This window comes from Protopterus annectens, chromosome 11.part0 (genome assembly GCF_019279795.1).
Source record: "Protopterus annectens isolate FY-2018-M chromosome 11.part0, PAN1.0, whole genome shotgun sequence".
In the NCBI taxonomy this organism is placed as follows: domain Eukaryota; kingdom Metazoa; phylum Chordata; order Ceratodontiformes; family Protopteridae; genus Protopterus; species Protopterus annectens.
In genome coordinates, this window is record NC_056745.1 from 485,372,012 (window position 1) to 485,444,100 (window position 72,089).

The window sequence follows — 72,089 nt, forward strand, 5'->3', positions numbered from 1 at the left end:
AACTCAAGACTGAACTGATGATGTGAGGCCAACGGAAAAAAACAAATGCATCCGTCAGCATTGTGACCATGTGACTATATGCACTGTTTACCAGTCATACTACAGTCGTTTATCCTTGTGTCAGAGTTCTACAAGCTAAAATAGTTTATTCATGTAAGACAGAAGATAGTCAACCACACTTTTATGTGCCTGATATTTTCAGATAACTGGTACAAATTTCAAAGAAAGCTAAGATATATAACCATCTCTGGTGAGTTGAGGGATAAATCACAGCATAAAAATCCACAAACACTTGAATAACAGAAAAAGCTACACAGCAGCAAGGACTTGTTCCCCAAAATTTATTCTTAGTACTTTCATCTCAGACAATGACAAGACTTCATTAGATGAAAGTATAAACTGAAATGAACTTTAAATACCCATGACGCCATGAGTTTATACTTTTTTCTGATGAAGTCTTGTCATTGTTTGAGACGAAAGCACTAAGAATAAATTTTGGAGAACGAGTCCTTGCTGCTGTGTGGCTTTTTCTGTTATTTATGAGTTGAGGGATAAAGCCTTGACTATGGCCCAGGTGACCCAATTTAAATTAGCAGCTCAGCAGCTGGCAGAGGGGATGGCAATGCCCATTGTGAGGACAGGGTAAGGGAAGCAAGATGTGGACAGCCACAGTGCCCTGGAGGAGGAGGTTGCAGTGAATATTTTGGAGATGTAGATTATGGTTCACCGAGCCACCACCTTGTGGTACCAGAACAACCTTAGAAATGATTAGTATACTTAATAAAAATTAAAAAATTCTCCACCATGATATCAGAAATAAAGTACAACAATAAAACATGTAATTCAAATGAACATATAATTTATTTCTTTTTTGAAGAATATACATTCTGATTTATACAATGACTATGCATTCACTCAGGAAGATAGCAAACCTAGAGAATTTTCTAAATAATTTGCCCTTTCCAGTTTTAGATTCAGAATCAATGTCCTGGCATGATCAGCCTTTAAGGTGCTCTGAAATAGCATGGACTATAAAACACATCAAGTTAGGAAAATCACCTGGACCAGATGATTTAATTTCTGAATTTTACAAGATCTTTTCAAAACCACTATCAAATATTCTTCTCTTAGTCTTTAATGATATTATTAAAAATGTTTTTTTAAATATCTGTTTAAATAGATCAAAGCTTATTTTAATGTTTAAACCAAACCACAACCAACTTAAGCCAACAAATTATAGACCTATTTCCCTTATAAAGTATATTAAAATATATTATAGTGAATAGAATTAAAAAAAAAGTTTTGCCCTCTATTATATCCTCTACACAATCAGGTTTCCTAAAAACTAGGCAATAAATTGGTTTAACCCTTACTCTAGACAATTTACAGTATCTAAACACACATGAAAGAAATAAAATATTTCTCTTAGCTTTAGATCTATTTGAGGCTTTTGACAAAATCAACTTACACTTCCAAATGACAATATTAAAAAAATGGTTTTCCTACTTATTTTGTAAACTTCATTGCATCTGTATATGAACACCCTACAACACAATTGGTTGATAAATGTTTTTCAAAACCAAATATTTGAATTTCAGAAATAGCACTGCAAAATCTTGGACAGTTATACAACATGATTTAGTCAGAATAAGATGAGATGTTCATTACTGTCCACAGTAGCAATTATAAAAATCTACATACTCCCTAAATTATTCTCTTCATCTCATCAACTTTTTCAAAATATATTCCAGAATTTTTTTAAGAATATTATCTCAACTTTAAGCAAATTAATTTGGAATAATAAATCAGCAAGAATAAAGTATCCCAAACTTACTACTCCTAAACAGGATGGTATTTTTGTTTTACTGATTTTACAGTTTATTTGCTAGCAAATTCACGTAGATTACAATTAAACTTGATGATTTTTAATAAAGAAGAACCATTGACAGCCAGTTTGGGTTAAGACTAATCATTTTAACAATTTAAGCACAGAACATAATTGCAGTCTCTTAGCCCTTCCCTTTTTTAATAAACAAGATCTTAACTTTACAAATATTAATGTGTATGTCAAATTTAATGTAATCTTTCCAAAAATTGAAAATTTTGGAATTAAACAAGATTTGTTCTTAAGAACACAAATGACCGTGGCATAGAACAATGCTAAACTAAAAACCAAAAACAATGTAAGTTCTACTAAGGCAACCAGTATAAAGGAGACTCAGACTGGAACGTTATTGAGTGCTTTCATTTTTTTATTGTACTGAGAACTTCTTCAGAATAAAACAATTTACATCATACTTCTTCTTGTTATTGCGGTGGTGGTGCTGCGGTAGCCTTGTCGGCTCACAGTAAGATATTGTCCTGTTCGATTCTCAGCTAAAACGTCTTCTGTGTGGAGACATGCATGAATGGGCATACCTTCGTTGAAGGTTGTGAGTCAGGGTTGGCAACTCGGTATGTAAAAATCTACTGCCAATCATTAGCAAACCGGAGTTCCGCTGTGGCGACCCCTAACCGGGAAAAGCCGAAAGATACAACAACAATAACATCATACTTCTTCTTCTTCTTTCGGCTGCTCCCATTAGGGGTTGCCACAGCAGATCAACTGTTTCCATTTCTTCCTGTCCTCTGCATCTTGCTCTGACACACCAACCGCCTGCATGTCCTCTCTCACCACATCCATAAACCTTATCTTAGGCCTTCATCTTTTCCTCTTACCTGGCAGCTTCATCCTTAGCATCTTTTCCCAATATACTCTGCATCCCTCCTCAGCACATGTCCAAACCAACATAATCTTACCTCTCTGGCTTTGTCTCCAAACCTTCCAACCTGGGCTGACCCTCTAATATACTTATTCCTAATCCTGTCCACCCTCGTCACACCCAGTGCAAATCTTAACATCTTCAACTCTGCCACGTCAAGCTCTGACTCCTGCCTTTTTGTCAATGCCACTGTCTCTAACCCGTATAACATAGCTGGTCTCACTACCCTCTTGTAGACCTTCCCTTTCACTCTTACTGGTACTAGTCTGTCACAAATCACTCCTGACACTCTTCTCCACCTTTCTTTTCAAATGTGGAGCTTTTCTCCCCGGATCTCTGCTGAAAAGGGATATGTATCCAGTCAGACTAACCCAGTAAACAAATGTAAAATAAAATAAATAAATAAATAAATCCTGCCTGTACTCTCTTCTTCACCTCTCTTCCACACTCACCATTACTCTGAACTGTTGATCCCAAGTACTTAAACTCATTCACCTTCACCACCTCTACTCCCTGCATCCTCACCATTCCTCTGTCCTCCCTCTCATTCACACACATATATTCTGTCTTAGTCCTGCTGACCTTCATTCCTCTTCTCTCTAGAGCATATATCCACCTCTCCAGGGTCTCCTCCACCTGTTCTCTACTCTCACTACAGATCACAATGTCATCTGCAAACATCATAGTCCACGGGGACTCCTGTCTGATCTCATCTGTCAACCTGTCCATCACCATTGCAAATAAGAAAGGGCTCAGAGCTGATCCTTGATGTAATCTCACCTCCACCTTAAACGCATCCATCACTCCCACCGCAGACCTCACCGCTGTCACACTACCCTCGTACATATCCTGTACCACTCTTACATACTTCTCTGACACTCCCGACTTCCTCATACAATACCACAACTCCTCTCTAGGCACCCTGTCATATGCTTTCTCTAAATCCACAAAGACACAATGCAACTCCTTCTGACCATCTCTGTACTTCTCCATCAACACTCTCAGAGCAAACATCGCATCTGTAGTGCTCTTTCCTGGCATGAAACCATACTGCTGATCACTAATCATCACCTCCCTTCTTAACCTAGCTTCCACTACTCTTTCCCATAACTTCATGCTGTGACTGATCAGTTTAATCCCTCTGTAGTTACTACAGCTCTGCACATCACCCTTATTCTTAAAAATCGGTACCAAAACACTTTTTCTCCATTCCTCAGGCATCCTGTCACTTTCCAAGATTTCATTAAACAATCTAGCTAAAAACTACAGCCATTTCACCTAAACACCTCCATGCTTCCACAGGTATGTCATCTGGACCAACAGCCTTTCCGTTCTTCATCCTCTTCATAGCTATCCTTACTTCCTCCTTGCTAATCCACTGCACTTCATGATTCACTATCCGCACATCATCCAACCTTCTCTCCCTCTCATTCTCTTCATTCATCAACCCGTCAAAGTACTCTTTCCATCTGCTCAACACACTCTCCTCGCTTGTTAGCACGTTTCCCTCATTATCCTTTATCACCATTACCTGCTGCACATCTTTACTAGCTTGGTCCCTCTGTCTAGCCAATCGGTACAGGTCCTTTTCTCCCTCCTTCGTGTCCAACCTTTTATACAACTCTTCATACGCCTTATCCTTAGCCTTCGCCACCTCTCTCTTTGCCATGCACCTCATCTCCTTATACTCTTATCTACTTTCTTCATCTCTTTGACAGTCCCACTTCTTTTTCGCCAACCTCTTTCTCTGTATACTCTCCTGTACTTCTTCATTCCACCACCAGGTTTCCTTGTCCTCCTTCCTCTTTCCAGATGTCACACCAAGCACCTTTCTAGCCATCTCTCTTACTAGCTCTGCTGTAGTTACCAGCTATTCAGTAACTCTTCACTGCCACCCAGTGCCTGTCTTAACTCTTCCCTGAACATCACCTCACAATTACCCTTTTTCAATTTTCACCATTTGATCCTTGGTGCTGCCCTCACACTCATCCTCCTCTTCTTGATCACCAATGTCATCCTACAAACCACCATCCTATGCTGCCTAACTACACTTTCCCCTGCCACCACTTTACAGTCTCCAATCTCCTTCAGATTGGCCCTTCTATATAAGATATAATCCACCTGTGTGCATCTTCCTCCACTCTTGTATGTCACCCTATGCTCCTCCCTCTTGCTAAAATATGTATTCATCACAGTCATGTCCATTCTTTTCACAAAATCCACTACCATCTGACCTTCTGCATTCCTTTGCTTAACACCATACCTACCCATCACTTCCTCATCCCCTCTGTTCCCTTCACCAACATGCCCATTGAAATCTGCTCCAATCACCAGTCTCTCACCCTTGGGTACAGTCATCACCACTTCATCCAACTCACTCCAAAATTTTTCTTTCTCATTTATCGCACACCCAACTTGTGGAGCATATGCACTAACAACATTCATCATTACACCATCAATTTCCAGCTTCATAAACATCACTCTATCCGACACTCTTTTCACCTCCAAAACACTCTTAGCATACTGTTCCTTCAGGATAATGCCTACGCCATTTCTCCTCCCATCCACACCATGATAAAACAATTTGAACCTGCTCTGATACACCTGGCCTTACTCCCCTTCCATCTGGTCACTTGCACACACAATATACCAACCGTCCTTCAGTTCATCATATCAGCTAGCTCCCTCCCTATACCAGTCATACTGCCAACATTCAAAGTTCTGACCCTCACTATCACAGTCCTAGCCTTTACCTGCCTTCGGGCATGCCTTCCACCTCTTCTCCTCCTTTGGCCAGCAGTAGCCCAATTTCCGCCAGCACCCTGTTGGCCAACAGTACTGGTGGCGGTCGTTGTTAACCTGGGCCTCGACCGATCCGGTATGAATTTCTGTACAGTTTTCTGCATATATGATGTGGCAAAATTTTACGCCGGATGCCCTTCCTGACACAACCCTCCCTATTTATCCGGGCTTGGGACCGGCACAAAGAAATGCACTGGCTTGTGCATCCCCAGTGGCTGGGTTAAAACAATTTACATCATACCTGCATTTCAAATTCAAGTAACTAATCCACATGGCTACCAGAGCCAATGAAAACTGTGAAATAATTAATGGTTAAAGAATTTTAAAAGCATCAATGTATCAAAAATACAAAATGTGCATATACAACATAGAACAGTAATGAAACTGGAGGTAAGTATAGGGCTGCTGTGTAAATGCTCTTTTTACTGTTTAGCTTAAGCTGAGAGTATTCCTGCATTGTTAAATTGGGGAATGGAGAGACACTTTGATGGTATTTCTACACAAAATGGCTACTATTCCAGCCTTTTTATTTCTTCTATCCATTCTTAGGATGTTGTAGCTTGGTAGGAAAATTACTTATATGCCTGGTTTTAGCCATTTTTCTGCAGTAAATAATATATCTGGGGACCACAGGACAATGTCTGCATCTGTATGATATTTTGTTGTATATGTTTCTAGTGCTCATATTGAATAATAGTAAGGGTGTTTGTGCCTTTTAGATAGATAATTGACATGTATGTGTCATTTGTGTGGTGGTGGTGTGTGTGTGTGTGTGTGTGTGTGTGTGTGTGTGTGTGTGTGTGTGTGTGTGTGTGTGTGTTGGAGGACCAGGATTTTGGTGGATGTCAACATTTAGTTTCAATTTTTATATAAACAGGAGCACATTTATATTTGAGTTTATATTTTAAGTCATGTTTTGTTATCAAGATAGTGATGTTTAGACAAATGTGTTTATGTAGATCAAAGTTTGCAATGCGGTATAGGTTGGAGAGACTCTATTGGTGCAAAGGTTGTACTATTGGCTTGTGACAGTGTTTTGGAGGTGGGAGATAGTGAGAAAGAAGGTGTATATGGAATGAGGTTACATTTGTGAGTAGAGTTAAGGGAAGTAATATTAGGAGTTGAAGAATGAGCATAGTGGAGAAAAGTGATGAGTGAATGGATGTATGCAGTGTGAGAAGCATGGAGGAAATATAAAAGATTATGTGACAGTTGAGGATTTGTACAGGTTATGTGATGAGTTAGGATTAGGTGGTTTAGTATGGAAAATGTTTTGTCATGATTGAGCTTGAAGCAAATGTACTGTGACGGGTAGGGTAAATAAGTGAAAAAGAAGTAGGATAACTGGGGTATTCAGGCGGTGGTAATGGGGTAATAGGTGGGAACAGTAGTTCTGTATGAGTATATTAAAACAGGAAGACGATGTGTCAGAGGAAGTTGGAGAAAGGGAGGGGGAAACTTTTTTTCAATGAGTTTTTCTGGACTCACCCGCATCCCTCCTGGATAGGGGCACTATGTGTTGATTTAGCTCTGCTTGAAACATTGACACTCTAGGGAAAAAGGTTGGAACTTGGCTAGGCTTGTAAGAGCCCCAGGGCTATTAGCCTAGTAACCTCCTATGATCCTATTAAGCAAGGAAAGAATAAAGTGTAGCAAAGATGTAGTAAAGGGACAGGTATACTTGAAGAATGTCAAGAACATTATCTATCTTGTGCTAATGGAGAGTGGGAAAAGGTGTTAATGTTTAGGAAATTGTATGTGATGTTGGCTGGGGGAAGCAAGAAGTAATGTGTAAGTGAAAGGGAAGGTGGGCCATATTCTGCAAAATGTGAGAGAATGTGTAAGGAAGGAAGAAAGGCAGGACATGATTTGTAAGGAGTGAGGGAAGAAAGAGAAGAAATAATGCAATATTTAGTTGTGTGTGCAGTTCATAGGAGTGGTGAGTTGTGTGTATGTGATAGTTTAGTGTTTGTTGGGTGGAGTTTAGTAAGTTTAAATGTAGTATGAGTGAGAGTGGGTGGAAATTGGTGGTAAGGTTGAGGGGCATAGTGAGGCCAAGTGTCTCAAGGACAAGTGAAGCAGTGCCCACCCAAGCAGGGTATTGTGTTACTTCATAAACAATCTCAGAATTTAGGCTTAAAAGGAGAATGACTAGGTAAGTGAAAGAAACCACTATATTTTGTCTTGGCTATGCTGCTAGCGAAAATAAGTTCTCCAGAGGGGAAAAACTGTAAAAGTATCCTGTGTAAAGTGCTCAGACACGATGTAAAAGAGCTGATTAATATTTTAACAAATTCAAAGAGGTGGGTAATAGTACAGAGTGCACACAAAGCTGTTATGCCAGCATGACCTTGGATAATCTAGACCCCTAAAATGGGAGAGAGGAGGGATGTGGGACTCATTCTTTTAAACAAGATGGTCAGGGCTGTTACTGTTTCTGAATAAATATTGGTTTAATTTCTCCAAGTCTTTTCGGTTTCTAATACCATGATGGGAATGGACCCATACCTCTCAACCTCTTAGATCAAGAAATCTTGACAAAGCCATAAATAATGGAGGGAAAAAGGTTCAAAAATAGGGACAATTTTTAAATAGTCCTCTTAGGAAGTTGATAGAATAACTGGTTTTCCATTAGCATGAATTTTCCTAAGGATATGAGTTCTGAGGGTCTATATTACGACATCAAAATCCCAAGTCAGCTAACACCTGTTCGCTGACCACTAAACAGCAAACTGTTATTTCTGTGAATGGCCACTACAGCTAATTTTTTCCTAGGGGAAAAAAATTGCTTGGCCAACAAGAAACGAGACAGTATTCAAAATCTGTCAACTTGGGGGGCCTCACCCCCCCCCCCCAACTAAATATACCATCTCTGAGATCACACTACAGTGGGGAAAAGGGCAATTTCATGACAATGGCCAAGCAATGTTTTCCCCTAGGAAAAAATTTGCTGTAGTGGCCATTTGCAGAAATGAGAGCTCGCTGTTTATTGGTCAGCGAACAGGTGTTCACTGACTTCAGTTTTTGATATCTTAATATAGACCTGAAATCTGAAACTCAAATGTCTGCCATTATTTTCTGACTCCATCCTCAATGACTTGTCAATGATTTACCCGAAAACCACATTTTCATGAGAACCAGACCAAAAATATAAGGCAGAAATCTGGACATTCTGTGAAAATCTGGACAGTTGAGCAGTATGGATCCCATTCCTAAGTCAAAGTAGGATTAAAGTTTGGAAATTAGTATTGTTTCAATCATTACTATTAGCCAAAAGTTCTCTTCACACCACCTACAATGCGTCCAGAATCGACCTGTTCTGCAATTCATATGGAGTTGCATGTATCGGTTGCATATCTAAACAAGACTGTACATTCTTTTTTTATAAGGTTAATTGCTCCTACTACTATTGGAATTGTATGGATATCCTTCTTCCACATTGCCCTTGTTTCTGCTTGCAAATCCTGGTATTTTATGACTTTGTCTCTTTCTGTATGCAAGACACTGTAATCACTGGCTGTAGCTATGTCAGTGATCAATGCTACTTTTGTCTTCTTTTCTTGGACTACTGTATCTGTTTTTCCTTGCATTTATTTTTTGAACTGTTGGTAATGGGTAATCCTATGTGATATAAACTTCATCATTCTCTATAATGTTTTATGGCTCATAGTTTTAATGCTTCTCGGCTACTTCAGTATTGTAATGTTTGTACAATCCCCAGTGCACATTCTTGCCAAATTATTATGCCTTTCAGTATACCGGCCTTGTGCCATTAATGACACCCAGAAACAAGATGTATGACTGTTTCCAGTTCTGTTTTACAGAATCTGCATTTGTCTGTTTCATCCACATGTTCAATGGACTTTGTAAACCGGCGTGTACGAAGTCCACTATCCTGGGCTGCCAGCCTTTCATCTTGTGTTTTAAATTCACCCCTCCTTAACCATTCCTGCCTCGATCCTGATTGACATGAGTTTGTTCAGGGAGTTTTCTGTACTTGCAACTATATTTATGCTTTTTCCACACTTCTTGTCTTCTCATCTGGTCCTTCTCCTTATATTTTTTCTTTTATTTTTTGGCACATTCAGTTGCTACCTGATTTTTTTCTACTGGTTTGGTTTCCATTCCTTCTGTTAGACTAAGCAGGGTAACCACCTTAGATTTATTCTTTTCATGTTTTAAAACTTTCACTATATTTGGATCTGGTGAGGTCAACAGATATGCATGCAGTCCTACGACTGCAAATCTATACATGTAATCAATTTCAAGGAGGCTCATACATCCTTCAAACGAGGAATATAAAATCTTAGTATACAGTGATTTTTATATATCATTTCATAAGTGTTTAACATTTTTCTTGTTCTCCTGTCCAACTGATCCAATACCTTTTGGGACCAGTCAATAAAACCAAAACTGTAAGTTAGAACAGGAAGATCATATTGGTGTGCACCTTGGACGTTGTTCTTAGATGTCAGGGTTGTTACAGTATTTATTTTAGTCTTCTAAAGCAGTAGCATAGCTAGGGGAAAGCAGGAAGGGCAACTGCCCTGGGTGCAAAGTGTTTAGGAAGCACAGTAAGCCAATTTAGATATAGCTGGTATTGCACTTGAGGTCAAACCAGAGAGGTATAGCCTCTATATGTGGTCTAAAGCGTAGCCACTGTTTGCTACATTTATATAGCAAGCAGTTTGCTACAATTTATAAGAAATTTTTTTAACTAAAATTTGAATGCTGTAGCACTCAGTGCAGGTAGGGCATAAGCTGCAGCAACCAGTTTGCTACTGTTTATAAAAATAAGTTATTTGTTTATAAAAATAAATTATTTATTTATTTATTTTAATAAAAGGAAGGTTGAGGGCAGTGCACAGAAACAAGATCTGAATGGCTGGACAGGAGGGAGAGCGTAAGTCATACATCTGGCCACCTGAACATCTTTTTGTTGTTCTTCAGTGGAAGAGCTTGGGGTAGCATGGATCTGTAATAAGCTAGTTGCTGGGTTTTTTTTTTTTTTTGGCTCTTCAGTTAAAGATCTGAGGGGGGTCAGTGGAGCACTATTTCACGGTACTGGCACAGGGCGCTAGCTGAGCCAGCAACACTTCTGTTCTAAAATATTCCTTACTTGTTTGCATTTGTTCATGTTTTATTGTTTTATTGTTGATCTTTCATCAATTCCTAGACTGTGAGGGTTGGCCTAATGGTTAAGGTGCTTGCCTTACAAACACAAGGTGTAGGGTTTAAATCATACAGGGGATAACTGGCTAGGCTTAAATGGCTTGCAAGGGCAGTTAGCCTATGAACCTATGATATTTTCTTGGTGTGGCAAATTTTTTGATTTAAATGTTGCTTTTGCATATTTATCAAGACCAACTGACATTCTTATATCAACAGAAAGTTTTGACCACTTCCAGTTGTGCTTTCAACTCCTTATCTGATGAACTATACAGTTTTAAATCATCCACAAAAAGTAGGTGAGAAGTCTTTACACTTTTGTCTTTTCACTAGCCAAATTGTAACCATGACCTGTTATCACGAATCTGTTAAGTAGGCAGCGTAATGGGTTAAGGGCAAGACAAAAGAGAAGCAGTGGCAAAGAGTCACCCTGAAATATCTCCCATGGATTTTTATCCCTAGGATAATAGTTTGTCCTTTATCATGGCTAAGCTTCAAAGTGGTTTGTCACTGTTATGTAACTGATCAATGCAGGGTGTATGTTACACATCTGTAAGCACTCCTTTATTCATGAATGTGGGATGTTGTCAAATGTTTTTTTTTGTAATATTTCCATGCAATACTTAGATTCTTCCCCTTTTTTACAATTCTCCATTATGAATTTATTTAACAATGAATGATCCTTTGTTCCATGTGCCTTTCTTTTATTACCCTTTTGTTTGACTGCCATGAATGTGTTTTATTCTAAATTACTATAAACTCTACCTGCATCAGTTCCAGTATATAGTTTATACATCGTCGGAAAGCAAGTTATTTGTCTATAGTTTTAAGGATAGCTTGCAGGTTCACTCTTAAGGAGGAGTATTGCTTTTCCTGTTATTAACCAGATTGTTATTTGTTCAGAGTGCGCATATAAATAGTCCTTACTCAGGGCTAAATTTTTGTGTAAAGATGTGAATACTTTTAGCCAGAAGTTAGTTACTGCATCTGGGCCTGGGGTTTCCAGTGGAGAACTTTTCTTAATTTTGTTTCAATTTCTCTGGCTGTTACTTCATCCCATTTCATATCCTGCATATTTGAACTTTTTAATATTTCATTTACTTCTCTCTATTCAGCATCTTTGTTATGTTCCACAGGGACTTCATAGATATTTCTCCAAAATGTGTCTATTTCTGCTTTTTTGGTGGTGTTTCTATTCTTTTTGCTTTGTTTCCCAATTCTTTATATAAACGTTTTGGGGTCATCAATGAATTGCTTATTTTGTACTTTGTTTTTCTATTTATATAAATACCTATTTAGTTTTTCTGCCTGCGCTGATATCTTTAATATTTGCAATAGTGTAAGACAGATCCTGGTCTGTTCTAATACTACACATTGCTTTTATCACGTCTATCTTTCCAAGTATTTTTGTCAATCTGTTCCCTCTTCTACACTGTTCTAACAGTAACACTTCTTGTCTTAATTGCTTTATAGTTTTCTTTATTTGATTCTTCCATGATGGCATTTGATTTCTTCCTTTCCTTTCCCTTATTGCCCTGTATTTTTGCAGTAAGACTTTATCTAATAAAATAGGACAGAGGCGGAAGGGAGGAATGGGGGGTCCAGTATTTTAAACAAGATGGTCAGGGCTGTTACTGTTTCTGACTAAATATCCTCTAGGGGATTGAAAATGTTACCAAAAAGGTGGGACAGTGACAAAACCTGATTATAATTCACTGTATGGAAGTTTATGTGAAATCTGACCAGTTTTGTAAACTTCTGGATTGCACAAGTAATAGTTAAAACTGTACTACTGTTTCTACATAGCTTGACTGTTTAAATTTGAAGTATTGTATGAATAATAGCAGATAGATTTCTTTTTTGAAGGGACAGTTTATTGACAGTTTATATTTGGAGAAATTAATTTGTTACTAGGACAAATCTCTGTAATGCCAGACATTTGTAAGTGAGGTTGAAGCAGGAGGTCGTTTGGATCCTTATTCTGGATTCATGTACACCATTGCAGGATCTGCCACAGCATTCTTACAAAGACATTTGTGTGACTCTTGTACCCTGTAAAACCTAGGAACAGGGGGCTGAAAGTCAGATTCGTGGGAGGCTGTCATAAAGGTGACCTCAAGAGTACTCAAGAAAGGAGGAATGGTCACAGGTTTAGAAGTATCCGGGTCCAGCAATTCAAAATATCTATTCACTGCCTATAATATCTATTCACTGCCTATAATGCCTCCCTTCCAAAATGAAGAAACCCTCCATATTAGTAAGTGTTTCTCCAGATGAGCTCTCCTCTGTGGATGAATCATAGGAAATGGTGTTCTCATTGTCTGTATCATAAGAAAAGGGTGGAGATGTCAGTAAGGAAAAGTCTATCTCTTCCTCTTCACTTTTCTGGAAGTTTTAGCCCTATGCAGGAGGGTGGTCCCTCTCATTGTTTGCAGCGGAAGCCCCAAACAAGGAAGGTTTAGTCCTTGGCACTGCATCTGTAATGCCTTCAGTAACCCCTAGGCCAGGTTGAAGCAGTGTTCAGTAACCAGTTGAAATGAGTGAATCCTGAAATGCATTCAGTGAATGGAAGAAAAAAAAATGGACTTACATATAAGTCCAAGATGGCCATTTCTCAAGCTATTCCTTTTTCTCCGAGGTATGGCAATTTTAGAGTTAGCATATATAAGTTTTGGGGGGCAAGCCCCCTTGCAAAAAAGGATTTAAAAGGAGAAGAGTGATGTTAGGATTCACTCTTCTCCTGCAGTTTCATTCTTTTTTTTTGTGTGTGCGTGTGTTTTGACACAGCATTTGGAGTGCTGACACTTCAGTAGGGAGTCCCATTGTTCAGATAAAGCCTGAGGAGTAGGTTGAAAAAAAAGGACAAAGACTCACCTGATGTCTAGGTACCAAATGCCAGGTGGTGAGAAGAGGTGAAATATGTTTTGGACCTAGACAATGTGGTAATATTTATTCAGACTCCAACTACCACAGATGCATCAGTTCTTTTTAGCCCCATACATAAAGCCAACATCCCATTACCCCCAAAAGGTACAATCGCCATCAATAGAGACAAGCAAATTTCATAACTGAAGGAAAAAAAGGTTCCCAGCAGGGTACTTATCTGTCTGCAGAAGGATGCAGAAGCACACCAGCAAGACAAATACTTTTCTCAAAGATGAGATCACAAGGTGTATGCATCAAACTGTGCTAAGAAACTTCTGAGGTGGCATTGGTAGATGCCAGCTTTTTACGGGATGTGTCCTAAGGGGAGGATGTCTGCTGCACCTAGGTGTAAGGGTTCTGAGATACAGGAGTCAGGCTAGACAAATAGGGATGTCTGCAGCTAAGTCTCAGTAGTGAAGACTACTGCAACATTGATCTAAATAAAGAAGGTCAATGTTTTCCAGGACAGAAATTTTATTTCTGCTGTACTTGCTGGCTTAGTAATAAATAGGGAAAGTTACTTTATCACAAATTTAAAATCCTAAGGGGTGGACTGGTAAAAGACCACTTTTAAGAACTGTCTAAAAGTGGTAATGAAGTTCATAGGTTAATAGGTGTGTACTTGGCTAATGACTGCTGGGGCCTTTTTAAACCTAGCCATGAAACATAAATCTCTGACAAATTTTGATACCCCTAGTGTAAGCAGGGACTTTGAAGATGAGCCATTTACAAGCAGGGACCTAGATGATGAACCATTTACAGGCTGCCTGTGTCTGTTAAAGACATAGGTGCCAACCAGTGGTGAATTTCCTGTTCCACATCCAGTTGTCCAGTTTACACGAATTGGGTTAAGGAAGGGGTCTGCTTCACATGGATGAGGTGCCTGTTCCAGAGAAGGGGTAGTCTCTGGGATACATACCTATCTCTCCAGCAGGTCCTATTTATAAGACAGGCATGGTTTAAGTCTTTAGAATAGGTACTTTTGGTGCTGTTTGTTTTACAGATAAACAGGAGGTCCATCAGGGTAGGGTCTGACAATACCTTGTATGCCAGGCATAGATCTCCCCTAAACAACCTGTAGGAGAAAGAATACAGGGATAGGGCTTTGAGGTGGTCTGCAGAGGACATGGTATTTATTTATTTATTTATTTTATATTTATTGACATTTGTTAACCGGGTTTGTCCAACTGGGCTTGTGGCCCATTTTCAGTGGAGACCCGGGGAGAAAAGCTCCAGTAATACATTTTAAAACAAGTACAATTTTAAACAATATTGATATAATAGCAGTTATAGCAAAATGATTCACATATGTTGGGATACATACATAAAGTAAAAAAAGAAAGTAACAATTTTACATTGATATAGTTCAATAGGTCAACAATGAACATTTTTTGTTTGTATAAAATTGTGCAAATGCATAGTAGACACATTGGAGAGAGAGGTGTAATGAGGTACTAAGTATGGTCCTCTTGAGGGTACATAAAGAGAAGGAAGACTAGGTAGGGTCATGGCAAGGGCAGGTTCTGGAATTGAGAAAATAAGCTTTTAGTTCATTTTTAAAGTGTGAGGTGTGGGAGATTGAACGTAAGTCAAGGGGAAGTTTGTTCCAAGCATGGGCAAGGGAGTGTTTGTAGAGTAGTTTGCCTACTGACCTTTTTGGGTGGTAGATATCAAGTAATTGTTGGTTAGAAGTATTTATATTCCGAATTCTATCGGAGGAACCTCTGTGGATGTCCAGTTGTTGGATGTGCCTGATTAGGTACATACCACAGAAAGTTGAAGACGGGAGGTCCAGGGCCCGGCAGGCTGCAGCATCAGACAAGTGAACAAAGTGACTAGTGTCATAGATGCTGAGGCAGTAGTTGGCTCTATGTGGTAACCTGAAAACAAGAGGAAAAATTTCATCTGTCTCTCTCTCTTTTTTTTTTACCAAGAGTAATTTTTTAAACATTTCATTTTCTTTGCTTCCATAGAATATAGACTACTTCCACAAGAATGTGGACCCACAAGGTAATTAACTCTTGATCATCAATCTATTAACCTGTGACTTCCAAGGGTTAGGTGCCCTAATGTTCCCATTGCATCAATGATATGCAAGGGGCTGGCAGATATGGGGCACTTCCTTGTACATCTGCACAATCTGGGAGAACCAAGGATGGCATGGTCAAAGAAGGGCAATTAGAATGCATTGCCTTTTCTTCTCCTGTATTTAAATGTATCCCTGGAAGAATGAAAATGCATAAAACCATCTCCTTCTCAAATGAACTTGTATTCCCTGCCATGCATTGGGATCTGCAGCAAAATGACTTCAGATAGTGGTTGTCTTGGAAGGCAAATAAGTTAATGGATGGTTCTCATAGTCTTGTTCTCTAGTATGCAAAAGTGTCCAAGTGGGTTTGTATCATGCGTAACAGAACTGAGATTCACAAAGTTCTTGTGTACTATAGAGCAAGAAGTTGCAACTAAGTAACATGTTTTGGGCTCAGTTTTTCAGAGCCACATGTAATCATAACATTTCCGTGAACATGGCCTGTTTAAATTAGGCCAATGCATATCACGGAGAGCCTTCCAGCTTCAGAGGTTGCTTAATATGGTGATTTATAAACATTATTACTATGCAACATCTGAGCAGAGCATTATAGTTGAAATAGCTGCATATACCCGTTGCTGGACCTGAGCACATTATAGCACAGCAGGTCTGCTCTACTTTGTTTCACCCTACTCAGACTGTTATTTCAGGTAAATAAAATAATGCTGTGTGTGTGTGTGTGTGTGTGTGTGTGTGTGTGTGTGTGTGTGTGTGTGTGTGTGTGTGTGTGTGTGTGTGTGTGTGTCCATCAGTGGTGGAATGAGACTGGGAGCATATATGTGCAAATGTGTGTATCAGTATATGTAGGTGTGTCTCTGTAGGGGTAAGATGTGGAGCTTGTCTGTGAATGTAAGTGTGAGGGAATGTTGTGTAAGTGTCATTTGATATGCAGGTATGCTATACAGGATTAGCTCCTACCTTATGGCCACTGCTTGTGAGTGTATCCTATATCTCCCCATGACCCTGAACTGAAAAAGGCAAAAACTCAGAGTTGGTGGACCGATGGAGTCTTGCCTAATGTTCTATCAGCACCAACTTTGGGTCTGGCAGTGTGTGTGTGTGTGTGTGTGTGTGTGTGTGTGTGTGTGTGTGTGTGTGTGTGTGTGTGTGTGTGTGTCTTGGTGTTTGCGTGTGTGTGTCTAAATTGCTTTGCTGGACAATTCAGTGAGGTGATCACTTGTAACTGTGTAATCTGTTGGGTCCCCTACACATTACCGAAATGCCACATCACCAACTTTCACATGACCGAGCCAACAACACCGACAGGGCACAACACCGACCGATTGGAACACTGATGGGAAACTGATGGTGAGTAACCCATTGGCTAACCTGACAAGAACACGACAATGGTAGCAAACAAAACAAACCCATGTGGGTGGGCTGCACCCCCACACCCCCCTAACTAAATATACCAACTCTGAGATCGCAGTACTGTGGAAGTAAGGGGCAAAGGTCGACATGCTGGCCAAGCACAACCTTACCATCAGTTTCCCATCGGTGTTCCAAGTGGTCGGTGTTATATCCTGTCAGTGTTGTCGGCTTGATCATGTAAAAGTCTGTGAAGTGGCATTTCGGTAATATTAAGGGAACCCAAACTGCTTGGGTGGGTAATGACAGTTTAATGTGATTCAGTGTCATGCAAGGTATACAAGACTGAATCACTGGGGTCACGGGCAGGAGAAGCCAGACTGGAGGACAGCCACAGCCACCAGACTAGCTACATCTCTGGTACCACTTTCCCTCTAACAAAATAAAAATCTTAAGGAGGGGCAGGGTCCTTATAAGGAGGTCAGATGAGGAATGTGCCCCTTATCAAGACCTTTCAAGCTTTCAAAAAGACTAATGACAATGAGTTAGAGCCTTGGTGAAAATTCTAAATGGTTGCAAGATGTACCTTAGCAGGATAACTGTTTAATTCTGAGCCAGAGATTTGAGAAAAGTAGTCAAGCACTATAAGAAATGGTGCTGCAAAAGGGTCCGAACCCTGGAATTATCTCATATTGAAAACCATGGCCACTTACTCTTCCATGTTTTTTCTAGTATTAGGCCTCTGGATAGGAATAAGGATCTGTCCTGCTCTTCTCAGGATATGAAGAGTAACCAGCCATTATTGAAATTGGAAAAAAAAACTTGTTGCTTGATGGGAACAGTGAAGGACCAGGGGAGGCTTATCCAATGGATGGGTCAGTAGGGTTCTGAAAGGCCTGAGCCACAGAGGTTTCTCCAGAAGATGAGGCCTAAGTAGAGGAAACCATATTTACTGGGGCCAGAATAGGGCTATGAAAATAACTGGAATTTTTTTTTCTGCCTGGCTTTCTGTATGAAGTTTGCAGTAAGAGGAAACAGGAAAAGGTGTATAAGGAGTCTTGTGGACATTTTTTGAACAGTATTCTTGGACCACTTGTGAGTCATCAGCAGGTAGCAACTAAGCCTGTCCGCCAGAGACCTGGCTTCCCCATGAATGTGACTTGCAGCTAATCAAAAAACATTTTGTTGATATAGCCTATTACTCTACCCTCGTAGTTTCTTAACAAAGGGGGTAGGAGTGAATTATAATTTGCTTTTTTATGTAGCAAACCACTGCCATGTTGTCAATATGGATGACAATGGCACCTTACAGCAGACAGTCATGAAAAGCCTACAGTCTGAGGACTATTCTCATCTCCAGAACAATATTGAGTAGATGAGCCGCTGTCTGTTTCCATACAGCTTGGAGAGTCTGCGTTTGATAATGACGCTCCCCCTAGTATAAAGGCATCTGTGGTGATAGCCACTGCAGAAGTGATGATATATACTGAACTGCCCAGAGCAGGGTTTAGAGGATTAAGCTACTATCTGATATGTAAGTAATACATTTTGGAAATATAGATATGTTGAATCATGGGATCTGTTAATTGGAACCACTGAACTTTTGTGATCCACTGTGCAGCTCTCATCTATTGTCTGGAAAAATAATCTATTTATATAGCTGCAGCTTAGATCCAGTGCCCTTATACATAAAAGTTATGTAAATGTATGAGACTAGGTGACTTTAGATATCATCTTCTGTCATGGAGGATGCTGTCCAAAGAAAGATAGGCTCTGAAGGAGTGTTTCTATGATGCATACTTAAATGTCAGCTTTTGTGAGAGCTCTGACTGGGACATAATTCTCAAAGAGTGGAATAGGCTAACAAGAGATTCCTGAGTTGAAATCAACCTGTACTTTGTAAAAGTAGATGGGACTCCTCCACAAAAGTAAGCACATTCATCCCTTGCAGCCACTGGTATGCTGCAGCTATGGGCTCAAATCCAGTATTATACCTAAGATAATAACCTCACCCTTTTGCATGTTTTTCTGTATGAGATTTAACACCTCTTTTCTGGAATGCTCTTTTGGCAGGGTAGAACTTAACAGCAGCATGTACCCTCTTTTTCCATACTCTCCAAGTGAGTTTTAACTTATTGGACCGAAGAAGGAAGAGCTGTCAAAAAAGGTATTGGTGAAGGTTGTCTTAGAATCATCTGCAAAGTATGTGAGGTATAGCAAAGCTTAGCTGCACCATCTGCTGAATTATGAGCAGGTTACACAGTGGAATTAGAAACAGATGACATACCTGCCATCTCTGACTGCAAATGCAACTTCAACTTAAATGGTCCATCTAGCAGCTTATGTGGTGACTGGCTGATTTCATAACCCAGCTTTTTCTGGATTCCCAAAACATGAGAAAGGTAGTTTGTCACCCTCAAGTAAAATATGGATTACACATAAATTCACATCCCAAACTTGTGCATGAACCTTGATTCCTTATTCAGGGACTAGACAGAGGGAATCTGTGGAATCAAAATCATAAGAGCATGTGCAGCAACAGCTGAATTGGGCTTGGGAGTCTCTATCCCACATGCCCAGTCTTTTTGATGCTGGGAGAACCTGTCCTGTCTTCTCCGGAAAAGTACATTAGTGTTTTTTTTTATGCTGAATGGACAACTAGCCATACTTTCCTATTAATAGGCTGGACCACTGAAGATGTAGGCTGGGAGTCTGGAAAGTCTATTGTAGGATCTTCTCTGAAGAAATCATGGGGACTATGTGCTCTCCTCTATGCTTCATCTCAAAAATTTCCTCAAATATGGAGTCACGTCAGAAGGATGGTGGGGAATCAATGTTTTTTTCATCCTCAAAATCTGGGGTAGGGGACTCGAATAAAGTCCAAGTGCATCCTCTTACAAATATGTTTCTTATTATACACTGAAGGAGATTAATCTTAAGATGATGAAGCTTACACTGATCAGGACATGAGGTACTGATCCTGCAAAAAAACACCAGCTCTTCTGTACTTACTGCTGACTTTTACAATGGATGGTTAAAGATCAAGATCAAGAACTATTTTATGCTGAAGCTGATGTCACAACTGAAACACCCAGCAAAGGCAGCATATGCATAACAGTCTGATGCAATGGTGTTAATGTTATATTTGGGTTCAAGTTTATCAGTACCTGGTGCTGGAGACCAAAAACAGGCAAGGCCAGCACTGATGGCAAGTGAATATGTGTTGAGTCCGGCTCAGACAGCCTGATCTTCAAAAGTGGGAACAACACCCACTGACTCCAGGCCTGAGATCTAGAGTCCCAGCCCAGAAGGATGAAACACTGGCCCTGTCAAATCAGCACTGACTGCGATGACAGCACAAGTCATGTCAAACTTTGAAGGAAACACATTGATGCAGTCAACTTCAAGGACTGAGGATCTGATATTAAGACCACAATAAATATGTTAACCATTACATTAGAGCCTGCTTATTTGACTCTAGCCAGTTTTGGACTACTGCTGAAATGAGGTCTGTGTTGGGAACTAGGATGTTCTGGCTGAAACAGAAGACAAGAAAGAAACATTACTGTCTGCCTAGTACCAGAAGGATAGACAAGGTAACAAACATCTTTTGTTGGACCTTAATAAAGACCTCCATCACCTTTTCTGTCAGTTTCAACAGGAAGTACAGAATAACATTTGAAAGATATTTATGAAGATGGTCTAGATTCCCAAATTTTATGTACCTCCAAATCTGACACAGAAGTCACACTATGGGTCCTAACTAGTTTTAGCTGAGACATTTCAGATAACACTGACAGGAATTTTATAAACGCAACCAGGAGAACGACTGGAATTAATTTTTTCCTCCACTAGTCTAGTGTTTTTTTTAAGCTAAGGACCTGAAGAACTTCTCACTTTGTCAGTCTGACATTATTTTATGTCTGGTAGAATCATCTGTAAAGACTATAAGCTTGGCCCCTGAGACATATCTCTGAAATGTCCTTCACTTTGCAGAATGTTTCTGATTTTGTCTCATATTTTTGTCACGGCCTTCTTAATAGGTTCATAGGTAATTATTAGCATGCAGTCTAGGAGCCCAACTAATGAACCTAGCCAAAATTCCCAATTACCACAGAACATTATCTGGTTAAGTGGCTTGCTCAAGGTCACACATTAGGTTGACACAGTCCATTAATAAGTTAGAGCTTTAGCTTCTGAGCCAACTGCCAGACTGAGTATTAGAGCTCCATACTTCTTATAAATGCATGCTGATGCAAAATCTGTTGCTTTATTAACATTTTAATTGAATTAGAGTTGTTGTTGTTGTCTTTCGGCTTTTCCCGGTTAGGGGTCGCCACAGCGGAACTCCGGTCCACTAATGATTGGCAGTAGATTTTTACGAACGCCGAGATGCCAGATCAACGTTCAACCTTCAACAAAGGCACGCCCATTTACGCATGTCTTTCGAACGCTGACCCAACCGCAGGGAGGACATGCAGACACCACACAGAAGGCACTCCCCGCATGCCAGCCAAGAATCAAACGGGAGAACCTCTTGCTGTGAGGCAACAACGCTACCGCTGCACCACCGTGGAAGTATTTTAATTGAATTAGAGTAATACTTAAAAATTGTTCCTGATTTGGGGCATTTGCCCCCCTCCCCATTATTTCATCACAATTATTGAAGTTGTACCATAAACCAAACTGTTAGGTGTCATCATAGATGAAAACTTGACCTTTGACCTCCACATTCAGATCAATATTTAAAAAGCAAAACAAAACTGGGAACTCTCTATAGACAAAAATACTTCCTCAGCCACTCCGCAAAACTGTCTCTTGCCTTTTCTTTCCTAGTACCCTGTCTTCTTTATGGTGCACCTCTCCAGACAAATATTCATGTCTCTCTCGAAGCCAAACTAGCCTCATGCTACAATAAAATCGTTAAATTCGTAACAAATGTGAGTTAGTCTTCTCACCACTGCCCATCTCTGCACAAACGAAACTGGCTGGAACTACCACACCATCTGTCACTTATTCAATTAACCACTGCACACAAATTTATTTATAAACCATCTAACTGCCCTTCCTTGTCTTCCCTACTCACACAATATCATCCAAACAGACCTCTCTGATCCAATAACTCCTAAATGTAGTAAAACCAACCCATGCAGCACAACAAATGCACTACTCTTTTACTGTAGCTAAACTATTGAATAATCTCCCACCTTCAATAAGGTCCATCAGCAGTGCCCCTCTTTTTAAGAAATCCCTGAAAATCACTTCACCTCTCTTTGGCAGTGCAACTGTACTAAAAATGTAGTTCCTATAACTTGAACCCCCCCATCTTCCTTTCTACATTCATAACCTTCTCCTAAAATTTTACTTTCTGGCATCTGGCCTAAAACAAATTATCTAGATTATCATCTTACATCTTACACAGATGTCACACCAAGCTCTTCCTATCACCAATTGCACCTATTGCTAAATATATTGCTATGAGCCATGATCTAATATGGCCTGGTCTTCTATTGACCTATTGTATGCTGCTCTGACAGGACTGTTTACTACTCTCCACTGTATGTTGCTGCATTGAGTTGTATGGTGCTGTTCATATATAATGTATTGCTATGCTGCTCACATGTAATGTAATGCTTTATAGTATATGTACAATGTGTTACCCTATTACTTTATGGTATATGTATAATGTGTTGTCATATCATTCTATATATGTACTATGTATTAGTTGTACTATGTCTGGAGCTTTTCTCCCTGGGCCTCTACTGAAAATGAGCTCACTTTGGCCCAGTGGACTATCCCGGTAAACAAATGCAACTAAATAAATGTCTGGCTTTGTCCAGTATTCTTGAGCAAAAAAAAAAAAAAATGAAAAGTATGCTCTGAGACTGGGGGAGCTGATCTGGCCTGAAGTGGTGGTGAAAGCAGAAGGTCTGTTAGGAGTCGACACAAAACCTTGTACCATCTTAAGTAAATGTAATTCTGGTTGTAGGTGTGTGGGTGAAAATGATTCACAAATACCTAAAGCTGCAGAGAAATGTCCTTCACCAAAACAAGTCATGCATATCCCAGTAAACAAAATTAAATAAATAAATAATAAATAATTGTTTATTGCTTTCAGTTTCCCAATATGCTTTGCTTGTTGGTGAAGACAGACTTCGTTTTTCTTTGGCTCTCAAGAGTTTTGCCTGTTGTACAAATTGTGTTGTTGAAATGAAGGAATAGCATCGCATCCAGTTAGCCACTAGAGGGCTATAGTGTCTGTATGTGATCTCCCTTTTGATGGAATAGCAGAGAAGTCATCCTTGCATTTGGTCCTATGTGAAAATGGAAACAGATTACATTAGAGATCCCCCATTTTCTGAAACTTTGCCTTGTCAACTGGGGACTGTTAAAGCACTCATGGAGTAGCAATAGGCACCTGCACAGCTTGACCATCAAAATACTGGATGTCTTGGAAATATATTATTGGCAACTAGAAAAATGTTTGCTTGATACCAGCCATTCTCACACCCTTACAACTTTCCAAGAAAAGGAAAAGGACTGAGATCCCACTTGTCTGATATGCCATACAACTGCCTTATTTTTAACTTAATGGCTAGCAAACTGAAATGCTTGAAGAGAGTCATTAAAACTGTTCCCGCAACCACAAAATTCATGTGAAGGGAAGGTTCCAGTTAAACCAGACATCCTGACGTCCAGTTCCAGTGTAATCCAGACAGCCTGAACTGTCCTCCTTATGTAATGTCTCCCATACTAATGCTGGTGCTTTTATGATGACTATTGCCATGGAATGAAATGAGGGAAGCACTAAGGAAACATTACTGTTGTCCATCCTCCATGATAAATGGTATTTACAAGCCTGGGAAATGTGGATTTGGCATTCGGTAGGGTCCCCATTCTGAGGCCACTGGACCAAAAAGGTCCACTGGAAAACTCTCATTTAGAATCCTGCACAAGGAAAGTACAGTGGTGTAGGAACTTACCATACTATGACATGTATGAGCATATCACTACTGCATTAGTATTAATGACTTACCCACAGGCATTCCAGTAAATTTGGCCAGACTTCCAGAGCTCACAATCCTTCCACTTCCAATGTCTGCAGATGCCTTCTTAGGTTCATAGCTAGGTACTAGGCTACCTGCCCAAGGGCATTTATAAGCCTAGCTGGAATGTGTTGGCTTTCGCCGCACCCTTAGTGGACCACTATTCCCTCGTCTAATGCCTTAACTGTCTCAAAGAAGTCCATCAGGTTTAGGAAGCATGATCTCCCCTTAACAAAGCCGAATTGGGTAGGGTTCTGTGTTTGGAGGTTTCCAATGTCTCTGTTAATGAGATCCATGATGATGCGCTCCATAGCCTTGCAGACCAAGCTAGTCAGGCTTATAGGGCAATAGTTCCCAGGGTCTGTTGTGGCTCCACCTTTGTGGAGCGGAATAACCGTTGCTGAGTACCACTCTATGGGCACGGAGCCTGTGGAGAGGCTGAGTTTGAACAGTGTGTTTAGGTGAGGGGTTAGTTCATCTTTGAGCTCATGTAGGACGCAGCCTGGGACACCATCCGGTCCCACTGATGCTGTGTTTTTGGCTTTGGAGATGGCTGTTTTAACCTGAGTGTCTGTGATTTCAGGGGCACTACATTTTTTTTGGTATGGTTATGGGCAATTTTTGGGGTGAGGGGGGGTGAAGTTTGCACTGAACCTGCCTGCTAGGATGTTGGCAACATCAGTCGGTTCAGTGTATTTTGAGCTATTCTGCACTATCTCCGAGCAGATCTGGGAATTGCCACTTAGATTCTTGACATAGCTAAAGAATGCCTTGTTGTTATCTTTGGAGTCCTTGGTAATTTTTCTTTCGAAGCTCGCCTTGGATGATTTTATGAGGGATCGTAGTTTCTTGCTGATACTGATCAGGGATGTCTTCCCTTCTTGGGATTTTACTCTTTTCTGTACTAGTTTCCTCTTTCTGTTGTACAGCTTGTTTATGGCAGGGTTCCACCAGACTGGTTTCCTTTTCTTGGAGGAGTGAGTCTTGGTTTTGCTTGGGATAGCATGATCCATGCATTCTTGTAGGTGTCCGTAGAGTGCATTAGTAAAGGATTTTGCAGCTTGGGCAGCGTTATCCTTTAGCATGGGGGATTTGAAACTTTCTACCTCTGTCTTAAGTAACGTGAAGTTTGCTTTTGAAAAGTTTTTCATGGTGGTTTCTTTGACCGGGGGTGGGGGCAGAATGTGGCTATCCAGAGTGATTAGTTCATGGTCAGATCTAACCAGCAAGGGGTTGACCTTCGGTGTGGAACACTGGTCGCCCATATTGGTGATGACCAGGTCCAATATGTTGTCACCTCTGGTGGGGGTGTTGACCAGTTGATCCAGGGCGTTTGAGTTTATAAATTCTAGGAAATGTTGGGCAAGGGAGTTAGTACTTGAGTAGTTCCCCCAGTTAATGTTTGGGTAATTGAAATCACCCAATATCAGGGTGTTTGGTAGGACCTTTATGTTTCCCAGTGTTTCCAGAAATGTGGAATGGTGGTCCTGGGACATGGTGGGTGATCTGTAGAAAGCTACAATTTGAATTGCAGTTTTGTCTGTTGTTAGTTGCACGTGGATGATCTCTGAAGCATCGTGCTGTGCCACTAACCTGGATGTGTAGGTATCCTTGATGAATATGGATACGCCCCCACCTTTTGTATTTCGGTCCGGGTTTTATGGCCGAAATGTATGGTATGAGTTGTAGCCTGGTAGTGCTGGGGTGCTCTCTGGAGCCGTAAACCAGGTTTCTGTTACTGCACATCTATCAATTTTCTCCATACCAAGGAGTGCCTTGAGTGCATGCATTTTGAGGTTTAGACTTCTGGCATTGAGTAGCATTACCCTCAGTTTTTTGTTACTTGTGCTATTTACGGCGGTGGGTTTGTCTTTTGAGCCTTGCCTAAAAAAGGCACTATGGGGATGGCAAGAGCCTTGGCCAGTATTTGAAAGCCTAAGGGTGACAGGTGCAAGCCATCTCTAGCGAAGCAGCGTGACTTGTCGAGCATGTCATCTCAGGCTGACAGACACTGGATCCCTTTGAATGACACCAGAAGCTTAGCCGATTGTTGAAATTGATAATTTTTGCTTTATATCTTAGTATCATTCTTGGTGAGGGCAGGATGCTACTCAGGGTCAGGGTCATACTGGCCTGGGCTACGTGATCAGAGAGCTCTTCCATGTCTCTTTTCATGTAGTCCAGGGAGGTACGGCTCAGAACATTCACACCAACATGGACAATGACAGACTCATATTTGTACTTGTTCTGGAGTGACCTGAGTGCTTGTGTTATGTGGCGGATCCTGGCACCTGACAGGCAGCTAATAGTAACCTTCTCCTTGTTCAGCCTAGTGAGTGGGACGTCAGTGTGCCTGACTATAGAGTCACCTATTACTAGTGTGTTGGGTATGTTATTTTGCCTTAGGGGCTGTGATTGTGTGGCACACTGGTTTTGTGAAGTATGTGTTTCATGGTTTGTGTTGGGGGGTGGAGGTTGCTTGGATGTCTGCTTTGGAGGTCTCTGTTGCTTTTGCAGATTTTTATTTTGAGCCTCTGAGTATGTTTTTGTGTATTTATGTGTGTTTTTTGCCGGTGATGGTTTCATAGGTCTATGTGAGACTGGTGGTGTGATGCAAGTAACTCCCTTCTCCTCTTGACTGTCTGGTCCAGTCTTGGGTTGAGAGAGCTTAGCCTCCAGTTTGGCTGTATAATTGCATCTCTCACATGTATTAGTGTTTGGTGGTAGGAGGAGAGGGTTGTCTGTGTACATGAGGCAGTTGTAACATTGCCTCAGAATGTCCAGATTCACTAGTTGGACCGGAGAGTACACCTGAAACTGCCCTTTGGACATGCCTGGATAGGTACAGTGAGCTGTTTTACTGATTGGCTGGTAAGGTAGAATAGAGAACCTTGTCCTTCTCTACAGTATAAGGGGGGGGTCTAGTGCTAAGGTTTATTAGTGCTTGCTATGAGTTTTGAGCAAGTGCCAGGCTGAGACGTGAATGGTTTGAGTGCTTAAATTGAATGTTTGTCTAGTTCCAAGGGAAAAATTGATGAGTAGACTTTGTGGAGCCTGGAATAGTTACACCCTAGCTAACCGACGCTGCACGATGTGCAAAACCACGCTAATGTGGTTTTTATAGCAGGGAAATGAAAGAGATAGAAATTACCCCAAAATGGACAATAAACTACTAATTTCTGGGCTGAAACCACTCCTCCAGGGACAGATAGGCTGCTCAAAGCTCCCCTCTTTCACAGGTGAACAGAGAAACTTCCTTCTATCCAAGTAAGGTATGGGCTAACACAGCCCTGAATTCAGCAATAAACTGAAAACTGCACTATACTAGCTTAGAAAGGTGGGAAAACAAGTATTTTTTTTGTTTGGTTTTTTTTTGTTTTTTTTTTTCAGGAAATAAAGCAGATACAATCAAAAAACACTTTAAATGCATAGAAATGGCTATCACACTTGAGTGTGTAGCCTTCAACAGTTAAACGGGTAATTTAAACACAAAAACAACTTTGTTAAAGTGCAGGCAGTAAAATAAGTACAATATGTTGCTGAAACAAGCTTTTTAAATCACAGAAACTCTAAAAAATTGGCGTTTTATGTGGAATCAGCTAAGGGCAGCAAGAAAATGCAGAAAATGATACTTAATCACTCCAAAGTCTCTCTTTTGTCTCTCTGCTATTGTAGAACTCTGCAGGGCACCAGGCAGGAGCTTGCTTAGCTGTATACAAGACATCAGTATGCTCCCAATACAAAGCCAGCATCTGCCTGTGCCACATTACAGCTTTCCTGCCTAGAGAGGATATAGAGAAGCCCTAGCCAAACCTATCAAAGCCAAGGGAGCTACATCAAATGATCACACTGGATAGTAAGGTCATACCCTGCTCAGGAAGAGGACAGAGAAGTACCTAGCTTCTCCAGGTAGCTACCTAGACCTGAGCAGACTGAAAAGCCCAAGCAAGGTGGTGAAGATAAAAAGGTACCCCACCACAGTATGCCCACAGTCCAGAAAGAGAAGAGGGGTTATGTCTGTATGGAAAGTGGGAGGAATGTGGTATTGCTGTAATGATGTATATTCCAACATCTACCATTATGATAAGTTCCCACACATCTTTCCATGTTCTTTGTTAGATCACTGTTGCAATAATCATAAGGATGGGGATGACTCCCAGAGTTAAATGATGACAGGAGGTTGTTTGAGAAGACTGACTGGATTGCAGCACACCCTGAGGAAATGTAATAGCAACCCTGTTTTAGCTCTTGAGTCAGTGCCACTGTATACATTCCCTTTGCATTTCCGTTTTATACATTCCCTTTGCATTTCTTTTTTAAGAGGATGTCAGAGGAGTAAGATGATCCCGGAGACACCTTAGCAATAGAGTTCTCAAGTCTTTTCCAATCGTAGTAGCTCTGCAGAATGTGCTCCCTACTTCTAATAGTATAGGAATGCACCCATGACAACAGAGGAACCTTGGATGTTGAAGTCTGGGCCTAAGCAAAAAACAGCGCCTGTGGTAATCCTTGTGGAAATCCACAAGACCATACATTCCTGTACTTTTTCATCCCAGACATAGGTTTGACATTCCGAAAAAACACTACAACTATAACTACCAAAAAGTCAAAAAAAGAAAATCTCCTGTGGTGTATAGGTACTTACATGGCTCAAGAAGCAGACTGAATTTTGTTGGGAAGCTGGTCACTTTTCTTGACTCTGTGGAATGAGGCAAACACATTAAACTTTAGGAAGGAAGTGTGAGTGTCCCTATGTCCCAAGGGGAGCGTGTCTTCAGTGCTTCAAGGGGGAAGGGTTCTGAACTCTGGAACTCAGGTCAGATGCAAGGGGTTACCTGAGGCCATCTCCCAGTAGTTATGACTCCTCCAACAGTAATCCAACGAAGAACATCCCTTTAGTATTTGCTGTCACCCTTACACCCATTGCCTTTATTCAGAAGTGAACTATGGTTAAACTACAGAAACCTGTGCTTGAAGGGTTTAAGCTCTGCCCATTGAGTCTTGCTCTGCATAAATGTGAGTCTAAACTACAACATATGCAGACAAGATTTTGCTGGATTCTGTTTTTCCTAGAGGCTGGAACACCCTGATTACAGAATCATTCACTTCCATGATTTATGCATAGGGAAGCTAGGAACCAGACATCCAGCTATGAGAACATTTTGGCTCCCTGCAGATGATAGTGTACTTCAACCACAGACATGCATTCAGTGAATATCCTGGGGGCTGAGGAAAGATGACATGATAGAGTGTGGAACTGATGACTGCTTCAGACTCTGTACAGCAGATCACTCTGGGATTTCTTCTTTATTTTTATGTGTAGGTGGACTGGTAGACGAGGACTGAGTTCATTAAAACCATTTGAAAAGTAATGGTAGTATTGAAACAACAAAGTAACTTAATTGATGGCATCAATTCTTAAATGATACTGATATATATATATATATATATATATATATATATATATATATATATATATATATATACTGTTGAAAATTTAAGGTCCAAATATAATCAAGATTCTGTGTGATTCTGAGAAATGGTTAATTTTATAACTATTTAGAGACTTTGTGTACACAGAGATAAATATGATATTTAATCTAGATAAGAAAGTGTTCCCCAAATGATTGGAATTCTTAATAAATATCATTAATAATGCAATGAAAAATTGTATTTGTCACAAATGTATAAAATTCTTAAGCTAGATTTCACATATTTAGACAATTTCTATTAAAATTATTACTAAAAAAAATAACAATGAAGACTTCTCTGAAGCATACAAGAAAATGATATCAAAATAAACAGATAAAACCACATCTTTATTACACACACTGGAAAATTTTCACTTAGAAATTCTTACACAGAGCTTTCCATAAAGGGGAGATAACTTCACGTTCACACACCATATGTGTCCAGTCAGCTATTACTTCAGAAACACATCTCCAGCATTAAATTCTGTTTGGTTTATACATAATTGTAATTTTGTTATTCCTAACAAAATTACAATTATGTATAAATCAAATAGAATTAAATGCTATCTCCCCTTTTTGGAAAGAAATTAGTAACTTCATTCAAGCTCTATGGTCAGATAGATGAAATATTTCTAAATCTTTAGTTTTATTTAATGATCAAATTCCTGAGATAATTCCAAAAACCCAAGAGCTTCTTCTTTGGTCTCTTCTTGCTACAGCTAGAAAAATGTATTTATTTTATTTTATTTATTTTTCATTTGATAACCGGGATAATCTGACTGGACATGTGTCCATTTACAGCGGAGGCACGGGGAGAAAAGCTTCAATTCTTATACAGAAATAGCCAAGAGAAAAAGCTCTACAAGGCTTATGTAGAATATTTAACATTGATTATAAAGGTATTATTTTTACATACAAAAACTGTACAACAACTTAACAATTAGAATCAACATGTTTTACATATCTTACATTTAAAAATAAGGATGAGGCATGCTTTGTACAATATTACAAAGAAAAGAAAGAAAACAGAAAAAAATAGCAGGTAGCTGGTCATATATACCTTTACTGGTATGAAGACAAAAGTTGGAAAAATTGACTCAAAGAGTAGGGAATTGCTAGCAGTGGGAGTTCCTGAAACTAGTTACAGAAACAACAGGAACTGCCTATTATATCAACGTAGAGTGAGTTCCTGAGTGCATGGCAACACAGGAGATTGTATCTAGACAGTAATGAGCTGTTTTGAACATGTTCGTAAGTGATGCATGAGCACAATCAGGAGTTTAATAGGTGTGTCTTGAGATGGTTTTTGAACAGTAGAGGTGAAGAAGCTGAGGTCAGGGAGGTAGGGAGGTTTTTCCAGTTTTTGGCAATGCTGTGGGAGAAAAGAGCTTTTCCTGCAGAGTTGTTAGCTTTTTTGATACAAAGGAGAGATTTTTCTGAGGAGCAGAGTGGGCGGTTTGCTGTGTACTTGATTAGGAGTTTGTTTAGAGATGGAGTTTTGTCAGGATGTTTTACAATATTGTAGGCAATTATCAGTTGTTGAGAATTAATTAGTTGGGGGAGTTCTAACCATTTAAGTACTCGTAGTAATAATTACTAAAAACTGGAAAAGTAAAGTTACCTCCCTCTAGTGTTGAATTTATTAGTATGGCAAAAACTGTTTGGAGTAGTGAACTGCATACTGTAAAGATGAGAACATCTAAATATTACACAGTCATACAAATCTTGGCTTAAACATAAAAGACTTGCTTGAAAAATATTAATTGCTGTTGATATGTATAACTCTGTTGTACTGATCAGCTGTGGACCTATGTAAATATTTGTTTGTTTTATAATTGATTTATCTATTGCTTTAAATTCAAATAATAAATTAAAAAAACATTTGAAAGGTGTATTTTTTAAATCTAAAGTTGTTCTGAGGTCCCTGGTATTTTCTAGCTCTTGTATGGCTCTTTTGTGTAACAGCCTTTGGGTGTTTGCTTGCCCTGTTTTTTCCTAATGATGTTGACCATCCAGCAAGAGAGGGGTTGGAGAAAGTGGAGTAGAAAGATAAAGTATTCAGTACCTTCAAGGTATCACTGTCCTTCATCCACCTGTCTGTGGTGACAGCTTTGCACACAACATGTGGTGGGACAAACAACTCCTGGCTGCCTCCAGAAGGGAGCAGTCAGGCAAGGTCTCAGGGCTGCTACTGACTAGTGATATGAAGGCTATTGCTCTCTTACAACTACTGAGAATCCTGCCATGGATCCAGACCTCACTGGAAATTGCCTGGGTCATTAGGGCACTTTTTTTTTTTTTTGCTGCTGTTTCTCCTCTCTGAACCACATCTGATATGGGCTCAACTGTAATTTTGTATGTCCCTTGAGGAGGTTGAAATTTCACTCCAACAGCTGTTAGGATCTTACCCAACTTTTTCCATATTCTCCATTGTTGCATTCACTTCAGGCCCAAAAAAAGACTGTTCCCAGGAATGGGGCATTCATGAAGGTCACTATGAAATTCTTGGAGAATGTTCTTAACCTTCAGTCATGTATGCCAATGAACAGCTATGTTTGATCCCACAGCCCTTGTATGCCACACACACACACACACCATAAGCTTGGCCATGAGAGATACTGTTGCCAGTTAGGATTTAAGCTTCCTCTTTACTGGTCTACCAGATAATTGGTCAATGGTTTAGAGGATTTTGTCAGGTATCTTGTGAAAACTCTATCAATGTGGGCCAAAGAGTTAAACAGCCTCAGTAGAAAAGGTGGAAGATGCAGATGTGTGCTTTCCCAAATGATAAACCATCATTTGTTCCTTATCTGGGGTTGTAACCCCATGGTTCTTGGGTGTCCGAGCCTTTTTCAGAGCATTGTGTCACTAAAGTATTTGATCTAGGAGTCTAATCTCTGTGAGCACTCAGGATGTGGTCTGTCCTTTTTTTGTGTGTGGGGGGGGTGGGATTATTATATCTGTTCTCTATAAGGAAACCCTTGTGGCAACTCTAAATGTGCCTGGCAACAGGGAGGACAGTCCACAAGTACTGTTGCTTGTACAAAGAATGCCTTCTATAGTGTCTGTTTTGAACAGAAAATGGGGTCACTGGCCAGCTCCCTCTTCTATGCTACTGCAGATTCTACTGAAGTTTGCTTTGAGGACTTAACAGGCTGAAAAAAGATGACGGTCTCTATAAGTAAGCAGTTGGAATTTTTGTCAAAATGCTGTGAACCTGAAGTTCGTACTGATAATAGCAGCTTGTTTAAATGCAACTGCAAGCTAATACTTAGCTAATACATATCTCATCCCATCCCTTTTATATGGTGCCTCTATCTTAACCAGCCTACAATCTTCCTTCAAAACAAAACTCTCATCTTGTTATAACAAAATATCCAAATTTGCAGCAGGTCATACAGCCTCTTCTCACCACTGTAATTCCCTTCACCAACTACGTTGGCTAGAATTACCAAACTTCCTCACATATACCCAGCTCATCCAAGAACACAAACTCATTCATAACCGGTCTCTCTGCCTTTCCCTAGCAAATACCTTTAAATGCATAAACCAGATAGACTCCTAAGATCCAATTCCAAAAACCTAATTAAATTGCATAAGCCAACACATCCTGCTGGGAATTAACTGATGTCCTTCTCTCTTGCACGCCTCTGGAACTCTCTCCCTTCTCCCATCCGCACCACCAGCAGTTTCCCCTTGTTTAAAACCTCACTGCACTCGCACCTTACTTCACAATGGAAATGCTCTTGCTCTCATCCAGCCTAATTCTACCACACTTTCTTCCTAACATTCCAAACTTTGTTGCCTGTCACTACCTCCTAAAGTTTTACATCCTTACCTCATTGTAATCCCCCCCACAAAAAAAAAAAAACTACTTACTGAATTAACCTGATGTAATTTCTGTATTATGTAACATCTATTTGAATTGTGCAATATGGGTTTGTACTATACAAAATATGTATTTAACATTTAATATATTATGGATTTGTGCTCTGTATGTATCTGTATTTCTCTGGAGCTTTTCTCCCCAGGACTCCATTGAAAATGGGCTCCTTGTAGCCCAATGGATTATCCTGGAAAACAAACTGCAAATAAATAAAGCTATCTTTTCTATGCTGGAGCACAAAGGAAGAAAACGTGCATCTCATACTTGGTCAGGATGTTAGCTTCTCTTATAAAACAACACACTTTTCATGCATGACTTGTCGAGGGATTTGTTGTTCTTTCTTCACATGGACAATATGAAAACATTGCTGCCCAGAAACAAAAACAAAGCAAAACAAACAAAAGAAAAAAAGCTTGAACAAGCCAGTCAAACAATTCTTTCTTTACAGAAAAAGGGGAAAGAAATCTAAACAAGACATTGCACTGAAAGGGAGAAAGTGTATTACTAAGCAGATTGTAACAGCAGGAAAACATTACTCACACGCTGCAAAAGGTCACAATCAGCATAAGAAAAAAAATTACCAAAAAAAAAAAAAAAATGAGAAAACTGGTAGAACAAAGCTAAAATGGTCTCGAGAACAAGTGTGTATGAACAAGAATGCTAGTAAGTTTTAGGATGTATCTAGGCCTGAAGCAGAAATACAGGACACTCTTGTTAGAAACTTACCATAATTGTATACTGTTGCATAATAGCGTAGTAAGTAGGTAAAGGGGGCAGCCACCCTAGGTGCAAAGTATTAGGGGGCGCAATTAAGAGTTCCTCACCTGCATTTGTTTTTCTAAATGCTGGTAAAGAAAGGCACTTCATGTGTCAAGCTGATATTGGCTTGCTTCAGTTTAAACAAAAATGTCCTTCGGCTTGCTATAGTTTAGGAAGCTTGCAACAAGCCAAATTCTTTTCTTTTTTACTCTTTACTCGAAGAGCCGAGGGGGATGGGGCACTATACTGGGAATGTGCACTGGGTGCTAGATGAGCCACCTATGGCTCTGCTGTTGCAGTACTGTATCTAGGGATTCTAACAGGCTTGAAGGCTGGCTTGAATACCAGAGCTTTTACCCTCCACTCTTTGCCCAACAGACTCCCTCTCCTACTGACATCGATGGTATAAAGCGTATATTCAGACAACTCTTCAGGTCTTTGATGTCCCATAATAAAAGCCTTGATTACCTAGCTTCAGAGAAGAAATCTTAACTGTCCAGAATTTTGCAAAATGTCCTGATTTTGTCATATTTTTGTCTTGCCCTTCATAAAATTATTGATTTTCTAGTAAATCATCAAGAATTAAAGCCAGTCAGTAATGTCAAACATTAGAGTTTCATACTTTGTATTGTTCAGAAAATGGATACTGATACAAAACTGTTTGATCTATTAACCTTTTAAGTGAATTAGAGTAATGTTTAAAAATTGCCCCTGATTTTTGGCCCTTGTCTCCCCATTACTTTTGGCTCTGTTCAAATTTCTTGAACAAAGAAGAAGTTTAGAGATATGTTCTAGAGTATGACCTATTTAAAGATGTCCTGTCCAATAACAAAAAAAAAAAAAAAAGCTAATGGAGGTTTCAGAAACAAATGGAAGCAAAACTGAGGTAGATGACTAATGGTGGGCAACCAGCCCAACCCTAATGTAGCAGGCAAGAAACAAGGGATGGGGTGGGCTGATACCAAATAGTGAATGTATGCAAACATTTACAACTGTGGTAAGTTTCTAATAGAACTGTACTATGTTCTACGTAAATCACTGTTGCAGTAGTGACTCTTGGGATGACTCTCAGAACTATGAATGAGAGGGTAGTTAGAGAAAGAGGACACCAGCCCTGTAGAGGATGTTTATTGCAAAGTCTGTTCTAGCCCCGGGCATAGCTCTTAGATTGCACTGTTGTCAAATGTGGGGAATGATGACCACCTACTTCTAATATGGTCTCAGTAGTGACACCCCAAGGAAGGCTGTGGTCGTCAGCCATGGCCTTAGTAGATGAGCTTGTATGTTTTCAGGAATTTGCTTTTTATGGTTAAAGTGAAAAAAATAATACAGTTTATAATAGGTTCATAGGTGTGTACTAGGCTAATGGCCCTGGAGCCTTTACAAGCCTAGCCCATAGGATTACCCTGGCATCATTCCACCAGACATTAGTTCTCAGTGCCTCTGTCGAGTAAAGCCATTGGAGTGATCCCCGGGGTGAATTTTCTATTTCCTATCCACTCATCAAGATTTCTCTTGAAGAGGGCCAGTGAGGTTCTCTGTTTGACATGTATGGGAAGTCTATTCCACAGCATGGGCAGTCTCTGGGTTATGAACCTGTCCCTCCAGTATGTTCTGTTGATTGCGGTAATGAGGTTGATGTCTCTGGAGCATGTGGTGCAGAGGGATTGGAATTTCTTTAGATGTAGCATTTCTAACAGCTGGGTTAGACGTGGCTTTGTAATTCAAGCAAAGATTGCCTCAAAGTAGGCAATATGAGACAGAGAGTAGTTGGAGTTTTTTGAGACTGTCCATATAGGACAACTGTTTAAGTCCTAGGATCATCTTTGTGAGGTACTTTTGCAGCCTCTCCAGTTGTTGCAGGTGTCTAGTGAGGTACATGGCAAATGGGGCATTGTATTCGATGATTGGCCTAATGAGGGAAGAGTAGAGGGAGACAATGACCTCTTTCTTCCTGGATGCAAAACCCTTAGTAATGAGATGTGCCACATAGAAGGACTTTCTGACCACAGTGTCAATGTGGTGGTCAAAAGAGAGGTTGCTGTCAACCTGTGTTCCCAGATCTCTTATAACGCCTTCTGTGTTCAGTGGAGTACCATCGATGTGGTAATTCATGGGAACTGATTTTTTCCCAAACGGGGTGACGACACATTTTTTGGCATTGAGTTTAAGGCCATGGTCTTGACACCAGTCGTTGGTCTCAGTGAGGCCTTTCTGCAGGATGTCAACATCACTTGGGGAGTTAATAATAGCTCCAAACTTGCAATCACCAGCGAACTTTGTCAGCCAGAGTCCCTTTGTGTTGGCCTGGACTTCAGAGAAGTAGATACCAAACAGGAGAGTACCCAGAACCGAACCCTGTGGGACTCCACTTGTGACTGGTCGGCAGTCGACTTGGAGTCTGCTACTTTCACACTGTGGGTTCTATCTGTGAGCCAGTTTGCAACCCATCTAGTGATATAGGGGTTGATGCCTAGCTTAGTGAGTTTTTCTGTGATTCCTGAGAGGGGAATGGTATCAAAGGCCTTGGCCAGATCAAGGTAGGCTGTATGAACCCACCTTGCCTTCATCCACAGCTCTGGTAACTGACTCAAAGAAGTCGACCAAGTTGATCAGCCATGATCTACCCTTCACAAAACCAAATCTAGTTTGAAGCTGTTTGTATTTTTGTCAGGCTTACCTTACTTTCCTTCTGAAAATGTTACAAAAGCCAATCTGCTTTGCTGACATTTTATGCCATCAGAGTAGAATCTGAGCTACTTGTGCAAATCAAAGGAAGGTAAATTTATCTTTCTCTTGTTTTTATGAAGATGAAAGAAACACAGGTAAGTGAATTGCATGGTTTAAAGAGAGTTCTTTAGCTATGTTATGCATGAAAGGATTGGTATATATGCAGACTCTATCCTTATGGAAAACTAGGAATGGTTCACTACACATGAAAACTTGAAATTCAGAAATGCAGTAGTCTTTCACGATAACAATATTGTAGTAGAGAAGAAGCAGACAAAACAAACTGTGTAAGGTTAACCTTTTCAATACAAAATTATTTTTTGGGAGTTCTTGGTTGAAGAACCCCTTCAGAAACTGTTTCCTTGGCAATTGTGAAGATGGGGTTGTCATGGCAGACAAGCAGAAATGGATGAGGCATGACTTGAATAAAGGCAAAAGATGGGTCTGTTTGTATAGGTCTGATAGAAAACAACTAAGGAACCATGTGGAGAACTTGGGTCCTGCCATCTGTTAAGGCACTAATGGGAGAACCTTTTCTATTTTTGGGTTCTTCTTGCCTACCTCAGGATAGGAAGGAAATTTTCACAGAACACATACTTGATAAGGATGAGTGGTAAACAATCCACACTGTCAGCCTTAGAGTTTGCAAGTTGGGGTGCATGACCAATCTCTTGTTCTAGAAAAGGAGGTATATACATTGGGCAACATGAATGGCTTTTCACTGGCCTGGCTCAGAAGAAGGGAGAATTAATGCTGCCTTGACCTCATCCTTCTGACTTTTTACCCTGACTATTAGGGAAATGAAAGTTAAAGTGTACAGAAATAGAACAGCCTACACGACAGAGAATGCATCTGTCACCCGGTCCTCTCTTGGGAATCATGGTGTAGTATCTTCTCAACTGTTTCCACAAAAGCAAAAGGTCAAGGTCTGGTGCACACCCACTTGTGGACCAGTTCCAAAACACTTCTCTCCAACATCCATTTGTTGGGATCTAGTGCTGTCAGCTTATATGGTCTGCCAAAAGGGAAGTACTCTGTTGTGGGTGTCATTTCTACCCCTTGAGCTTACTTCCAAACCTGCATGGCAGGTCTGAACAGAAAGTAAATGCTGTATTCTCCTTGCTTCTTTATATATCACATAACAGTAGTATTGTGTGTTCTGATAATAATGAGAATGGTCAGCTGCTGCCAAATGTCCTTGTATGCTCTGATGGCTAAAATGACTGCTCTACGTTCCTTTATGTTTATGTACTTCTTCCTGAAGGCTCTATCCAAAGTCCCCTGGACTCTCATCTGTGCTGAATCTGTTGCCAGAATCTGAGATCCTGGTTCTAGTTTGAAGAACACTCATTGCTTCATGTCTCCATACGTGTATAATAGGCTAATGACAACTAGGGCCTTTATAAGCATACCCATGCAACCTAAATGTGGCCAACAAGTTTTGTTTTAGACATTTATATAGGGGGTGATTTTTGGTTATGACATGATTTACTGGCTGTCTCAGGATCTTCTTTATCCACCAGGTGATCTCCTTGCTTATGTAGGGAATAGGAAAATGCTGGTTATTGGGAGCACACATTGGCCACCATACATTTGGCTTTTGGCACGCTCTCATGTGTCAAAACTTCTTTGTCATCAGTTGGTTCAAGAGCTGCTCTGTAAGTCCAGATAAATGACACAAGAATCTTGTCAACAGGCCATGTATTCCAGCACTCTGAGAGATACCCAAGATGAAATACTGGTGGAACTGGCCACCTTGCTAAGATATTGGGAGAAGAGCAGCATCTTGTTTGGGGGGGGGGGGTAGGAATACTCTCTACTTCTCAGAATCCAAGACTGCCCCAGGGAAGGTCACAGTCTTGCTGGGAGAAGTTGTGACTGCTGGATGTTCAAAGCTGATCTTACCATCTTAAAGCATGTCACTGTGATGTCTAGAGTCCCTTGACTCTCTGAGGGGAATGACACATGGATCAGTTATCCAGGTATGGTTGCATGCAGATGCTGTTTGTTCTGCAAAAAGCTGGACCAGCCAATTTGCAGAATACACCAGACAAAGGGCAATGATGTGAATTGAGATGACAGCTTTCAGTTCAGTTTTAAGAATTACCCATCTCTCTGCTTTGAGGATGTGTAGGTAGGTATCCTTAAGATTTAATGTCACCATAACTGTTCAGTGCAAAATCAGGGGCAAGAGTTTTTGTAAAGTTAACATTTTTAATTTTAGAATGACTAAACACTTGTTCAGTCTTGACAGATTCCATATGGGTATACAAAATCATTCTGTTGTTTAACTAAGAATCGCTTTGATTAAAATTTTGTTATTCTTTCTGGTACCTTTTCTATGGCACCCTGTGCAAAGAGGCTTTCCACCTGTTACCGCATAAGCTGTAACTGTTCTCTTGGCCTGACTGGAATCCTTGGGGATTTTGCTCTTTAGAAACTGTATGACCCGCAAGACCTACCTATCTAGGGTAATGTTTTCCAATAGTCTGCAAAAAAAGGCCAGACTACCTCTAATTTTCTCATTAATGGGGAGAGGAGAGATGAAAGGAGAATGTTTGGGCGACCTTTTTTGGAGGTTAGAGGAAGCTGCTGAGATGAAGCGTAGCTGATCTAACTTTATGGTCAGTTTGCCACTATATCCATATTTTCCTTTCTATTCTTTTCCTGCTTGGGAGGAAAAGGCCAACCTTACTGAGGTAGTTACGGAGATAAATCTTAGTGATGCAGAGTGAATAGGATCTTTTACAGAGTGCAATGGTTTTCCCTTTTTCCTCTGATTTTTTAAACACCTTGAGTCCTGGGAGATGAAAATGGAGCTCCTTACCCAGTGGGGCATGCAGGAGTTCCACCATTATATACTCTGGAAGGGACCACTGACATAGTGGGCAGTTGTCCTACATGATGCAGCAATGTATCATTGCTACACTCTATGAAGTACTTGTCAGCATGGAAAAAGAGGTCAGACAAATCCAATATGTCTTCTCTAAGGCCATTATTTCAATTCCCCTCTGCCATCTCTGTTAGCTACTCATGGAGGGAACTTGTAAAACTTGAGCATCTGAGACTGGCAATTGAGGGCCCTAATGACTTGGGTAGCTGATGTGCAGATCCTTTCCAAAACTGATCAGAGATCCTACTCTCCTTGGCATTGTAAGGTTGGAGTCCTATCTGATAAATTCTATTAAGTTCTGAACCAGCTTGAGAAGAGACCTGTGCAGGTTGTGACTAAGACATAGTGGTGCCTGGGGCAAACCGACCAGCGATTGTTCTTGTTTTGGTGTCTTGGGTGTATGTTAGACTTATAGGCCTTGTAGCATGGATGGATGACAAAGACATTTATACAATCTCCCTTAACTTCCTCTCCATGATCAGTGGGATACTGCCCTTCCTTTTGGAAATCACAACTCTTCTATCAAAGATTGTGATCTGTACAGAAGGGTCACACCACAGGCCTCTGAAGTAAGTACAAGTACAGGGGCTGTAGAAGATCATACTGATGTCAGTGCCCTTCAGCCTTGGGATGCTAACAAATTCTGAGATGTCAGCCTCCCAAACAACAAAAAAATTTTCTCTTACAGGGCCTTTTCTTTTTGGAGAAGTTTGAAGAAGTACTGGCAAATGATACGGTGCTTCTAGGCCAATGAAAAGATCTCTGAAATAAATACTTTTCAAAGGACGTGTCCCAGTGCTTAATTATCTATTGGTTAAAATAAGTGCACTGGTGCAACTGGACATGTGCTTTGGACCAAGGCAGAAACAAAAAAAGCTAATGGAAATCACTGTGTAGAATCTTCTTCTTATACCTTATGTATTTACTTTATGCACTATAAAAAAAGCAAAACAATACAAGAAACGATAAGGTTCCTCAATAGGATACGTACCTGCAACTCTGTCTTTGGATTGACCTGACAGACTAATGATGAAACTGATATACATGAGATAATGATCAAACTGTGGCAAGAAAGTGTGGCAACCCTTTGTACCACTGACATCCTGATGCTGGTAAAAAAGGGAGTTTGCTGCATCAGGAGGGAGCGGGTGAAAGCTTTGGAACTCAGGATGAACGTACAGCAACTGTGATTAACAAACTGATGGGGGAAAATCAAAACATTCAAGAATTCTCCTAGAAATGGTAGGTGAATATTCAGAATATCAGAAAAAAGCATATATTAAAAAAGTAAATGGTGTCGACTGTTTTACTGAATAAAGTTTAGTGGGGTAGAAGAGATACTTTAGCAGCCTGGTAAACTTTTGATCGCCAAGCAGTCCTAATGACTGGGGCCATACTCCCACAAGTTAGAAAAAATAGACCCACTTCTATCAGAGCCATGATTTCCATTAATTCTGAAAGCTTTCACTCCCAAACATTTGTTTAACCTGGAGAACCCCAAAATAGCCCCCTAAGAGCCATCATTTATGGGTACAAGGATGATCCTTAAACACAATCTACTCCCTTCTGCTAGAGACCTTTCCTATGGCTCCAGCTAATAGTAGCTGTTGCTGAATAGGTAGGCTAAAGAGATCTGATCCGGAGCAGAGATGATATGCTGCCTTTCTTACAGATCCATCAGGTTGAATCAGTTCTCAGTGAAGTGTGAAAGCCTTCCTCTTGGAAGCTGCAGGGAAGGAAAGTGGATAATGATAGCATAGTCAGTCCTGGGAATGCTTTTTTTTTTGCCTGGGAGGCACTCTATCTTCTACCACCCTATTTCCTTCCCCATCTTCTCCCTTATTACTCAAATGCCCTCTTTTGATTAAACTGTTCTGATCCGGACTGCTTACTATGAGAAGGACATGTTTATGGGTACAAATAGGCATTGGATGTTGAAATAATTAACTGATTGAATAGGCTCTGCTTTCCACTGTAGTCTTTAAATATTTTAAGAAGCTGCCTTTTGACATCCTCCAGCAACTGATGTATTCCAAGACAGGCATGTCTATGATGGAGTCCATGCCTACCCTCTGACACAGGTATCAATGTTGTCACGGCCGCATTTGATGGTTTGTCCATCTACTTTATAACAGTTTGTGTCAGTCTGTATAGTCTCTGTTTAATGGACTCATCTAATAAATCACCTACCAAATCCTCCATTTATTTAAGGGGTGGCTTCTTGACAAGGGACACTCAACTATTCAGTGTAATGAAAGTATATATATATATATATATATATATATATATATATATATATATGTCTTTCCGTATCACTGTTGCAGAATTCTTTACATAACTGATCTCCTGCCAAGGATAGCCCAACGTCCAGTCTCTATACCAAAGCGTTTAGTACTTATAATCATTGTATATCACATGTATGCTCCCCAGCTGCACACACTCAGAACTTCTTTGCTGCCAGTCTGAATGCCACTGTTAAATGTTGGTCTAAACACCCATCTACTGTTCTGGTTACCAAATCGTGTTATCAGATAAGTTGCCCGGTAGGGTTACTTCTCTTTCTTCCATTTTGCTTGGGAGCATCCCACAGTTATATGCAGTGCTCTATGTGCCAGGCATTTGTGCCTAAGACCCTTTGTAGTCATCTCTCCTCCTTGTCCATATACCTGGAGAACCAGAATCTTAAGTTGTTGGTTCAGGGCGCTATGGCAGAATCCTCCTGCCCCAAGGGCCAGCCGCCCGCCAAGAAGAATGCCAAAAAAGTTAGGTCTGATCTCCCTGCTGTCCAGCCTCCCCCGGACATCTCTCTCAAGGCTGGTGAAAGCCCAGAAGACTGTCTGGTAGTTGCTTCAGATTCCTCTGCCGCAACATAGAGGCTGGCATGGATCTGGCTTCTCATACATCCTCTAAGGCTTTTCAAACACGCCTACCCGACGTTGAGGGGGAACCTAGACTGATTATAGCCAAAGGACTGAGGGGGATTCCTGAGATCTTAGTTAGGGATGAGATTCCTACAACCATTATTGAGTCTTGCCAAGGGTCTGATGTTCCAAGAGTGTTTTCAGTGGACATACCGCAAAAAAAAGAAACAGAAAACAAATTTCCCCTCTTGTTAAAGATCCCCACTAAGAATGTCAGGATTTCAGTCAGGCTATTAAATGCTTTGATGGCCTTGAAACCTCCCCACAGGGCCTCCATTCCTGCTCCTCCCTGGTCTTCCATTCCACTTCAGAGGCCTATGGAATAGGATTTCTTGAATGAGGACCTGGACTCAGGGGAAGAATCTTTGGCTTATTCTTCCCCATTCCCTTCCATCTTGGACTATTTGTTTATTTATTTATTGACATTTGTTAACTGGGTTTGTCCATCTGGGCTTGTGGCCCATTTTTAGTGGAGATCCGAGGAGAAAAGCTCCAGTAATACATTTTTAAACAAGTACAATTTTAAACAATATTGATATAATAGCAGTTATAGCAAAAAGATTCACATATGTTGGGTTACATGCATAAAGTTAAAGTTGCATTAAAAAGAAGCTTAGTAACATAATTTTACATTGATATAGTTCAACAGGTTAACAATAAAAAAAATTGTATAAAAATTATGCAAATGCATAGTAGACACATTGGAGAGAGAGGTGTAATGAGGTACTAAGTATGGACCTTTTTTGGGTACATAAGGGAAGGAAGACTAGGTGGGGTTATGGCAAGGGCAGGTCCTGGAATTGAAAAAATAAGCTTTTAGTTCATTTTTAAAGTGTGAGGTGTGGGAGATTGAACGTAAGTCAAGGGGAAGTTTGTTCCAAGCATGGGCAAGGGAGTGTTTGTAGTTTGCCTACTGACCTTTTTGGGTGGTAGACATCAAGTAATTGTTGGTTAGAAGTATGGAGGGTCCGGGATGGGATATAGATGGAGACTAAGGAAGATAGAGATGGACAGAAGGAGGTTTTATAGAGAATAGACTGTAGCATATGAAATTGATAAGATAGCAGAAATTGGGGAAGTTCAAGCCATTGAAGAGAGTTTAAAGAAATGCAGTGGTATGAGTTGTATGGGGAGTTAGTAATGAATCTGGCTATTTTATGGTAAGTCTGTTGGAGTTTGTTTAGAGTGGAGGCCTGGATATTGGTAAGAACTGGGGTGGTGTATAAGAGGGAGGGGGAAGAAGGAGTGCCTGGCCCAGGTAAGTCTAGATTCAGGGGTTAGGAATTTTTTGTTCCGATATGGAAGACCTAGTTTCTGATTAGTTTTTTTTTATATACTGGAGTATGTGTAGGTTGAACTTTAGTTCATCATCAATAATGACCCCTAGCAGTTTTGTGTGGGTGTCAGGTTGGATAGTTGTATTGTTAGAAGATGTAATAAAAAAGGAGGTTTTGTGATGAGAAAGAGAATGGGGAAGGAAAAGTAGGAGTTTGGTCATTTTGGGATTTAGGATCAGTAGGTTGTGAGAGAGCCATTGTTCAGTGGATAGTAGGGCTTGTTGGGTCAGGGAGTGTAGTTAAGGAATGTTATTTGAGATGGATATAAGTGTAGGGTCATCGGCATACTGAATAAGGGAGGATTTTTTGCATGAGGTGTAAAGATCATTGGTGAAGATGTTAAACAAAAGGGGTCCCAAGATGGAGCCTTGAGGAACACCAGTGGAGGTGGGAAGGAAAGGTGATGAGGATGAGAGCCATTTGACAGATTGTTCCCTGCCAGATAGGTAACTATTAAACCAAGTGCGGAGGGGGATAGATGGAGATTTGTGAGTTTGGATAGTAGTAGGGGATGAGAGACAGTATCGAAGGCTTTGGAGCGATCTAGGAAGAGACAGGAAATTAGTTTATTGTTGTCTAGGACCTCTGTAATGATATGAGTGAAGGAGAGGAGGGCAGTGGTGGTGCTGTGGTGAGGACGAATCCATGAATCCATGTTGGGTGGGGGTAAGTAAGTGGTGTGTGAGGAGATGATTGAGAAGCTGCGCGTGAATACATTTTTCTAATATCTTGGAGAGGGAGGGACAGAATGACAATGGGTCAGTAGTTTGAGGGGTCAGTGGAGTTTCCACCTTTATGAAAAGGGACAGTAAAGAAAGATGTCCAAAGGGTGGGGACAGTTGAGTCTAGAATAGATCGATTAATTAGTATAGATATAGGATAGGCAATTGAGTCAGCAGCAAGTTTGAGGAATGTAGGAAATAAATTGTCAGTGGAAGGAGAGCAAGGTTTTAGCTCGAGTAGTAGAGATTTATGTAAGTAATGGGAACTGGCTCAAATGAAAACAAAGTTGTGTTAGTGGGACTTGGAGGGGTGGGTGTCAAAGTAGAGTTTGGCTTAGAGGTTACCAGATTTTGGATGAAAGAGATAAAGTGTTTATTCAAGAGGGTAGCTGTTTCCTGAGAGGAAGAGTTAGGGTATGGGGAGGGATTAGAGGGCTTTCCAGGATAGAGGATGTTGTTGAGAGTTGACCAACATTTTCAAGGATTGGATTTGTTGTTAAGCTGAGCAGAGCTATAGTATAACTTTTTTGTCATTAGTTGTATGTTTTTTGCAAGGTTCCTCAGTTGCCTGTATTTTTGAAGAAGAGGTGGTTGTTTAGTTTTAGTCCAGGTTTTCCAAGCACTATCTCTTTGTTTCATGTTGGAATAAAATATGGTCAGATAGAGTAGGTAGAGACAGTGGTATAGAGGAAGTGGTGTTAATAAGATTGACAGATTAGTAAGGTGGTTGTGGCAATAGGTAGGAAGTGGAATTATAGTGACTAGTGGGACAGGAAGGGGAGGGATAGTTAGGTATAAAGGTAATAGTAATGGGGATGGGTAAGAATGGGGGTAGGGTAGGGGAGCGAAGTGAGCTCGAGCATAGCGAGGGCGAACAGAGAGGGGCTAGCACCCTGGTCAAGATGAAGTCAGAGAAACAATCAGAAAAAGATAGTGAAAAACTAGCTTGAGAGACAAGGATATAAAGTTTCTAAAGGTATAGTCACCAGAAATAAATAAAAAAGAAATAAAATATGAGCAGAAGTATGCTTAAAAAAGGACACTGGCCTCAAGCTACACAAGTAGATTTACTTGAAGCAAACCCAGTGCTGTATGGTTAAAATAAGCTACAATAGAGAGGGGCTTTGGAGGAGGTGGAGAAGTCTTACTAGCAGCTAAAAGCAGGGCAAAAAAAAAATAATATGTAAGAGTCTGAAGACAGTAAAATAGGGCAGGTGCACTAACGAGGGCAGTTATGAGTGAGGCTAGAAATGAATTCAGGGAAGGGTAAAGTACAGAACAGGAGAATATACACAAACAGTATGAGGATAGTGGGTAACCAAAGAGAAAGGATAGGAGCTGCTGGTGTCTGCTTTTCGTGGTGACTAGCAAAAAAAACACTGTAAATTCCTGTTGTGCTTATAAATTCTAGCATTAATTAAAATATTAGCTTATCATGTGGTAGTTATTCACTGGGACACATACCTCAGTGGTATTATTTTAAGCTTAAAATGGTGGCTTCTGGACCGATGGTTAGAGTTGCAGGGTATCTATTAAGGTCCTCACACCTGTGTTGCCTGTACTGTGGCCAGGAGAAAACTGCAGGGAAAAATCCACTAGGGTTCAGTGGTATTATTTTAAGCTTAAAATGGTGGCTTCCAGACCGATGGTTAGAGTTGCAGGGTATCTGTTAAGGTCCTCAAACCTGTGTTGCCTGTACTGTGGCCAGGAGAAAACCGCAGGGAAAAATCTACTAGGGCTTACACAGAGCAGCAGATGCTCAGCAGCAAGAGGGGGAAAGAAGGTTTCAAAATGGCTATGATCACTATGATTTAGAGAAGGAGGACTCCATTAGTCCAGATTCCCCCTTACAGGAGCTCTCCTTTGAGGATACAATTACCTGTATGATGGATTATTTTAAGTGGGATTGTTTTCAAGTCTCAGATTCAGAAAATATATTATGAGCTCTTACAGAGTCTCCTAAGCCATCTGCTGTTCTTCCTGTTCTGGCTGCCTTTCTGGATACTTTCTTGACAGCTTCTACATTATCTGACTCTCAGCCTCCTGCACCTAAGAAGCCAGATATATTCTATAAAATGCCTGTGTAGTGCAGATTTCTTTATAAAAGCCTTTCTGCTGACCCTTCTGTAGTGTCAGTCTCCTCTGACGAGCTATCCAAGTTACTGTCCCCTACCCAGCTGTAGCCTTCTGATAAGGATATTAGGGCTGTGGAAAGGTTGGGCAAGAAAGTTTACACTGCTGCAACTTTATCCTTTAGGGCCATTATCTACTACACTCATATGAACATGTATGTTTTGGCTCTCCTTTCACAAGTTTCTAAGGTGGTTTCTGACCTTTTTGACTCTGAGGGGAAGGCTTCAGCCCTTTCCCTGCAAGGCTCTACTTCTCAAGTTGCCCACTACTCAAGTGAATGCAGCTATGATGCGTTATTCTTGGCTTTGGCTTCAAACTCTGCCTGATGACATTAAGAACAAACTTTTGGATGCTCCTTTGGATAATACAAATATTTTGGTTCTGCTCCTGCTGCTGAGCTTTTCAAGTCTCTCCAGCACAAGGACAAAACCTTATAGGAGCTGAAACATATTTTTTATTCCTATTTCCAAATTTCAGAGGAATTATCCCTCCATGACTGCATTTGTCCATAGGCAGTCTCGCCTTCCTCCCAAGGACAAGAAAGGCTCTAGGAGTGTGCCTCCTGCTAAGTCTACTCAGACGCCTCCCACACAGACACCTGCTTTCCAAGACAAGCTGGGTCTGCTTGACAGTTTGCTTCCTCCTTTACTCAGCCAGGTTGTCTTGTCCCTCTGTCTTTCCCTGTCTCTTCCCAACTGGCTTCAGATCATTTCATACTCTTGGGTTCTGTCCATTATCCATCAGAGACATTTAATGGTTTGGAAATCCCTTTTTCCCTTTTCAGGCATTCCTCAGCCTCCTAAGAGACAGCTCTCTCATTCGGAAGAGGTTCTTCACTCAATTTTTGCTCAGGGCACCATTTCAGGCCATGCATCCAGCACAGAAATGGAAGGGGTTTTATTCCAGAATGTATTTGGTCTCATGTAAGGAGGGTATATGGAAACCAATTCTAGATCTTTCCAGGCTGAACACCTTCCTCAGGATTCCTTCTTTTCAGATGCTATCCTTGCAGATGTTATTTCCTTGTCTTCTACCACAGGCCTTTCTGGTATCTCTAGATCTCAAGGATGCATACCTTCACATCCCTATCCATCTCCTTTTCAGGATTTTTTTATGTCTCACTGTGTCTTCCTTTCATTTTAAGTTCTCTGCTTTGCCTTTGGCCTCTGTACTGCCTCAATGGTATTCACCAAATACCTAGCTCCTGTCATTGCTTTTTGCAGGGTTTGAGGAATTCAGATCTTTCCCTGTCTAGACCATCTGCTTACTCAAGCTCCTTCACCCAACTCTCTGCTCAGGATCTCAGGTTCACTACTTCTGTGTCACAGAGTTTGGGGTTCACCATAAACCTCCAGAAGTCAGTTCTGACACCTTCCCAGGATCATATTTTCCTCGGCTGCAGGCTTCAGATAGTTCTCATGCTGGCATCTCTGCCTGCCCCTAAGAGTCTGGGTCTAAATGCCTTTTTCCAGACCCTTCCACCTCTGGTATCTCTCTCCACCAGGGAATTTCTTAGGGTTCTGGGGTTCATGACTTCACTATTCCCATGCTCCCTCCCGTCAGGCTCCATATGAGAAAGCTTCAGTAGTACCTCAAGTCAGTATGGCTCCAACGTTGCCACCCTGGATTTGCTCCTACCTTTTCTTCCCTGCCTCAAGTTTGAGTTTTAGTGGTGGATTCATCAACTTTTGCTCAAACCGGGGCTTCCTTTGCAAGCTCCAGTTCCAACTCAGGAGCACTTTACAGATGCCTCAGATGGAAGGTCGGGGTGCCTCCTGTGGCACCCTCAAGGTTCAGTGTCTCTGGCCTCCTCATCAGGGGTCAGATCACATCAGTGTAAAAGAGATGAGGGTTTTGCTTTTGGCACTACTGGCTTTCCACTCCTTCTTTCATCCTGAGCCCTTCAAAGTTTTCACAGACAGTACCACAGTGATGTAGTATATAAACAAGCAAGGGGTCACAAGATCCTATCTTCTTTGCAGATTAACTCTTCAGGTCTGGGATCTAGCAATCCAGTTTCAAGTGAGTCTTCAGGCAGTTTACATTCCTTCGGAGCACAATCTAGTGGCAGACTCCTTGAGCAGGTCCAGCACACAAGCTCACGAATGGATGCCTCACAGAGATGTGTTTCTAGGCATTCTCTATCAGTGGGGTATTCCTCAGGTAGATATTTTTTTTCTCCAGTCTGAACAGGCAGCTTCCTCTATTCTGTTTCAGAGTCCCAAGTCCTCTGGCTTGGAAAGAAGATGCCTTGTCTCTTATTTTGAAATGGATGTTTCTGTACGCCTTTCCACCTCTTCCTCTGTTACCTTGAGTCTTGCATAAGATCATTCAGGACTCTCCCAAAATCTTGCTTGCGACTCCCTATTGGACCAGACAACATTGGTCCCCCCTTCTTTCTCACTTGGCCAAGGGTATCACCACAAGTTACCTCAACAGGTGGATCTTCTCACACAAGACAAGGGATCTCTTATCCATCCTCACTTCCCCACTCTTCAGCTGACACTGTGGGTGATAGGGTTTTGATCCCTTTCAGGCACCTCTTTTCAAAGGATGAAAGTCAGGTTCTGCAGGAGGCCAGGAAACTCACTACCAGGAAGCCATATATGTCCACATGGAGTCAATTTTCTGTCTGGTGACTCTCTTGGTCTCAGGACCCCCTATCTGTGGAGGTTTCTCTGGTTCTCTCTTATTTGTGTGATATGGTCCAAGCTGTGTTGGCATATTCTTAAGTTAAAGCCCACCTGTCAGCAGTTTGTGCTTGCCTGTCCTTGACTCCTCTTCTAGCCTCTAGATTTTAGGTCAAGCAATTTTTTAAAGCATCCACCTTCCTGAGACCTCAAATTTGTACTTGAAAAATTGACTCAGGGTCCTTTTGAGCCTGTTTCTTCAGCTTTCTTACACCATTGTACTTGTACGACTGTTCTTCTGTCTCTCACTTTAGCCAAGAGGGTGTCTGAACTTCAGGCTCTCATGGCAATTCCTCCTTTCTTAGTTTTCCACAGAGACAGGGTGTCTCTTGTACTACTACTACTTTTATGCCAAAGGTGGTCAATGAGTTGTCCCTTAATCAGTCTATTCATCTTCCTTCCTTTTTTTCCTTCTCCACAGTCTGCCAGTGAGAATGTTCTTCACACCTTGGATTTGCATAGACAGCTTAGATATTATTTGGATAAAACTAAAGTTATTCACAAATCTGAGCAGCTTTTTGTTTCTTGTTATCCCAAGACCATCTCCTCCTGGATTTTTAATGTAATTTATTTTTGTTATTCATGGAAAATGTCTTTCATCATTGGTAAGGGTGCATTCTACAAGGGCAGTTGCCTCCTCTGGTGCTTTTTTTTCCCCCCAAGGGTTTTGATACCAGTTCCATCCTTGAGGCTGCTATTTGATCATCTGTATATACTTTCACTAAGCAGTACAAGTTGGATGTTATTTCCAGGGCCAGGGCAGGTTTAGCCAGGACTAACCTGCATGGGTTTGTAGAGGGCTCTTCTGTGCCTTCCTCCTGCCAGACTTCCTCTTGAGCTCTTGTACTCTCCCTTATGTAAAAAATATTGCAACAGTGATATGAAAGGACATAGTACAGTTGTGTAAAATCATACCATGAAAGTAGATGTCCTTCTCTTCAGTGTTGCAGTATTCACTCCATCCCTCCCTCCTACACTCTCTGTTTTAGCTCTTGGCTTGTAGTTTTCTTACCATTCTGGCTGAGTGGTTCTTCCTCCTCTTTTCTTTTTTCTCCTTTGGGATGCACATGTTCTCCTTGCTTCTAATGGGTATTCTGTTTCTCCTGGAGCTTTTTCACATCTGAGTGTTTGTGTCCATGCATCACCTTTATGCTCTGCACTGTGTCCAGGGAGCATATATGTAACTTATGAGACCTATAAGTACTAAAGGCTTTTGTATACTGGCCAGACATTGGTCTACTTGGCAGGAGATCCCTTATGTAAAGAAAACTGCAACAGTGAAGAGAAGGACATCTATTATTATGGTAAGATTTTACACAACTATACTTTTTCAGAACCAGAAAATAATTGCACTGGAGACAAATACGTTTACTGCTTTTGTCCGATAGATAGACTTCTTTAGAACTAATTTTCATATGTACATTAAACAAAACCACATGACCAAAACTCATTTAAAATTCAGGTAAAAATTATCAAGAAGGCCCTTTTAAGTAATGTTGCTGTAAGTACAATAAATTTACCAGCAATGTTTAAAACACAGAAACCAAGTGCATAAAAAGTTATGAAAAATCAAAGTTTTGCTGCACTTTGTTTTAACAAACTATTAATAGATATTTAGCTGTTAAAGCTTGGGGCACCCCGTGTTCAACCTTAATTCCTATACAAGTTCTTTATACTCAGTATTCAGTTCCTAATGTCATCCACTAGGATTTTTTATTACATACAAGAAAAAACAAAAATATATTTTTAAAAAAACTTTTAACAAATGACAGAGTGAATATATAGAATGTTATTTTGTTTTTTTCATTATCATAAATATGTTTATATATTCATTTTCTTAATGATCTGTTGATTTTTCCAACATAAAATGATTCATAGGTGGTGCAGCTAGCTAGGTATATCACCCCTGTAGTCCAACAATTGTAATATCCAGTGGGTCTTATATTGTGAATACTTTGCTTACAACTGAAGTAGCGGATCTTTTTTCAACCATGCCACACAACGACGGACTACTATGATATAGACAGGCATAACATATTGTGATTTTTAAGTGGAAACAATAGTGATGTTTAATGGAACCAGTTTTGTCCAATATTTTAATTTAATTTGAAGTATAATTCTACAGGTAAACTTGTGGGATAGCAATGGGTTCTGCATGTTACCCAGTTTATGTAAACATTGTCATGTGGGTTTGGGAACAAAAATGAGTTATGTACTTACCATAACATTAGAACTGTGTTGTCTTCTTCCATCCATCTCAGCCTGTGAGTTGTTGGATCCGAGGCTAGTAGATCAGAATTTTCAACTCCAAAGCTCCACCTCCTGTCCATACTCTTAGCTGATCCACACCTAGAAGGTCCACCCACAGTAAAAGGAAATTATGCTGTAGGGTCCTAAAGTCAGACTCTGGCCTGCCTCCAAGAGCCTCCAACAGCCATAAATTCTACAAGTGACAGTTTGGAAAGGGGGTAGAGGGAGAGAGGGATGGTTGAGATGGATGAAAGAAGACAACACAGCTCTGATATTAAGTACATAACTTTCATATCTGATGTTGTCTTTTCCATATGCCTTAACCTGTGAGACAGAGTCCCCAGCAAGACAGTTGGGTGGTAGTAAAAGAGAACATTCTGCAAAATAAAGTCAAAGGCTGTCATAGATCTTGACTGAATATTCAATTTATATTGGGCTATATACCTATAAGTGGAAGACCAAATGGCTGTTGCACATAAATCATCGAGTGTAAAGCTACCAAAAAAGACAACAGAGGTGGCAACTGCCCTGTTAGAATGGGCTTTGCTTATGGGACAGTGGCATGCCTTTCAAAGAATAAACAAAAGAATTACAATCAGAAAGTCATCTGTACAAAGTGACTTTAGAATCTGGTTTACCCAACTTAGCCTAAGAAAAGGATATGAAAATACAATCTGATTCCTTAAATTGTTTAGAGCTAGTCAAATAAAATCTCAGTTGATAGTGAACATCTAAACAATGAAGCATATATTCTCCTTTATTACTGAGATTTGGGAAGAAAACTGGTTATGGAATCATTTGGTTCAGTTTAGATTCAGAAGTCAGAAGGCAAAAAAGAAGGATTTGTCCACAAGGAAACCTGTCTTTGAGAAAGATAAGGTAAACAGTTACATGATAATACCTGGACCCCTGCAACTCTCCTAGCAGAAGCAACAATCAAAACGAGTTTTCCAAGAGAAGAACTTCAAATCTACCATAGAGGCTGTCTCAAAAGGAACCTTTGTCAAAGCTTGAAGAATGAAGTTTAAATCCCAAGGAGGAATAGGACCCTTACAGGATGCCAGAGAAGGAAGGTCTTCTTCATGAAGGGCTTAGATAATCTCGGAGAGATGCAACAGGCATGTGACCTTGCCCCATATGAAAATTTTGTAATGGCAGCCATATGAACCTTAATAGTGGAGTAGCTAAGCCCAGAATGAAAATACCCACAAGAAAACTCAGAATTGCCTTTAAAGGGGCAGCGAACAGATCCAGGCCTTTAGAAGAGACCCCAAATATAAAATTGTTTCCATTTACTAGCATAAATTCTTCTAGTAAAGAGTATCTGAGACAAGAAAATATGCACTACTCTACAAAAAAACGTGGGATCTCTGGCCATCAATGGAATTGGAGAAACCAAGTGGTTAACTTGGGGGACTTCAGATTCAAGTGATGCTAGCCCAGTGGGAGGGAAATCAAATCTGGAATGGGTTCTTGAACCCAAGGGGGTGTAATAGGTGAGGTCACAGAAAGGTAGGCAGTCTTGTCTTGGCCAGAAGTGGACAATGAGGATCATAATTGCTCTGTAATTGACTGCATTCTGTAGAACTTGATCATCGGGGACATTTGTGGATAGATATACAGGAGACTTGGGGCCAAGCATGTAGAAAATCATCCTTCTGCAACTGTTCCTTGGGGGATTTGGGCTAATAACCTTCTGCATTTGATGTTAAATAGGGGTGGCAAACAGATCACAGCACAGTTGACCCCATAAGTTGAAAACTGTGCTGCCACTCACGAGATATCAAAATAGTCCTGCTCAGATTGTCACAGAGAATGCTGGAACTCCCCCAAGGGATGCATTACCATTATAAAGCATTATGAAGACATTGCTACCTCATTATGGCCTTTTGAGAGCATTGCCACACCCTTATGGCCTCTTGTCATGGGTACGATTGGGTCCTTTCATCTTTATGTACCAGCCAGCCAATATGTTACTGGTCTGAACAGTTATCACACCTTTGGGGAGAAAGTGTTGAAAAGCCTGAAACTCTAGGAGGGCTACTCTCATCTCCAAAATATTGATGCAAAGATGGGGCCCCTTATTTGGACCAAGTGCCCTGGGCTACCTTCCCTTCAAGATGCCCACTCAACCCAGAAGGGAAGGAAGCATTCATGGTCACTCTGGCCTCTGGTTTAAGAAGAACAAAAGGATGACCTGTCAACACCTGACACAATATCAGCCAACAAGAGATGTAGTGGCAACAAATGCTGGTGAGATGAATCGGAAGGAATAATGACTAGTATGCAGTGACCACTGAATTAACATCCACTATAGAACTTTGTGACGAACTTGGCCAGAGGGACAAGGCAGATTGTAGTAGCCATCAGGCCAAGAAGATGTGATGTTAGGTAAGCTGGTCACCTCTGAAGTAGTAGGACTTGGCTGGCTTGAATTCATAGTGAAGAAAGTCTTAATGGATGCAGCTTGGCAATCTGATTGGTGGTGTCTGGATGGCATAGTACAAATTCTAGAGCTTGCACTGGTTCTAAGTTGGACTTTTCAAAATTCACTGTTATACCCAAGGACAGGCACAGCTGGAGCCAAAAGTCTCTCATATGGATCAAGGACTGCCTTGAAATCACTGTAAGAAGCCAGTTATCCAGGTGAGGAAAGATCCTGATTTTCTGTAGCTTGAGTCAGGCTGCTGCTATAGCCATGCACCTGGTGAACACATGGGGAGCAGTGGTAAGACCAAATGGCAGTGCTCAAAATTGGTAATGACTGGCTCCCAGCCTGAAACATGGGAACCTTCTGTATTGTCTCTCTATTTTGATGTGATAGTTGGCATCTCTGAGGTCCACCAAGAAAATCCCATCATCCTTCCTCTGTGGCATGGACTGCACCATAACCATCTAGAACATGGTCGGTTTGAAAAAGAGGTTTAATTGTTTGGGGACAAAAGTGGTCTAAGATCCTTTTTTTTTTGTTTTTTTTTTTGGCACCAAAGAGAATCTCAAATAGATCCTGGATCCCATCTGGTCTGATGGGACCTCTTGTATGATTCATTCACAAGTAGCTTCAGAACCTCTTCTGCCGCCACCCTTCTTTGACGGTGTGGCATGTCTGAAGGGGATTTTTGTCTCAAATTTGGAATAACTTCAAAAAGGATTGTGTGGCCTTTGAAAAAAACTCAGTTCCTGGGAATCTGAAATGATGGCCTCCAAAACTTATGGCTGGAGATCCAAGTACACCTCAACTGACTCCAGAGTGCAGCAGCCATGAAAACTTTCATTGGAAGGACCCCTGAAGCTCTAGTTCTGTGGGCCACCTCTGCCCCTAAGGTGCTGTCTATTAAGGCTACCACTCTGCCTCAAGAGCACCTTCAGCTGGAGCATCTTGAGCAAACTGCTGAAATTTGCAGAAGAACATCTTTCTCCTCCCTCTCTGGTTCCTGGAGAATGTCCTCTGTGGGATGAAGAAACTCACTCCCACTGCAGATGAGGATATGCCCTCTTGCTCAATTATGGTCAAAGTATCCTTAACCTAGTGCCCAAATAAGGTGATCCTATCAAGGGGGCTTAAAGAAAAGACACCTTGAAGCAGTCTACAAAGTTAGAGAGGTGCATTCAGGCATGACGATGAATAGTGATGCTGCTGCCTGCCAGATGAGCCATACCATTTACTACAATTGAGATAAGGTGCATGGATACATTTGAGATAGATTGCATAGTGGCCAACTGAGTCTGCCAGGCTTTACAAGACTCTACCAAGGGTAGAGATGCCAGTGACTTAGAAACTTCAGAAATTAGGTTTCACTGATGTCTAGTGCCATGTAATTCAGCACGCAAAAGGTAAATGTGGCTGAAACGCAAGTCTGCTTCCCAAACTGGTCCAGTGCTCACTACACACTGTTCAGGGAATGAATCGAAGAGCTATCTTCCAAGATCTCCTTCCTGGTGGTTGTAGCAACAACAATGGCAAACACCAAGAAACTTTTGCTCCAGAAGGACCTGTCTTTACAGAGGACTAACACCTTGTTGGGTCTGATGAGAATAGGCTCTATTACATCGGGGTCTCTCCATACCTTCCTGGACACAAAGCTGATGAGGGTCTCCAGAATTGCTACTACCCAAAATAAGAATGGGTCTGCAATAAAGGCTTCAAGAAAGACAGACTCCTCTGGGAAAGGGGCTTCAGAGGTCAAACTCTCATTGCCTTATCAAGTCTATGAGATTGTCAAAGGAGGCATCTTCCTGGGGGGATTTAGGAGACCTCTCCTTTTCATTGAGGTCTGATCTCTTGGTGAGAGATCCTTCAGGAAATCATGGAGCTTGAGTCCTTGGTGAGAGATTCTTCAGGAGAATCTAAGTGCTTCCTCTTGCACTAGCTTTTCTTGTGTACCTCGGGGGGGGGGGGCAAGGAAGCAGCAGGGGAGCCACAGGTCTATGACTGCTCAAAACTTGTCAATATGGGCTGTCCCGAAAGCAGCTCATGTGAAACCAACACCCTAGACAGACAAGAGGATCAGGACAGATCTGAAACCAGAAGAGAGGCAACTATCTCAGATCAAGACCAAATCCTCCCTACGATGTTTAATGCCGATGCCAAGGCTGGATGACTCGAAAGGAAACCTGCCCAATCTGAGCATCCAAGAGATGACCCGGTTTCAATTGTTGAACTATTTGGGTCTGATATTGAGACTGGTGCCAAATTGTCTAGAGATAAAGCACCAAAGTGCAAGGATGGCTCCAATAACCTCACAGTCGACCCTGACACTGAGTCCTTGGCTCCCACCCCATGGCAGAATTTGGTGACAGCTGTCACACTGATGAAGGGGTGACATGGGACAATGTTGGAACCATGGTCCCTTGTGATACGAGATGGGTCGGTGGGGGAACAACAAAAGTCAGAACTGTGAAAACAAGTTCCTACTACCTTCTGCACTGAGGGAGAAGGAGAGATCCCCTAGGTTCATCTGGTCTTTCGGCAAGGCTGACATAAGCTAGTCCACTTCCATGTCCTTGACACTTCTGGAGGACCTTACAGACTGTGAATAAGCCATAAATGCAGACCTGATGGGTTAAGACATGGGCTAAACAACCTCACAGATCCAAAACTGGGAAACTTGGTCCTGAATAGGTGAGTATTGTGGAGAAAATTCTGGCTCTGGGGTAATAGTCACAAACAGAGAATGCATCCAACCAGATTCTGGAGCTGCTGGCAACAGTGGACTTGGAATGTCCAAGTGCAGGAACTTTGTCAGATATGATAAATTGGGTGAGCAGTAACTGAAATCAGTGCTGGCAGAGTATTGATTCTAGATTAAAAGAAAATGCGAAAGGTGCCGAGGGCCTTCAAATATGTCTTCACCACAAGATGGGACATAAAAGCTATTTTTGTCTTTATCTTTCTGCTTAGCTACCTCTTTTACCTTCACTCTTTCTTCTTGCTTGCCTTTCTCCCACCATTCTGTTTCCTTTTCTGTCTTTTCAGCAGACTGTTTAGTAGAAGAAGGGGACCCAATAGTCTGGGCAGACCCAACAGAAGATGGAAGGAGCAAACCCTTTAAGACAAACGTCGCTCAGCAGTCACCTGAGTCCTGGCTTCACAAGCATGGCAATCTGTGTCCAAATGGGACACCTAAGCAATAAACATATCTTTCATGTGTGTCCTTGAGGACAAATTGTGCCCACATCCCAGGCACTTTTCAGACTCAGAGTTCTTATCATAATCCAGTCACACATACACCACCAAAAACGCTGTACATAGAAAAATGTTTAACCCTAACAAGCAGAGAAATCATACAAATACACAAGTAGCTTCACACACACACACACACACACACACACACACACACACACACACACACACACACACACACACACACACACACACATATATTTATATATTTAAATAAAGAACACCAGAAGGCTACACATATAGCTACCTACCAAAAATGGCGACAAGTTCAAGAACGTCATGGTAAAAGACCCTAAGCAATGAGGAAAATGCAACTGCAAACAGTGAAAAACAGCAATTACACTAATAATAGGACAGAAGGATATCAAAAGAATGACAAAGTAATTATTAAAATTCACTTAGTTGCACTGGACTTTGCTGGAGCACATCTAACCACAAAAAGAAGCAAATGAGATCTGAGGAGTCTTAGGCACACAGTGCATTAAGCAAGAGGAGGAGGATGTAGAACTTCAGGCTTGAAGATTCTGTTCTGCCAGCCTTGAATCTGATTAGATCTGATAACCCACAGGTTGAGGCGGATGGAAAAGATAACACTGGATCTTCCTCTTTAAATCGGAATACATTAATTGTTGAAACCTATATGGTAGGTTCTTAGGTGACATTTGTATATTATAGACTGATACAGAAGGCAAACTACATGAATTTTTGAATTTTATACAAACTATTACCTCAGTTATGAAGTCTACACATTGATATTCATATGATAGCATAAATTATTGAGACATTTATATAACCATAAACAAAGAACTGGATAGATTTACTTATAACATCTATAGGCTACCCACATTTTCCAGCTCTTACCTTCACTTTTCTAGCAATCACCCATCAAGGCAGGCAGGAGTGCTATCAAAGGCCTGATGGTAAGGTTAGCTAGAATAATATCACAGTATGAAGCATTTTTAAAAGAAATTTACTTTCCAACCACCATGTTTAGACAGAGGGTTATCCCAAAAAGCTCTTTAATGAAATTACAAAAGAAATAACAGAAGGATGGGGTACCAACTATGTGCTCTAGTGGGTAAAGGAATGATTCATAAAAATAGATAAACCCAAGTGTCAACTTTTTGGACAAGCAATGGTACTGAATTCTAATGTAAATGTAAAAAGAAGTTATGTACTCACCATGATGATCCATCTGTGTTGTCCTTTTTCATTCTTCCTCAACCTGCGGGTTCAGTTTTGATCCTCGGAGCCGACTTGATCGCTATAAAAGCTTGTGGGAGCCAAAAAACTCTTGAGCTCATCCCTTACCCACAATGGACTTATCCCAAATACCTCAGATCGAGTTTGCTGATAGAAAAAGACAAATGCTTTCATGGAGACTACATCTGGAACTACAAAAATACACCAAAAAAGGTAATCCATTTATCACCCGTTCTTCCAGAAATTAAGGGTTGGGAGCTGTAGGGTGGGGAATTGAGAAAGAATGAAAATGGACAACACAGATGGAATGTTATGGTTAGTACTTAACTTCTTTATTTGATGTTGTCAATTTTCATTCTAACCTCAGTCTGTCAGACAGAGTCCCCAGCTACTTTATATCCTTGGTGGACTTAAGGAAGGATGTTCCTAAGCACCATTGAGCCGAATGATGCTCTACCCCTGGAGACCAGATCCAATTTGTAGTGAGTAATAAAGGTATGGAGAGAAGCTCAGGTTGCCCCTGTATAGTTATCATACATGGAAGCTCTAGATTGGAATACAGCTGGCGTTGCTACGGCCCTGGTTGAATGGGCTGACAAGGGTTTCAACAAGGAAATGCACAACTTGGTACGGATGAATGAGATACAATTAGTGAGCCATCTGGCTAAAGTTTGTTCACAGGTTTTCAGTCTGGTACGTGAGAAGGAAACAAATAATTGGTCCGACTTCCTGAAATCTTTTGTTCTGTGAAGACAGAATCTTAATTGTCTGTGAGAGTCTAGCTAATTTAAGCAATATTCACCTTTGTTAGAGAAGTTGGGGAAGAAAACTGGCAGGTTAATACATTGATTGATATTGGTCTCTGAAACCACCTTAGGTAGAAAAGAGGGGTTGGTTCTGAGTGAGACTCTATCTTTGTGAAAAATTAGGTATGGTGGCTTAGTAGACAAAGCTTGAATCTCTGAAATTCTTCTTGCAGAAGTTACTGCCACTAAGAAAATAGTTTTCCAAGACAGAAACTTAATATCGCAGTCATCAGCTAGTTCAAAGGGAGATTGAGTGATTGCTTGCAACACCAAATTCAGGTCCCAAGGAGGAGTAGGATCCTTGTAAGGAACTTTAAAAGAAGAGCACCCCTCAAAAAGGCTTTACAGAGCTTGTGAGAAGCAACTGAGGAGCCTTGAAAGCAAATGTGAAAATTGGATATAGCTGGTAACTGTACTCTGAGGAAACTGAAGCCCCTTCATTGAAAAGCAAAGCTAAAAACTGTAGAATATTGTGAATCAGAGACAAAATAGGTTCAGTGTTATTCTAGAGTGCCCAATGTGCAAATCTCTTCCATTTACTAAAGTAAAGCTTTTGTGTAGAAGGTTTATGAGAATATAACAGTGTTTGTAGGACGGGGAAGAGAGCATAGGTTGCCTGGCTATTAATGGAATTGGAGAAACCAAGCTGTCAGTTTGAGATTTGGAATGTCTGGATCAACCATGCCTGTCGAGTGGGACAGGAGATCTGGAGTTGGATCCAGAATCCAAGTTTGTCGAATTAGGTGAGGCCAAAGGAAGGGGAACCAAATCTGTTGAGACCAGTAAGGTGCAATGATGATAATTGTGCTCCTTAACCTGATTTTTTGTAGGAAATTGGAAATTAATGGAATTGGAGGAAAGGCATATAGGAGACCAGGGGGGGCAATTGTGAAGAAGAACATCCCTTGGTAACTCCCCCTTTGGGGGGATCAGAGCAAAATAAGTTGCTGTACTTGTTTAGGGGAGAGGCAAACAGGTTGCAGCATGGCTGACCCCATCTTCTGAATATCCTTTCAGACACTTTCTAATTGAGAGACCACTCGTGAGGTAAAAGTATGCACCTGCTCAATTTGTCTGCTGTCACATTGGACTTCCCCAGAATGTGCATTGCTATGAGCAAATGGTTGGATGAGATTGCCCACTCCACACTCTGAGAGCTTCTTGACACAATGGGTAGGATCTGGTTCCAACTTGTTTGTTGATGCATCAAACTACTGACATGTCCGTTTCAATAGCAATTTTTCCCATGGGGAGAGCATCCTGGAAAAACTGCGATGCTAAAAGCACTGTTCTCATCTCTAAGACGTTGATATGCAAATTGGCATCTACTGGGGACCAAGTGCCTTGGAATGTCCTTCCCTGATAATGCCCTCCCCCACCCTCACTGGGAAGCATCTGTAGTCACTGTGGCCTTGGGCTGAGGGGGCGTGAAAGGACAACACTTTAAAATTTGATACAATTGACTCCACCATGTGAGATCTCTTTTGAATACATTGGTGATTGCAATTGGCACTGACATTGGTTGATAAAGGATGGACCATTGTGTTGCAAGCAAAAGGATGGGCCATTGTGTTAAGCAGCCACTGTAAAATTCTCATGTAAAATCAGGCCTAGGGAACAAGTGTTATCGATGCTGCCATGGACCCCAGCGTCTGAAGAACTAATTTTGCTAGTACTATGTTGCCATTGATTATTCTCCTGACTTTAAATTAGATTGCCTCCAGTCTTTGTGGGATAAGGGAGGTAATTGCAGTCTTTGTTTAAAGACGCCCCTATGAAATCCAGTGTTTGTGTTGATTTAAGGTGAGATTTTTCATAATTTATGGTTATGCCCAGGAAAGAGCATGTTTGGAGAACTTTTTCTCTTGCCTCTAGCAGTCGATGTCTGGTAGTGGCGGTGATGAGCCAATCATCCAAATATGGGAACTCCCAGAATCCTTGCATCCTCAAGTGAGCTGCTACTGCCATGCACTTGGTGAACATCCTGGGGGCTGTGGTGAGGCCAAATGACAGTACTCTGAATTGATGGTGACTGGCTCCCAGCCAGAAGCGCAAGAACCTTCTGGATCATCTGTGCATCTTTATATTGTAGTATGCATCCTGAAGGTCTATTGAGCACATCTAGTCATCCTGTTCCAAAAAAGGAAGAATGGGACTGAACCATGACCATCCGGCATTTGGTCTGCCGAATTGACTTATTTAGATTGCTAAGATACAAAATTGGTCTCCAGTCCCTGTCTTTTTAGCACTAAAAAGAGCCTTGAGCAAATTCTGGATTCTCTCTGATCTGGTGACACCTCCTGGATGACTCTTTTTCTAGCAGCTTTTGTATCTGTAGTGCTGCTTGTTTCCTTTGACTGGGTGGAACATCTGGGATTTTTTTTTTTTGCAAGTGAATGGAGGAAGGGAAATGGTATAATATAATCTCTGGATATTATCCTCTGCACCCATGTACTGGAAGTTAGATGCAGACAGGATCTCTGATGCAGGAACCAGTGACCCCTGACTGTCTCCAGAGGAGGACAATTGGGCCTCCTTTCAGGAGAGCTGAAAGGGTTTACCAAAGAAGGAATCTCTGTACCCTTGATTTTGTGAGCCCCTCTGCCAAGAGGGCAGCATCTCCCATTAGAGATCCCCTCTCTGCCCCTGGGAGAAACACCACCAAGTCTGTCTTGCGAAGACACTTGAGGTTTCCTGAACCACATTTCCCCACTGCTGCACTGATTCCTTGAAAAAGATCTTTGTGGAGTGGAAAAACATATGCCCATAGCAGCAAGGTTTTTCCCATCTTTCTCACACTTGGTCAATGTGCCTTTAACTTTAGCGCCAAGCAAGGACATGCCACCAAAAGGAGCATTGACAAATGAAGACTTAAAGGGCTCCACAAAATCACATAAGTGCATCCAAGTGTGTCTCCTTATGGCAATGCCTGAACCCACTCCCGCTGCTCTGGTCATTATTTTGTCTACATGTGAAATGAGCCTCATGGAAGAATTAGAAATGGAAATTAGGGTGGTCAACTGAGAGGTAACAGACTCCCAAATCTCTTCAGAAACAGTTCCTGAGTGAGTATGTAAAAGTTCTTTAATTAAATCCCTTTGTAGTTTGGTGAAATGTGGCAGGTTGCTCAAGGCCCATAAGGCAAAGGTCATTTTTGCATAAACTCACTTCCCAAATCTTTTCACCGTCTGAGACACCTTGTTGGGAGGATAGATAGATGAACTTTCCTCTGCTAGTTCCTTTTTTGTGATTGCCACCATGACCTTGGCATTCATAAGTAAATCTTTTGTCCAGAATGGCTTATCCTTGGGGGCAGTGATAATTTTGTCCAGTCTCCTGGGGATCAGCTAATTAGAATCAGGGGTCTTCCATGCCTGCCGAGAAATCAACTCAATGAGCTCATTGGTGGGTGAAGTTACCCAGGAAGTAGATGAGCAGGTACCAAAGGCCTGCAGGTACACAGATTCCTCAAATGAAGGTTGGTGGACTTCCAATCACCTCTCTGCTTAAGGATTTCTAGGATGTCTCCAAATGAGACATCATCAGGAGGTGACCTTCGGGATCCTTCTCCATCATTGAAATCCATGTCTTCTGTGATAGATTCTTCCAGCGAATCAAAGTGCTTCCTCTTGCACTTCTTCATCCTGGGGACTTCCTCAGTGGGGTGGTCTGGGGAGGTATCGGAAGAAGGTACCCTGTTGGGAAACCTGAGGCTTTGGCACTCACTGTCCTGGTGGAGGCAGTGGTTAAGGTTCTGAGCCAAAATGTGTCAGAGTTGGCTATTCCAAGAGGGAAAGAACTGACTGACTGACTGAAGCAGACATGGCTCGCTCCATAGCCTCGAAAGCAGATCCAACCAGAGAAGGAAGGGACTCCAGATCAGAGAGGGAGGACCTCGGAGTCGTAGTCCCTCCCCACCATGAGGAGATCCCTTCCAATGAAGAAGCCAAAGCCAAACTGATCCATGCCAAAGCCCCGAGGTGCAGATAGCTCTGAAAAATGGGAGTCAAATCCAGCCCTTCAGAACCAACAGACCGAAGAACTCAGAGCAATTGTCGGATCTGGAGGGCTGTATGGATCAGAATATGAAGATATGCATCTTTTATGTCCAAGGTTACTAAACAGGCTTGAGGCAGAATTATGGGAAGGAAAGAATTTTGGGACTTTAATAGGTCTTCATTTTCCCTCTTTATTGGGGACCAGGGAAAATAAAATCAAGTTTCCTCTTATTGAAGAGGGACTAATTCAATACTACCCTGGAGAGAAAATTGGAAGGGATTAAATGGAGTTGGACTGATGGAACCGGAAGGATGCCAGACCTGTGTGGAAGAGAAAGCCATAACATCCTGCATCCACTTTGAATCCTAGGAGGAAATCATGGTCTCTGATGACTGATTCAAAATGTGAAAGGGATAGGAAAATCTTCTTTGAAAAAAGGGTTAAAGATAGAGCAAGGTGGGGTGGTGGTGGAAGATGGAGGTAGATAGTCACAAGGAGGCTGGTTTGTTAGGAAATGGGAGTTTAAATCCCTAAAATTCCTGATTAGGTTTGTCCCAATATCTCTTATTTGAGTATCTTTTACCCTTTTGGGGGGGGGGTGTCTTTTGTTCTTTATGAAAGAAGGGGCCTGCCTTAGAAGGGTAGACCCTTTGAAATATAAGGTCAGAAGAGAGAAAGATCGGTTTAAAATATTGCATATCTTATCTCTCTCCTGAAGATTTTCAGCAGGACCAAAGAGTGCATCCCTACCCAGAGGGACATCCTAGAGTTTAGATTTAAGATATTCAGGAAGAGATTGGAGCCTAAGGCAAGAGAACCAGTGACAGATGCCATGAAGGAAACCTGCTGCATCATAGCTGCATCTAATAGAATGGTTAGCTACCCAAGAAGCAGAACTAAATAAAGGAACAGCAGAAGACTTGCTTACAGTCAGGCATATCAGACAAAAGTTTACAGAAGCCCTCCAACAGTGATAAATATCTGGTGATATGTGTATGATATTTAAGAAGAAAGGCCAGAGTAAAAGTGTTCTAAATCTTTTTCCATACCTATCAATAGCCCTACTAGCCTTATCATTTGGTAGGGCACTGGAAGAAGGTAGTAGTTTAGCAGGTTTATCGGACTCCAGGGAAATGACAACAGGGTCAAGAAGAGGATTCTTATACAAAAACTCCAAAGGAAAATGTTTCCAAAAAAGAATCAGGAGACACAGTACTCTGTTCCTCAGACTCATATCAAACAGGAAAATGAATCTGAGAAGAGTAAGCCAAGGAATCATCACCAGAATCTGAATCTTCTTCCTCTAAAAAATCTCAGTGTCTCCTCAGCAGCGGAAAAATTGGAAGTGGAGGGGTCATAAGAAAAGAACTGTGGGGGTTTAAAAGACACCAAAGCCTTATAAAGTGCAGATGAAAATTCATACCACTCCTGAGGATCCCTGACAACCAGAGAGAAGTATGCTTAGTGTTCTGCTTTTTCTTAGAGGGAAGAGGAGCTTGCAGATGACAGGGAGGCTCCGACCCCTGATATACCTCAATCAGAGAAACTAGTACTTCCTCTTGGACAAGAATCTGAAGAAATGTTGTTGGGTCCCTCTGAAATAATCAGCCTTGGTTCTCCCTTCATGGCAGAAGCAGCTGTCTGAATGATCAGGGTGGATGTATTAAAGCTCAACAGCTTTTCAGTATCCAACTAGGTTGTGACAGAGGGAACAGACAAAGAATCTGGACAGACAAAGGACTCATGACACACAGTGGAGATGGCCAGGTTCAACCAGACAGCCAAAGCATCTGAGCTGATCTTTATAAACTTTGTTTTGGCTGACATAGGATGTCTGAGCAGGAAGGGTTGGTATCCATTCTGACATGTGCAAGCTCTTTGAAGCTGTGATTTTGCAAAGTAAATCAAAGGAAGACAAGCAGTGACTCTTGGGGACAAAAGGATTAGCAAACAGAACAATTTCAATAATCATGATTGGCTTCTAGGCAAAAAAAAGACATTTTGTATGGCTACCCTGCAAGGTATTTGCTTCCCATAATCACATTTACCCTTCTTAGTTGAAACAGAAAGCTGCCCTGTAAGGTATTTGCCTCCTACAATCACATTTTCCCTTCTTAGTTGACATGAAAAAATGGCAAAAAATAAAAAGATGAAGCTTTCTCCAGTGGAGATACTTATCTGCCCAAGGCGAGTGGAACTGGCAACGGCTGTACATCTGACTGGCCAACAAAGAAATGCAGGCACAGTGTTTGGGTTGGTTGGCAAGAAAGTTCTGAGGTACTTTGCACCCCTATAGCTTTAACACACTTTCATCACACGTCAAATGTATGATATGGGAGGATGATGCCTATGCTTTGGTATCCTGGCCAGATGTATGATTATCCATGGTGGGATATCCCGGTTGTTACAGTGATTATAGGAAGAAATTCTTAGGATTTATAGTTATAATACAAGACCCACTACATATTGCAGTTGTCAGACTACAGGGATGATATACTTGGCTAGTTGCACCATTGATAAATAATGTTATTGTGGAAATTCAGAAAGATCATTAAGAAAAGAGATGTGAACATAACTGCAATATTGACAAGTAAAACACCCTTTATACAGTAGGTACTTTACCATTTGTAAGGGTTTTAAAAAGTTTATTTTTGGTTTTGGAGGAAGTACCTTTAGAATTGTGTATTGAACATTAAGGTTAAAACATAGGGTCCACGTCTGGTCTTAATGGGCACGTATGTATCAATATTAAGACTGCAGCAAAATTTTGAGTTTAGAAAAGTCATTATGTACTTGGCTATTTCTGTATTTTTTTAATAGTTGCTGGTAAATTTATACATGTGGCAATATTGCTTAAAAGAACCTGCTTGATTATTTATGCCCAAGTGTTTTAGTGATATGGTGTTGTATATATATATATATATATATATATATATATATATATATATATATATATATAAAGTATTGAATTAACACACTTTTAATTATGCAGTCGATCTGTCATATGAAAGCACTAAACTTATAATAAGTTGATCTCCTTTGAATGGCTGTTTGTATGTCTCCAGCATAACTATTTTCTAGTTATTAGTTGGTTTTGCTACAGTCATAGCACTCTTATATATCTTTGTCTCCCAACCAGTCCACCATCCTCTCTTCCTCTCTCTCTCTGCTCTTGTAAGAGTTGTCTAAACTGGAGTCAAACTGGCTCATCTTATAGTAGCTAGAAGGAACACACTAGGGTCAACTATTTGGATTTTTAAAAAGATTAATTGTTCTGGATCCAGAAAAAAAAGACATTTTAAGGGATGAAAGCTTTGACTCTGGCTAAGCATAACTGCTTTTAAGCATCTTAAAATGCTTGGATAACCTGAGAAATTGCTGTAGGTCTAAGCTCCTCCATGCTGTAAGCACTTCCTTTGGGTTTCTGAGAGCTCCAGTTGAAATCTTCCCTCATGAGCTTAAGCGTTGTCGTGAAGACTTCTACAGAAGGGGAACATCAAACATAGTGTCCTTTATATTGGTGTCATAACCTAGAAGGGTGTAAAGCTATCAAAAATAAACTTCTTTTTCATCAACCTCCAGCTGAGTCATTTTGCCCTTAAGGGGTCTTTTTCTTTTATAATTATTTTTTTGCTAGTGGAGAATGCCTCAACTGGAGTCATCCCTTGAGTGAGGAGATGGTTTGTGTGCCATTTGTCAGACTACTATGTACTCTTACTCAAAGCAATTGTAGATGAAGTGGAGCTGGGTTGAGAGGGCAACATACATTCACATATCTAATTCTCATGAATTACACTGCAGCACTGATCGTTATGAACATCTGGAGAGATGTGTGGAACCAATGCATTGAGCCAAGAAAGGAGAGGACAGCAGCTTAGTAAAGGTTTATGTGCTCATTGGCACATAGCCTGATATAAGTCCTAATGATTCCTGCAACTGCAATGCTATGATAATAGCTATAAAAGTTATATATTTACTACAACAAGCCTGGATGACAAGGACTATTTTCATCAACCAAGAGCAGTTAAACTGCAGAAAGTTTTAAGACAGTTCAGAATCTAAAACCTTCCCAGGCCACTAAGCCACTTGTCTCCATCTTTAATGCACTGCCACTTGGCTTCCTCTACAGATCTCAGGTATGCTGTTTGGAAGTGGAGTACTCTAAGTAAATTGCACTAATAATATTTCTAAACCACGTCTATCAGGAGGCAGGGGGAAAGAAGGGCTGGTATATTGAAAAAGGTGAACCTACTCATCCAGATGTATTGTTATGCCAAGGACTAAACTCTGGTATCTAGAAGGAGGAGGTACTCTTCAACCAACAGTTTTCTAAGATGCCCTTCCTTAATCATTGTTGCAGTACTTCTTACAACAGGGATATCCTGCCAAGAATAGCCATATGTCTGACCAGACTACCAAAGCCTGGGACCTTCCATGTGCCATACATATGTCCAATGTCTGAAGCGTAAGGTACATAAATCACATAGAGCGCCAAATCCTCAGAAATTATTTATTTTACATTTGTTGACCGGGATAGTCTGAATGGATATATGTCCATTTTTAGCGGAGGCCTGGGGAGAAAAGCTCCAGATAGAACATAACAGGTATGACTCAAACTTATTTACAAAGCCCTCTAATAGGTGCTCACAATATACACAGTGCAGAGGGCGGAGCCTGTATGGCTAACTGTTAGCAGCAACCTTTTTGAGCTCCTCAAACTACACCAAATTACAGGAATTTAAATAGTCCAATCTATTGGAAAATAAGATAAAACTGCTAATAATTCACTATTCTAAGGATATACCAACTTTGAGGATTCCGTCTAAAAATGTTCCTGTCAAATATATTGGAGAAAATACAACTTTGTAGAGATGAGCAGCACTAAGAATTCTGACACTCAAATGAAAAAAGACATACAACAAATGTCTTCTACTCTTCAGGATATCTGTTTAAAAATGGACACGTTTACAGATAAACTGGAAAGCTTTAGAGAGAACTGTCAAAACCAAACTGACATTTTGAAGGAGATTCTTCAACAACAATCTAAACTGATAGACATTGAAACTTCACTTACTGATATCGATGAAAGACTCAGGGAGGAAGAATCGCAAGTTGAATATCTTACCCAGCAAAATACCTGGCTTACCAACAAACTTGATGATCTAGGAAATAGAGAGAGAAGGACAAACATAAGAATTTTTGGTCTCCCTGAAAAGGCTGAGGGTGAGAACATCATTGTATTTTTAAATAATTGGCTTCCTGAAGTACTTGATTTAAAGGAAGGTTTATCTAATGGTATTGAGAGAGCCCACCGAGCAATAGGAAAACCAATGCCTTCCTCATCTTCCACATCTCCCAGATCCATAGTTGTCAAATTTGTATCTTACTTGGACAAGGACCTCATTCTCAAATCAGCATGGAGGAAAAGCCATTTAACCTATAAACAACACCAGATAAGATTTGATAACGACTATTCCTAAAGAGTACTGGAGCAGAGGAAGAAAGCTTGGCCATTAGTAAGACTGCTAAAACAAAACAAAATAAAACCCCATCTCATATACCCAGCAAAAATCATAATTTTTTTTTCTAATGAAATGAAAACTTTCAACACTATCGAAGAAACCATTTCCTTCGTCAAAAACAACAATATAGTTCCTATTCCTGATGAAATGGACTGGTCAAGCTCTTCCACATTAAAAAGATCTCCTGAGAAAAATGGCTGGTTGGAAGTGGGAAAAAAAAGAAGCAGAAAACAGACTCTAAAACATTTATTCCTTCCAAATCTCTCAAAGCATCTACAAAAACATAAGTATTACTCTGCTGAACATAGGAAAAGTATGCATTTTCACATCATAAATCTTCTTTAAAAAATATACTAAATGCTTTATTAATGTTTTATTTATATCTAGCACTTCTAGATTTAGTAAATTGTTTCATTAAAACTTACAATCAAAGGGCCATACTTCTTATAGTTAAGCTTTAGTTTACACACAAACTAATACACATCATTATAATAGGTTTAATAATATAGTAATTGAATTAACATACTGCATTGTGCTACTTCCTATATGATTTAGTTATTTAGTATGTACTTCAGATAATGTTTTGAACTAACTCAGACTATTTTATTCTTAATTGTTTAATTTAATTATATCTAAAAGTTAACTTCTTTCTGGCTTAGGGCACTGAAATTTAATGGAAAATGTTAACATTTAATATTTTAACGGTTTCCTACGATCGCACATGCATATACCTTTTTTACACATCTCAAGCGCTTACACACAATCTGGCAACCCTTCACACAGTTACTGATCAATGGCACCAACTCTTTAAAACAGTAAAACACTTTCAGTGTCACTGTAGTCAAATTAGGAAAACACTGTCCAATTTCTGATGCAGCACATTCAAGAATCTACACTCCGTTCTATTTATACCACTCAGGACTGCAGCTCGTATATTGTATACCTTGAAATGAACAGTCTTGCAGGCTTTGTGGGCACTCCAGAAAGAGTTAACAGATGTCTTTGTGTGCCCTTGCAATCTCTTGTCTTTCAGGAGATGTAGGTAGCGTGTGGGTGGTTGTTAAATATATAATTTAATGAGCATATAGCCTGCATAATAATTGTGTTCCTGGTTGGATTTAGTTTGCTGTTTAAGGCAGGATTCTATTATAAATAGTTTTGAAAAATTGGACAGCTAAGCGATATTGGTACTGGGTGTGAGATTATGGTGCACATATAGAGTGTATCTGAAAGCAAGAAGGTAGCTCATAGTGTTTTCAGCATTTCTCAACCTGTAGACAGTGCATTTAATGTCTTGCTACATCTTATGGTCTGCTTGTCATTCCGATGAGTGTTCGTGGAGATTTTAAAGATGGACACATTTTGAGTAGGAAAAAAGAAGGGGAGTACACTAGATTTTATTGACCTCCCAATGCTGGCTTGCAGATAAAGAATCAATAAAAAACAAAAGGAAACTGATATGCAGTAACACAACATGCATTTACGCGATTAATTCCAAGTCAATTTTAAAGGGAAAATATATACTAGACAGTTTAAACTCTGCATTCATGAGATTGTGTATTTATGTATAATGCTTTTAATGTGTTAATGGTAGTTAAAGTATTGAGTCGGATAAACATCAAAACATTGCATCATATGATGGGTGGTTTCTGTTGTTGGGACAGTAGATCTAGAGTACTGGTGCGTGCATGTTTGATCACACAGTTGCTAATTCAGAAGTAGCTCTTTTGAAAAAGAGAAAAAAACAGAAGTAATGTGCTGAGAGATTTGTTGTTGCTTTCTCCCTAACTATGACGCTAATGAGATGAGAGTTAGGAGGAATGTTATAAGAATTTCTTGTTAATACTGAGGTCAAAAATCGCTGGCATGCTTAATGACATATCCCAGATGTAAGATATAGGTTACTACTATGTTTTTTCATTTTTTTAAATTGGAACTAGCATTCAGCAAACTGCATTTATTGAATTATTTTAGAACATCTATGCTGCAAAGGCACATACAGCCTGAAGTTAAAATTTTGTTAAATTTCGCAAATAATGTTAACTTTCAATTATGTAAATGAGTGGGTGAGAGAGGCATTGGGAGGGGTGGACAAACTATGTGCTGTGCTTTTGAATAAGAATGCCTAAATCTTTAGTAAGACAAGGGTAGAACTTAGGTGGAGAATAAAGTCTGTTTACTGAGTTGTAAATATAGACATAACAATGGTCATGTTATACATTATTTGGTATAGATATATGGGCTTGACAAACTTAGCCTTACTAAAGTGTCCGGTTTAAAGATCTGATGTTGGAAGCTTTAATTTGTAAAAAAAAAACAGGTTTTTATAATGTATATATATCCCACATAGACACCAATGGTGAGGTGATACTGGAAATATCAGACATTCTATGTTAATGTCTCTAATCTTGTATTCCATTACAGCTCATATTTGGAACATGCAACTACAACCATTAGAACAGAAAGACTTTGACAGTTGAATTTTTTAAGCCCTTCCTGTCAGTGGCATGGATTAGATACCCCGCTTATCATGACCACATCAGTAAAGAGTTGGTTGGGAAACGTTTGGAAAGGGCAGGAAATGATGGCAGTTCTTTGAGTTAAGAAAATTTAACTATAACAGGGGTATATTACTTATGCATACTGTGAGAAAAGCCTCTCTTTTCTCCACAAGTTTTGTGTCAGCCTAGCTTCCACAAGATAAGGAATTAATAAATGACTGCTATTGAATGTCTAACAAATGTTGACTTTGAGAAACACATCCCACAAATCAGATAAGGACCCAAAAGATCAATGTTGATAATTTTATGGAAATACATATTGATAAATCTCTGAGGCAAGTTTAGATGTAACAGAATAGGCACATTTTTGTGGTATGTGTTTCTCTGAGGTGGATGAATACACTGAGTATGTTTGATAAACACTTCAGCAATGGCTATGCGATCATGGGGAGTATATGATAGAATTTCAAAAGCTCATTGAG